The sequence below is a fragment of the Apodemus sylvaticus genome, chromosome 14 (genome assembly GCF_947179515.1).
Source record: "Apodemus sylvaticus chromosome 14, mApoSyl1.1, whole genome shotgun sequence".
NCBI classification, from domain to species: domain Eukaryota; kingdom Metazoa; phylum Chordata; class Mammalia; order Rodentia; family Muridae; genus Apodemus; species Apodemus sylvaticus.
This window is the reverse complement of record NC_067485.1, coordinates 79,986,215-80,058,303: the sequence shown is the minus strand read 5'-3', so window position 1 is coordinate 80,058,303 and position 72,089 is coordinate 79,986,215. Positions and strand designations below refer to the sequence as shown.

General features: G+C 36.6%; 2 long non-coding RNA genes across 4 annotated transcripts; both read left to right on the top strand.

Annotated features, from left to right (window-relative positions):
* Nucleotides 1-34,913: 34,913 nt before the first annotated feature.
* Nucleotides 34,914-54,097, top strand: LOC127664382 (uncharacterized). Of its 2 annotated transcripts, none has more exons than XR_007973189.1 (3): nucleotides 34,914-34,994; nucleotides 43,657-43,720; nucleotides 54,009-54,097. It is a non-coding gene; the product is annotated as an uncharacterized LOC127664382 (long non-coding RNA). The 2 variants fall into 2 exon arrangements; XR_007973188.1 differs by lacking the exons at nucleotides 43,657-43,720; nucleotides 54,009-54,097 and adding exons at nucleotides 36,748-36,811; nucleotides 37,930-38,017.
* Nucleotides 44,917-51,036, top strand: LOC127664383 (uncharacterized). 2 transcript variants are annotated; one of them, XR_007973191.1, is made up of 3 exons: nucleotides 44,917-44,948; nucleotides 49,772-49,835; nucleotides 50,958-51,036. It is a non-coding gene; the product is annotated as an uncharacterized LOC127664383 (long non-coding RNA). The 2 variants fall into 2 exon arrangements; XR_007973190.1 differs by lacking the exon at nucleotides 44,917-44,948 and adding an exon at nucleotides 47,983-48,014.
* Nucleotides 54,098-72,089: the final 17,992 nt, after the last annotated feature.

Below are 72,089 nucleotides of genomic sequence, written 5' to 3'. Positions count from 1 at the left end.
GAATATGTCATAGTTTGGGAGAAGAGTGTGTAGAATCACCAAAAAATCACTTACACCAGAAGTAGAATACCATCAGTTAACAACTTCATCTAACACAATGTAGCCAAGTGCACAGAATTATCTTGAAGAATTGAACACACCCATATCTGCTGTATTTTTTTCCTCAGAAGAGTTTCCAGGACATCTGGATCTAAGAGTTCCAGTAGTTCAGAAAGAGAAAATAAACACATGGTAAGGTGCTTGTTCATGGGTTAACTGTCCTGCTCAGAACTGTGTTTGTATGCTGTTTCCATTCCAATGTTTCGATGTTTTACCTATCATCATTTTATTTGGACTTATTGTGAAGAAAACTCGTGCATGGTTGTTTGGTTGGTTATATGTTCCCGGTTTTCATGCTTCTGAGCTAATTGTATTGGTTTCTGTATCTCATCTTTCCTTGTGCTCAACTTTCTGTTTCATTTCCTTCAGCATTTACTAAAAGTTGCCTTACTTTTTAGGGATTGTGCATCATTGCACCTATATGTGGATGTTTCTCTGGCTTATTCTGATTTACTGTGGGTTGTTTTCTAACACTTTTCTTTATCAAACAGCCTACCTTTGGGGCAGAAGTGCTGAAATAGCTAGCACCAAGGCAGAGGAGACTGGCAGATCTCTGAAGTTGAGGACACATTACTGTGCAGAGACGAATTCAGGAAAGCCAGGGCTGCACAAAGACATCTTGTTTCAACCAAATAGGCAAACAAACAAAGAGACAAACAACACAGCTCTTAACTACCCAAACAATGTAGCCCTTAATTTTATAATACCTTGTGTATTTGTATACATGTGGAGATGATCTTCTCTACATGTAGATTTACATATGATGAGAGGAATATCTTACCTTGATGTTATTAATCATCAAGTAGCTGTTCCTAAAGAGTTCTTATGGGATCAAATTTAATACAGAACATAGTAGTCATTTATTCTTGGAGACAGATTTGTAACATGTAACATATTGAAGTAGAGGCTATATTCAATTTATAGTCTGTGATCTCTTACATGAGATATAAAAGTGATTACCTTATGTAGTTTAGTTTTTCTCCCCATATTGCCCCTTATACCAATTAGCAAAAAAGATAAAATATAATTTTTAAAAAGAATAACATAGTTTGACATTCGAATTTTCAACAATGGTTACATTAGGCTTTCGGGTAACAATGTAGTAATAACTGTAAATTGTAGATACCACAGAGTCACAGTAAATCCATGCAGGGGAAAGAATTTGCATCATTCCTGAGCAAACTTCTGCAGAGAACAGGACTGCCAAGATATTACAGGACCCTGACTAACCTATTTGTCTCCTACTTGTTCCCAGGAGGTTAGTCTCCCACTACCAAAAGAAGCTCCAAAAAAAGAAGAGGAGACGCAAGATCAGTTACAGAGGAACGATGGAAATATAACTGTTGGAAAAGTTCAGAGGTACAATGGAAAGGAGTATGGCAAAGAATTGAGGGCCCATAAAGGAAATTAGCAATGCAATATGAAGTGATAAGATTTCTGATAAAGTCCTTTGTGCTGCCATTGAGAAATATCCACCTGAAGTTATTTGAAGTCTGTAACATTGCGCTGGGTTGGAGTTCAGCATCATGCATGCATTGCATGTTAAAGGACCACATGCCTAAGAATAGGAATGCATAAGTTTTACGTTATCTCAAAGCTTGCTGTGTAGATAAAACAGCACAGCTAGAAAATGATGGTTGCCAAGCCATTCATCTGTATAATTTTTGTCAAGTGTCTGAATATTTCAGAGCTTTTTTTTTTAAATTAAAGTGTGAGTGGAATGATTTTAATATATTGTTTTTGCAATGAAACATGAAAATCCAAATCTAAAAGTTGACACAGAAGTTGATGTGAAGATAATAAAATAGAAACTTAAAAGTTAGATAAAATCATTCATGTAGAAGATGCAGAGGCATATATGCACCTCAAACACACGTGATGGCTTGCGCGCAAACACACAAACACACACAAACACATACACACACACACAGCAACACAAACACAGGAAACTCACTCCTATCCACATGTATACATGCACACACATTACTCACCCCCCCCCCACACAAACACAGACACACACACGCACAAAAAAACATACATACACACAAACACAGACCCATGAAAATGACATTAGTCTAGAAAAGAAAACTTTTGGACATACAAATGCAGATAAAGAGGGTTTGCCCTTAACTTCATGGACTCATTTGTTCATCCAATTTTCTTACAGTAGTAGAAGAGAAGGATTATATATAGCATGTTATTTTATACCTCCAGTAGTGTGCTGACAAAATAACTATAAGTTCAATATGATCCATTTCTTGAAACATGATCGGTGATTAATAATAAAGTAATTAATAAAATTTATGAAATCATCATAGTTGTTAAACATAAAACATTGACCTCATCAGCATTTTTCATTTTTATACGTTAGTTCACCAAAAACACGTTGATTTCTTTTTTATATATGGAACCCATTTTTTCACTGGCCTTTCCATGCCTCCCATCCTGTCCAGAATTTCTGCCCTGTGTAGAAAATTTAGAGAAATAAGCCTCAAGTCTACCAGAACCCTGCCTCTTTCCATTCAATTAACATTATTTCTGAAATTAGGGAATGCTAAACAGGAACTATTTAGAACATTTATAGCAGTATCAACGCCCGCTATTAATTAATCATCGAAGCCTCTCATTTCTGCACACTCCAAATTTAGTTAGATAATACCAGGATCCATTTGAATTCTGTTCTTTTTATATGCACGTCTGAAATGAAAATGAAGTCGCCTAATTCTCAGTTGAACAGCTTAGTCTTGCACCAGGAAGAGGTGTTGGATTTCTCTACCTTGTGTCTCATTCCCTCACTTGTTTCAGTTCAGGTAGACAATGATGTGAGTCATTAACTGGGCATCAGTGTAGCAAAAGAGATGGAGATTTGGAGTTGTTTTATTCCCAAGCTAGGCCTGTACATTGCTGTCCCTTTCTGAGGTAGAACAGTGAGTGAGGCTTTGCTGAATATGTCATAGTTTGGGAGAAGAGTGTGTAGAATCACCAAAAAATCACTTACACCAGAAGTAGAATACCATCAATTAACAACTTCATCTAACACAATGTAGCCAAGTGCACAGAATTATCTTGAAGAATTGAACACACCCATATCTGCTGTATTTTTTTCCTCAGAAGAGTTTCCAGGACATCTGGATCTAAGAGTTCCAGTAGTTCAGAAAGCGAAGATAAACACATGGTAAGGTGCTTGTTCATGGGTTAACTGTCCTGCTCAGAATTGTGTTTGTGTGCTGTTTCCATTCCAATGTTTCGATGTTTTACCTGTCATCATTTTATTTGGACTTGTTGTGAAGAAAACTCGTGCATGATTCTTTGGTTGATTATATGTTCCCGGTTTTCATGCTTCTGAACTAATTGTATTGGTTTCTGTATCTCATCTTTCCTTGTGCTCAACTTTCTGTTTCATTTCCTTCAGCATTTACTAAAAGTTGCCTTACATTTTAGGGATTGTGTATCATTGCACCTTATGTGGATGTTTCTCTGGCTTATTCTGATTTACTGTGGGTTGTTTTTTAATACTTTTCTCTATCAAACAGCCTACCTTTGGGGCAGAAGTGCTGAAATAGCTAGCACCAAGGCAGAGGTGACTGGCAGATCTCTGAAGTTGAGGACACATTACTGTGCAGAGACAAATTCAGGAGAGCCAGGGCTGCACAAAGACATCTTGTCTCAAACAAATAGGCAAACAAACAAAGAGACAAACAACACAGCTCTTAACTACCCAAACAATGTAGCCCTCAATTTTATAATACCTTGTGTATTTGTATACATGTGGAGATGATCTTCTCTACGTGTAGATTTACATATGATGAGAGGAATATCTTACCTTGATGTTATTAATCATCAAGTAGCTTTTCCTAAAGAGTTCTTATGGGATCAAATTTAATACAGAACATAGTAGTCATTTATTCTTGGAGACAGATTTGTAACATGTAACATATTGAAGTAGAGGCTATATTCAATTTATAGTCTGTGAACTCTTACATGAGATATAAAAGTGATTACCTTATGTGGTTTAGTTTTTCTCCCCATTTTGCCCCTTATACCAATTAGCAAAAAAGATAAAATATAATTTTTAAAAAGAATAACATAGTTTGACATTCGAATTTTCAACAATGGTTACATTAGGCTTTCGGGTCACAATGTAGTAATAACTGTAAATTGCAGATACCACAGAGTCACAGTAAATCTATGCAGGGGAAAGAATTTGCATCATTCCTGAGCAAACTTCAGCAGAGAACAGGACTGCCAAGATATTACAGGACCCTGACTAACCTATTTGTCTCCTACTTGTTCCCAGGAGGTTAGTTTCCCACTACCAAAGGAAGCTCCAAAAAAGGAAGAGGAGACGCAAGATCAGTTACAGAGTAACGATGGAAATATAACTATTGGGAAAGTTCGGAGGTACAATGGAAATGAGTATGGCAAAGAATTGAGGGCCCATAAAGGAAATTAGCAATGCAATATGAAGTGATAAGATTTCTGATAAAGTCCTTTGTGCTGCCATTGAGAAATATCCACCTGAAGTTATTTGAAGTCTGTAACATTGCGCTGGGTTGGAGTTCAGCATCATGCATGCATTGCATGTTAAAGGACCACATGCCTAAGAATAGGAATGCATAGGTTTAACCTTATCTCAAAGCTTGCTGTGTAGATAAAACAGCACAGCTAGAAAATGATGGTTGCCAAGCCATTCATCTGTATAATTTTTGTAAAGTGTCTGAATATTTCAGCGCTGTTTTTTTAAATTAAAGTGTGAGTGGAATGATTTTAATATATTGTTTTTGGAATGAAACATGAAAATCCAAATCTAAAAGTTGACACAGATGTTGATGTGAAGATAATAAAATAGAAACTTAAAAGGTAGATAAAATCATTCATGTAAAAGATACATAGGCATATATGCACTTCACACACAAGTGAGGGCTTGCACGCACACACACAAACACACACAAACACATACACTCACACACATCAACACAAACACAGGAAACACACTCCTGCCCACATACATACATGCACACACATTACACAAACTTACCCGCACACACACACACTAACACACACACACACACACACTCACACAAAAACATACATACACACAAACACAAACCCATGAAAATGACATTAGTCTAGAAAAGAAAACTTTTGGACAAACAAATGCAGATAGAGGTTTTGCACTTAAATTCATGGACTCATTTTTTCATCCAATTTTCTTACAGTAGTGGAAGAGAAGGATTATATATAGCATGTTATTTTATACCTCCAAGAGCCTGCTGACAAAATAACTATATGTTCAATATGATCCCTTTCTTGAAATATGATCTGTGATTAATAATAAAATAATTAATAAAATTTATGAAATCATTACCTTTGTTAAACATAAAACATTGAACTCGTCAGCATTTTTCATTTTTATATGGTAGTTCACCAAAAGCACATTGATTTCTTTTTTATGTATGTAGCACTTTTTTTCTCTGGCCTTTACATGCCTCCCATCCTGTCCAGAATCTCTGCCCTGTGTAGAAAATTTAGAGAAATAGGCCTCAAGTCTACGTGAACCCTGCCTCTTTCCATTCAATTAACATTATTTCTGAAATTAGGGAATGCTAAAGAGTAACTATTTAGAACAATTATAGCAGTATCAATGCCCCATATTAATTAATCAATGAAGGCTCTCATTTCTCCACACTCTAAATTTAGTTAGAGAATACCAGGATCCATTTGAATTCTGTTCTTTTTATATGCACGTCTGAAATGAAAATGAAGTCGCCTAATTCTCAGTTGAACAGCTTAGTCTTGCACCAGGAAGAGGTGTTGGATTTCTCTACCTTGTGTCTCATTCCCTCACTTGTTTCAGTTCAGGTAGACAATTATGTGCGTCATTACCTGGGCATCAGTGTAGTAAAGGAGATGGAGATTTGGAGTGATTTTATTCCCAAGCTAAGCCTGTACATTGCTGTCCCTTTCTGAGGTAGAACGGTGAGTGAGGCTTTGCTGAATATGTCATAGTTTGGGAGAAGAGTGTTTAGAATCACCAAAAAATCACTTAAACCACAAGTAGAATACCATCAATTAACAACTTCATCTAACACAATGTAGCCAAGTGCACAGAATTATCTTGAAGAATTGAACACACCCATATCTGCTGTATTTTTTTCCTCAGAAGAGTTTCCAGGACATCTGGATCTAAGAGTTCCAGTAGTTCAGAGAGAGAAGATAAACACATGGTAAGGTGCTTGTTCATGGGTTAACTGTCCTGCTCAGAATTGTGTTTGTGTGCTGTTTCCATTCCAATGTTTCGATGTTTTACCTGTCATCATTTTATTTGGACTTGTTGTGAAGAAAACTCGTGCATGGTTCTTTGGTTGATTGTATGTTCCCGGTTTTCATGCTTCTGAGCTAATGGTATTGTTTTCTGTATCTCATCTTTCCTTGTGCTCAACTTTCTGTTTCATTTCCTTCAGCATTTACTAAAAGTTGCCTTACTTTTTAGGGATTGTGCATCATTGCACCTATATGTGGATGTTTCTCTGGATAATTCTGATTTACTGTGGATTGTTTTCTAATGCTTTTCTCTATCAAACAGCCTACCTTTGGGGCAGAAGTACTGAAATAGCCAGCACCAAGGCCGAGGAGACTGGCAGATCTTAGAAGTTGAGGACACATTACTATGCAGAGACAAATTCAGGAGAGCCAGGGCTGCACAAAGACTTCTTGTCTCAACCAAATAGCCAAACAAACAAAGAGACAAACAACACAGCTCTTAACTACCCAAACATTGTAGCCCTTAATTTTATAATACCTTGTGTATTTGTATACATGTGGAGATGATCTTCTCTACATGTAGATTTACATATGATGAGAAGAATAACTTACCTTGATGTTATTAATCATCAAGTAGCTTTTCCTAAAGAGTTCTTATGGGATCAAATTTAATACAGAACATAGTAGTCATTTATTCTTGGAGACAGATTTGTAACATGTAACATATTCAAGTAGAGGCTATATTCATTTTATAGTCTGTGAACTCTTACATGAGATATAAAAGTGATTACCTTATGTAGTTTAGTTTTTCTCCCCATTTTGCCCCTTATAACAATTAGCAAAAAAGATAAAATATAATTTTTAAAAAGAATAACATAGTTTGACATTCGAATTTTCAACAATTGGTACATTAGGCTTTCGGTTCAAAATGTAGTAATAACTGAAAATTGTAGATACCACAGAGTCCCAGTAAATCCATGCAGAGGAAAGAATTTGCATCATTCCTGAGCAAACTTCAGCAGAGAACAGGACTGCCAAGGCTTTACTGGACCCTGATTAACCTATTTTTCTCCCACTTGTTCCCAGGAGGTTAGTCTCCCACTACCCAAAGAAGCTCCTAAAAAAGAAGAGGAGACGCAAGATCAGTTACAGAGTAACGATGGAAATATAACTGTTGGAAAAGTTCGGAGGTAAAATGGAAAGGAGTATGGCAAAGAATTGAGGGCCCATAAAGGAAATTAGCAATGCAGTATGAAGTGATAAGATTTCTGATAAAGTCCTTTGTGCTGCCATTGAGAAATATCCACCTGAAGTTATTTGAAGTCTGTAACATTGCGCTGGGTTGGAGTTCAGCATCATGCATGCATTGCATGTTAAAGGACCACATGCCTAAGAATAGGAATGCATAGGTTTAACCTTTTCTCTAAGCTTGCTGTGTAGATAAAACAGCACAGCTAGAAAATGATCTTTGCCAAGCCATTCATCTGTATAATTTTTGTAAAGTGTCTGAATATTTCAGATCTGTTTTTTTTTTAAATTAAACTGTTAGGGGAATGGTTTTAATATATTGTTTTTGGAATGAAACATGAAAATCCAAATCTAAAAGTTGACACAGAAGTTGATGTGAAGATAATAAAATAGAAACTTAAAAGTTAGATAAAATCATTCATATAGAATATACATAGGCATATATGGACATCACACACACGTGAGGGCTTGTGCACACCCACACAGACACATACACACACCCACACTTACCAACACAAACACGGGAACCACACTCTTACCCACATGCATACATGCACACACATTACACACACTTATCCCATACTCACACACACAAACAGACACACTCACACACACACAAACACAGATACACAGATAAACACAAACACAAAACCATGAAAATGACATTAGTCTAGAATAGAAAACTTTTGGACATACAAATGCAGATGTGGAATTTTTGTCCTTACCTTCAAGGACTCATTTGTTCATCCAATATTCTTACAGTAGTGGAATAGAAAGATTATATATAGCAAGTTATTTTATACCTCCAAGAGCCTGCTGACAAAATAAGTATAAGTTCAATATGATCGATTTCTTGAAATATGATCTGTGATTAATAATAAAATAATTAATAAAATTTATGAAATCATCATAGTTGTTAAACATAAAACATTGAACTCATCATCATTTTTCATTTTTATACGTTAGTTCACCAAAAGCACGTTGATTTCTTTTTTATGTATGTAGCTCATTTTTTCTCTGGCCTTTGCATGCCTCCCATCCTGTCCAGAATTTCTGACCTGTGTAGAAAATTTAGAGAAATAGGCCTCAAGTCTACCTCAACCCTGCCTCTTTCCATTCAATTAACATTATTTCTGAAATTAGGGAATGCTAAAGAGTAACTATTTAGAACAATTATAGCAGTATCAACGCCCCCTATTAACTAATCATCGAAGCCTCTCATTTCTGCACACTCTAAATTTAGTTAGAGAATACCAGGATGCATTTGAATTCTGTTCTTTTTATATGCACGTCTGAACTGAAAATGAAATCGCCTAATTCTCAGTTGAACAGCTTAGTCTTGCACCAGGAAGAGGTGTTGGATTTCTCTACCTTGTGTCTCATTCCCTCACTTATTTCAGTTCAGGTAGACAATTATGTGAGTCATTACCTGAGCATCAGTGTAGCAAAAGAGATAGAGATTTGGAGTTGTTTTATTCCCAAGCTATCCCTGTACATTGCTGTCCCTTTTAGAAGTAGAACAGTGAGCCAGGCTTTGCTGAATATGTCATAGTTTGGGAGAAGAGTGTGTAGAATCACCAAAAAAAATCACTTAAACCACAAGTAGAATACCATCAATTAACAACTTCATCTAACACAATGTAGCCAAGTGTACAGAATTATCTTGAAGAATTGAACACACCCTTATCTGCTGTATTTTTTTCCTCAGAAGACTTTTCAGGACATCTGGATTTTGGAGTTCCAGTAGTTCAGAAAGCGAAGATAAACACCTGGTAATGTGCTTGTTCATGGGTTAACTGTCCTGCTCAGAATTGTGTTTCTGTGCTGTTTCCATTCCAATGTTTCGATGTTTTACCTGTTATCATTTTATTTGGACTTGTTGTGAAGAAAACTCGTGCATGGTTCTTTGGTTGATTATATGTTCCCGGTTTTCATGCTCTGAGCTAATTGTATTGATTTCTGTATCTCATCTTTCCTTGTGCTCAACTTTCTGTTTCATTTCCTTCAGCATTTACTAAAAGTTGCCTTACTTTTTAGGGATTGTGCATCATTGCACCTATATGTGGATGTTTCTCTGGATAATTCTGATTTACTGTGGGTTGTTTTCTAATGCTTTTCTCTATCAAACAGCCTACCTTTGGGGCAGAAGTACTGAAATAGCCAGCACCAAGGCCGAGGAGACTGGCAGATCTTAGAAGTTGAGGACACATTACTATGCAGAGACAAATTCAGGAGAGCCAGGGCTGCACAAAGACTTCTTGTCTCAACCAAATAGCCAAACAAACAAAGAGACAAACAACACAGCTCTTAACTACCCAAACATTGTAGCCCTTAATTTTATAATACCTTGTGTATTTGTATACATGTGGAGATGATCTTCTCTACATGTAGATTTACATATGATGAGAGGAATAACTTACCTTGATGTTATTAATCATCAAGTAGCTTTTCCTAAAGAGTTCTTATGGGATCAAATTTAATACAGAACATAGTAGTCATTTATTCTTGGAGACAGATTTGTAACATGTAACATATTCAAGTAGAGGCTATATTCATTTTATAGTCTGTGAACTCTTACATGAGCTATAAAAGTGATTACCTTATGTAGTTTAGTTTTTCTCCCCATTTTGCCCCTTATACCAATTAGCAAAAAAGATAAAATATAATTTTTAAAAAGAATAACATAGTTTGACATTCGAATTTTCAACAATTGGTACATTAGGCTTTCGGTTCAAAATGTAGTAATAACTGAAAATTGTAAATACCACAGAGTCCCAGTAAATCCATGCAGAGGAAAGAATTTGCATCATTCCTGAGCAAACTTCAGCAGAGAACAGGACTGCCAAGGTTTTACTGGACCCTGATTAACCTATTTTTCTCCCACTTGTTCCCAGGAGGTTAGTCTCCCACTACCCAAAGAAGCTCCTAAAAAAGAAGAGGAGACGCAAGATCAGTTACAGAGTAACGATGGAAATATAACTGTTGGAAAAGTTCGGAGGTACAATGGAAAGGAGTATGGCAAAGAATTGAGGGCCCATAAAGGAAATTAGCAATGCAATATGAAGTGATAAGATTTCTGATAAAGTCCTTTGTGCTGCCATTGAGAAATATCCACCTGAATTTATTTGAAGTCTGTAACATTGCGCTGGGTTGGAGTTCAGCATCATGCATGCATTGCATGTTAAAGGACCACATGCCTAAGAATAGGAATGCATAGGCTTAACCTTTTCTCTAAGCTTGCTGTGTAGATAAAACAGCACAGCTAGAAAATGATCTTTGCCAAGCCATTCATCTGTATAATTTTTGTAAAGTGTCTGAATATTTCAGATCTGTTTTTTTTTTAAATTAAACTGTTAGGGGAATGGTTTTAATATATTGTTTTTGGAATGAAACATGAAAATCCAAATCTAAAAGTTGACACAGAAGTTGATGTGAAGATAATAAAATAGAAACTTAAAAGTTAGATAAAATCATTCATATAGAATATACATAGGCATATATGCACATCACACACACTTGAGGGCTTGTGCACACACACACAAACACATACACACACCCACACTTACCAACACAAACACGGGAACCACACTCTTACCCACATGCATACATGCACACACATTACACATACTTATCCCAAACTCACACACACAAACAGACACACTCACACACACACAAACACAGATACACAGATAAACACAAACACAAAACCATGAAAATGACATTAGTCTAGAATAGAAAACTTTTGGACATACAAATGCAGATGTGGAATTTTTGTCCTTACCTTCAAGGACTCATTTGTTCATCCAATATTCTTACAGTAGTGGAATAGAAAGATTATATATAGCAAGTTATTTTATACCTCCAAGAGCCTGCTGACAAAATAAGTATAAGTTCAATATGATCGATTTCTTGAAATATGATCTGTGATTAATAATAAAATAATTAATAAAATTTATGAAATCATCATAGTTGTTAAACATAAAACATTGAACTCATCATCATTTTTCATTTTTATACGTTAGTTCACCAAAAGCACGTTGATTTCTTTTTTATGTATGTAGCTCATTTTTTCTCTGGCCTTTGCATGCCTCCCATCCTGTCCAGAATTTCTGACCTGTGTAGAAAATTTAGAGAAATAGGCCTCAAGTCTACCTCAACCCTGCCTCTTTCCATTCAATTAACATTATTTCTGAAATTAGGGAATGCTAAAGAGTAACTATTTAGAACAATTATAGCAGTATCAACGCCCCCTATTAACTAATCATCGAAGCCTCTCATTTCTGCACACTCTAAATTTAGTTAGAGAATACCAGGATGCATTTGAATTCTGTTCTTTTTATATGCACGTCTGAACTGAAAATGAAATCGCCTAATTCTCAGTTGAACAGCTTAGTCTTGCACCAGGAAGAGGTGTTGGATTTCTCTACCTTGTGTCTCATTCCCTCACTTATTTCAGTTCAGGTAGACAATTATGTGAGTCATTACCTGAGCATCAGTGTAGCAAAAGAGATAGAGATTTGGAGTTGTTTTATTCCCAAGCTATCCCTGTACATTGCTGTCCCTTTTAGAAGTAGAACAGTGAGCCAGGCTTTGCTGAATATGTCATAGTTTGGGAGAAGAGTGTGTAGAATCACCAAAAAAAATCACTTAAACCACAAGTAGAATACCATCAATTAACAACTTCATCTAACACAATGTAGCCAAGTGTACAGAATTATCTTGAAGAATTGAACACACCCTTATCTGCTGTATTTTTTTCCTCAGAAGACTTTTCAGGACATCTGGATTTTGGAGTTCCAGTAGTTCAGAAAGCGAAGATAAACACCTGGTAATGTGCTTGTTCATGGGTTAACTGTCCTGCTCAGAATTGTGTTTCTGTGCTGTTTCCATTCCAATGTTTCGATGTTTTACCTGTTATCATTTTATTTGGACTTGTTGTGAAGAAAACTCGTGCATGGTTCTTTGGTTGATTATATGTTCCCGGTTTTCATGCTCTGAGCTAATTGTATTGATTTCTGTATCTCATCTTTCCTTGTGCTCAACTTTCTGTTTCATTTCCTTCAGCATTTACTAAAAGTTGCCTTACTTTTTAGGGATTGTGCATCATTGCACCTATATGTGGATGTTTCTCTGGATAATTCTGATTTACTGTGGGTTGTTTTCTAATGCTTTTCTCTATCAAACAGCCTACCTTTGGGGCAGAAGTACTGAAATAGCCAGCACCAAGGCCGAGGAGACTGGCAGATCTTAGAAGTTGAGGACACATTACTATGCAGAGACAAATTCAGGAGAGCCAGGGCTGCACAAAGACTTCTTGTCTCAACCAAATAGCCAAACAAACAAAGAGACAAACAACACAGCTCTTAACTACCCAAACATTGTAGCCCTTAATTTTATAATACCTTGTGTATTTGTATACATGTGGAGATGATCTTCTCTACATGTAGATTTACATATGATGAGAGGAATAACTTACCTTGATGTTATTAATCATCAAGTAGCTTTTCCTAAAGAGTTCTTATGGGATCAAATTTAATACAGAACATAGTAGTCATTTATTCTTGGAGACAGATTTGTAACATGTAACATATTCAAGTAGAGGCTATATTCATTTTATAGTCTGTGAACTCTTACATGAGCTATAAAAGTGATTACCTTATGTAGTTTAGTTTTTCTCCCCATTTTGCCCCTTATACCAATTAGCAAAAAAGATAAAATATAATTTTTAAAAAGAATAACATAGTTTGACATTCGAATTTTCAACAATTGGTACATTAGGCTTTCGGTTCAAAATGTAGTAATAACTGAAAATTGTAAATACCACAGAGTCCCAGTAAATCCATGCAGAGGAAAGAATTTGCATCATTCCTGAGCAAACTTCAGCAGAGAACAGGACTGCCAAGGTTTTACTGGACCCTGATTAACCTATTTTTCTCCCACTTGTTCCCAGGAGGTTAGTCTCCCACTACCCAAAGAAGCTCCTAAAAAAGAAGAGGAGACGCAAGATCAGTTACAGAGTAACGATGGAAATATAACTGTTGGAAAAGTTCGGAGGTACAATGGAAAGGAGTATGGCAAAGAATTGAGGGCCCATAAAGGAAATTAGCAATGCAATATGAAGTGATAAGATTTCTGATAAAGTCCTTTGTGCTGCCATTGAGAAATATCCACCTGAATTTATTTGAAGTCTGTAACATTGCGCTGGGTTGGAGTTCAGCATCATGCATGCATTGCATGTTAAAGGACCACATGCCTAAGAATAGGAATGCATAGGCTTAACCTTTTCTCTAAGCTTGCTGTGTAGATAAAACAGCACAGCTAGAAAATGATCTTTGCCAAGCCATTCATCTGTATAATTTTTGTAAAGTGTCTGAATATTTCAGATCTGTTTTTTTTTTAAATTAAACTGTTAGGGGAATGGTTTTAATATATTGTTTTTGGAATGAAACATGAAAATCCAAATCTAAAAGTTGACACAGAAGTTGATGTGAAGATAATAAAATAGAAACTTAAAAGTTAGATAAAATCATTCATATAGAATATACATAGGCATATATGCACATCACACACACTTGAGGGCTTGTGCACACACACACAAACACATACACACACCCACACTTACCAACACAAACACGGGAACCACACTCTTACCCACATGCATACATGCACACACATTACACATACTTATCCCAAACTCACACACACAAACAGACACACTCACACACACACAAACACAGATACACAGATAAACACAAACACAAAACCATGAAAATGACATTAGTCTAGAATAGAAAACTTTTGGACATACAAATGCAGATGTGGAAGTTTTGCCCTTACCTTCAAGGACTCATTTATTCATCCAATATTCTTACAGTAGTGGAATAGAAAGATTATATATAGCAAGTTATTTTATACCTCCAAGAGCCTGCTGACAAAATAAGTATAAGTTCAATATGATCCATTTCTTGAATTATGATCTGTGATTAATAATAAAATAATTAATAAAATTTATGAAATCATCATAGTTGTTAAACATAAAACATTGAACTCATCATCATTTTTCATTTTTATACGTTAGTTCACCAAAAGCACGTTGATTTCTTTTTTATGTATGTAGCTCATTTTTTCTCTGGCCTTTGCATGCCTCCCATCCTGTCCAGAATTTCTGACCTGTGTAGAAAATTTAGAGAAATAGGCCTCAAGTTTACTTCAACCCTGCCTCTTTCCATTCAATTAACATTATTTCTGAAATTAGGGAATGCTAAAGAGTAACTATTTAGAACAATTATAGCAGTATCAACGCCCCCTATTAACTAATCATCGAAGCCTCTCATTTCTGCACACTCTAAATTTAGTTAGAGAATACCAGGATGCATTTGAATTCTGTTCTTTTTATATGCATGTCTGAACTGAAAATGAAATCGCCTAATTCTCAGTTGAACAGCTTAGTCTTGCACCAGGAAGAGGTGTTGGATTTCTCTACCTTGTGTCTCATTCCCTCACTTATTTCAGTTCAGGTAGACAATTATGTGAGTCATTACCTGAGCATCAGTGTAGCAAAAGAGATAGAGATTTGGAGTTGTTTTATTCCCAAGCTATCCCTGTACATTGCTGTCCCTTTTAGAAGTCGAACAGTGAGTCAGGCTTTGCTGAATATGTCATAGTTTGGGAGAAGATTGTGTAGAATCACCAAAAAAATCACTTAAACCACAAGTAGAATACCATCAATTAACAACTTCATCTAACACAATGTAGCCAAGTGCACAGAATTATCTTGAAGAATTGAACACACCCTTATCTGCTGTATTTTTTTCCTCAGAAGACTTTTCAGGACATCTGGATCTTGGAGTTCCAGTAGTTCAGAAAGCGAAGATAAACACCTGGTAATGTGCTTGTTCATGGGTTAACTGTCCTGCTCAGAATTGTGTTTGTGTGCTGTTTCCATTCCAATGTTTCGATGTTTTACCTGTTATCATTTTATTTGGACTTGTTGTGAAGAAAACTCGTGCATGGTTCTTTGGTTGATTATATGTTCCCGGTTTTCATGCTCTGAGCTAATTGTATTGATTTCTGTATCTCATCTTTCCTTCTGCTCAACTTTCTGTTTCATTTCCTTCAGCATTTACTAAAAGTTGCCTTACTTTTTAGGGATTATGCATCATTGCACCTATATCTGGATGTTTCTTTGGATTATTCTGATTTACTGTGGGTTGTTTTCTAATACTTTTCTCTATCAAACAGCCTACCTTTGGGGCTGAAGTGCTGAAATAGCCAGCACCAAGGCAGAGGAGACTGGCAGATCTCTGAAGTTGAGGACACATTACTGTGCAGAGACAATTTCAGGAGAGCCAGGGCTGCACAAAGACATCTTGTCTCAACCAAATAGGCAAACAAACAGAGAAGCAACACAGTTCTTATCTACCCAAACAATGTATCCCTTAATTTTATAATACCTTGTGTATTTGTATACATGTGGAGATGATCTTCTCTACATGTAGATTTACATATGATGAGAGGAATATCTTACCTTGATGTTATTAATCATCAAGCAGCTTTTCCTAAAGAGTTCTTATGGGATCAAATTTAATACAGAACATAGTAGTCATTTATTCTTGGAGACAGATTTGTAACATGTAACATATTGAAGAAGAGGCTATATTCAATTTATAGTCTGTGAACTCTTACATGAGATATAAAAGTGATTACCTTATGTAGTTTAGTTTTTCTCCCCATTTTGCCCCTTATACCAATTAGCAAAAAAGATAAAATATAATTTTTAAAAAGAATAATATAGTTTGACATTCGAATTTTCAACAATGGTTACATTAGGCTTTCGGGTCACAATGTAGTAATAACTGTAAGTGGTAGATACCTCAGAGTCACAGTAAATCCATGCAGAGGAAAGAATTTGCATCATTCCTGAGCAAACTTCAGCAGAGAACAGGACTGCTAAGATTTTACTGGACCCTGACTAACCTATTTGTCTCCCACTTGTTCCCAGGAGGTTAGTCTCCCACTACCAAAAGCAGCTCCAAAAAAAGAAGAGGAGACGCAAGATCAGTTACAGAGTAACGATGGAAATATAACTGTTGGAAAAGTTCGGAGGTACAATGGAAAGGAGTATGGCAAAGAATTGAGGGCCCATAAAGAAAATTAGCAATGCAATATGAAGTGATAAGATTTCTGATAAAGTCCTTTGTGCTGCCATTGAGAAATATCCACCTGAAGTTATTTGAAGTCTGTAACATTGTGCTGGGTTGGAGTTCAGCATCATGCATGCATTGCGTGTTAAAGGACAAAATGCCTAAGAATAGGAATGCATAGGTTTAACCTTTTCTTAAAGCTTGCTGTGTAGATAAAACAGCACAGCTAGAAAATGATGGTTGCCAAGCCATTCATCTGTATAATTTTTGTAAAGTGTCTCAATCTTTCAGAGCTATTTTTTTTAAAGTAATCTTTGCGGCAAATGATTTTAATATGTTGTTTTTGGAAGGAAACATGAAAATTCAAATCTAAAAGTTGACACAGAAGTTGATGAGAAGATAATAAAATAGAAACTTAAAAGTTAGATAAAATCATTCATCTAGAAAATGCATAGGCATATATGCACCTCACACACATGTGATGGCTTCCGCGCACACACACAAACACACACAAACACATACACACACACATCAACACAAACACCGGAAACACACTCCTACCCACATGCATACATGCACACACATTACAAACACTTACCCCGCACACACACACACTGACACAGACACACACACACACAAAACATACATACACACAAACACATACCCATGAAAATGACAATAGTCTAGAAAAGAAAACTTTTGGACATACAAATGCAGATAAAGAGGTTTTGCACTTAACTTCATGGACTCATTTGTTCATCCAATTTTCTTACAGTAGTGGAAGAGAAGGATTATATATAGCATGTTATTTTGTATCTCCAGGAGCCTGCTGACAAAATAACTATATCTTCAATTTGATCCATTTCTTGAAATATGATCTGTGATTAATAATAAAATAATTAATAAAATTTATGAAATCATCATGGTTTTTAAACATAAAACATTGAACTCATCATCATTTTTCATTTTTGTACCTTAGTTCACCAAAAGCACGTTGATTTCTTTTTTATGTATGTAGCACATTTTTTCTCTGGCCTTTGCATGCCTCCCATCCTTTCCAGAATTTCTGCCCTGTGAAGAAAATTTAGAGAAATAGGCCTCAAGTCTACGTGAACCCTGCCTCTTTCCATTCAATTAACATTATTTCTGAAATTAGGGAATGCTAAAGAGTAACTATTTAGAACAATTATAGCAGTATCAACGCCCCCTATTAACTAATCATCGAAGCCTCTCATTTCTGCACACTCTAAATTTAGTTAGAGAATACCAGGATGCATTTGAATTCTGTTCTTTTTATATGCACGTCTGAACTGAAAATGAAGTCTCCTAATTCTCAGTTGAACAGCTTAGTCTTGCACCAGAAAGAGGTGTTGGATTTCTCTACCTTGTGTCTCATTCCCTCACTTATTTCATTTCAGGTAGACAATGATGTGAGTCATTACCTGCGCATCAATGTAGCAAAAGAGATAGAGATTTGGAGTTGTTTTATTCCCAAGCTAGCCCTGTACATTTCTGTCCCTTTCTGAAGTAGAACAGTGAGTCAGGCTTTGCTGAATATGTCATAGTTTGGGAGAAGAGTGTGTAGAATCACCAAAAAATCACTTAAACCACAAGTAGAATACCATCAATTAACAACTTCATCTAACACAATGTAGCCAAGTGCACAGAATTATCTTGAAGAATTGAACACACCCATATCTGCTGTATTTTTTTCCTCAGAAGACTTTTCAGAACATCTGGATCTTGGAGTTCCAGTAGTTCAGAGAGAGAAGAAAAACACATGGTAAGGTGCTTGTTCATGGGTTAACTGTCCTGCTCAGACTTGTGTTTGTGTGCTGTTTCCATTCCAGTGTTTCGATGTTTTACCTGTCATCATTTTATTTGGACTTGTTGTGAAGAAAACTCGTGCATGGTTCTTTGGTTGATTATATGTTCCCGGTTTTCATGCTCTGAGCTAATTGTATTGATTTCTGTATCTCATCTTTCCTTCTGCTCAACTTTCTGTTTCATTTCCTTCAGCATTTACTAAAAGTTGCCTTACTTTTTAGGGATTGTGCATCATTGCACCTATATGTGGATGTTTCTCTGGCTTATTCTGATTTACTGTGGGTTGTTTTCTAATACTTTTCTCTATCAAACAGCCTACCTTTGGGGCAGAAGTGCTGAAATATCCAGCACCAAGGCAGAGGAGACTGGCAGATCTCAGAAGTTGAGGACACCTTACTGTGCAGAGACAAATTCAGGAGAGCCAGGGCTGCACAAAGACATCTTGTCTCAAACAAATAGGCAAACAAAAAAAGAGACAAAAAAAGAGACAAACAACACAGCTCTTAACTACACAAACAATGTAGCCCTTAATTTTATAATACCTTGTGTATTTGTATACATGTGGAGATGATCTTCTCTACATGTAGATTTACATATGATGAGAGGAATATCTTACCTTGATGTTATCAATCATCAAGTAGCTTTTCCTAAAGAGTTCTTATGGGATCAAATTTAATACAGAACATAGTAGTCATTTATTCTTGGAGACAGATTTGTAACATGTAACATATTCAAGTAGAGGCTATATTCAATTTATAGTCTGTGAACTCTTACATGAGATATAAAAGTGATTACCTTATGTAGTTTAGTTTTTCTCCCCATTTTGCCCCTTATACCAATTAGCAAAAAAGATAAAATATAATTTTTAAAAAGAATAACATAGTTTGACATTCGAATTTTCAACAATGGTTACATTAGGCTTTCGGGTCACAATGTAGTAATAACTGTAAATTGTAGATACCACAGAGTCACAGTAAATCCATGCAGAGGAAAGAATTTGCATCGTTCCTGAGCAAACTTCAGCAGAGAACAGGACTGCCAAGATTTTACTGGACCCTGACTAACCTATTTGTCTCCCACTTGTTCCCAGGAGGTTAGTCTCCCACTACCAAAAGAAGCTCCAAAAAAAGAAGAGGAGACGCAAGATCAGTTACAGAGGAATGATGGAAATATAACTGTTGGAAAAGTTCAGAGGTACAATGGAAAGGAGTATGGCAAAGAATTGAGGGACTATAAAGGAAATTAGCAATGCAATATGAAGCGATAAGATTTCTGATAAAGTCCTTTGTGCTGCCATTGAGAAATATCCACCTGAAGTTATTTGAAGTCTGTAACATTGTGCTGGATTGAAGTTCAGCATCATGCATGCATTGCATGTTAAAGGACCACATGCCTAAGAATAGGAATGCATAGGTTTAACCTTATCTCAAAGCTTGCTGTGTAGATAAAACAGCACAGCTAGAAAATGATGGTTGCCAAGCCATTCATCTGTATAATTTTTGTAAAGTGTCTGAATATTTCAGCGCTGTTTCTTTAAATTAAAGTGTGAGTGGAATGATTTTCATATATTGTTTTTGGAATGAAACATGAAAATCCAAATCTAAAAGTTGACACAGAAGTTGATGTGAAGATAATAAAATAGAAACTTAAAAGTTAGATAAAATCATTCATATAGAATATACATAGGCATATATGCACATCACACACACGTGAGGGCTTGCGTGCACACACACAAACACATACACACCCCCACACATACCAACACAAACACGGGAAACCCACTCCTACCCACATACATGCACAAACATTACACACACTTATCCCATACTCACACACAAACAGACACACACACACACACACACAAACACACATACACAGATACACACAAACACAAAACCATGAAAATGACATTAGTCTAGAATAGAAAACTTTTGGACATACAAATGCAGAAGTGGAGGTTTTGCCCTTAACTTCATGGACTCATTTGTTCATCCCATTTTCTTACAGTAGTGGAAGAGAATGATTATATATAGCATGTTTTTTTATACCTCCAAGAGCCTGCTGACAAAATAACTATAAGTTCAATATGATCCATTTCTTGAAATATGATCTGTGATTAATATTAAAATAATTAATAAAATTTATGAAATCATCACAGTTGTTAAACATAAGACATTGAACTCGTCAGAATTTTTCATTTTTATATGGTAGCTCACCAAAAGCACGTTGATTTCTTTTTTATGTATGTAGCACATTTTTTCTCTGGCCTTTACATGCCTCCCATCCTGTCCAGAATTTCTGCCCTGTGTAGAAAATTTAGAGAAATAGGCCTCAAGTCTACCTGAACCCTGCCTCTTTCCATTCAATTAACATTATTTCTGAAATTAGGGAATGCTAAAGAGTAACTATTTAGAACAATTATAGCAGTATCAACGCCCCCTATTAATTAATCAATGAAGGCTCTCATTTCTGCACACTCTAAATTTAGTTAGAGAATACCAGGATGCATTTGAATTCTGTTCTTTTTATATGCATGTCTGAACTGAAAATGAAGTCGCCCAATTCTCAGTTGAACAGCTTAGTCTTGCACCAGGAAGAGGTGTTGGATTTCTCTACCTTGTGTCTCATTCCCTCACTTATTTCAGTTCAGGTAGACAGTTATGTGAGTCATTACCTGAGCATCAGTGTAGCAAAAGAGAGAGAGATTTGGTGTTGTTTTATTCCCAAGCTAGTCCTGTACATTGCTGTCCCTTTCAGAAGTAGAACAGTGAGTCAGGCTTTGCTGAATATGTCATAGTTTGGGAGAAGAGTGTGTAGAATCACCAAAAAAAAAATCACTTAAACCACACGTAGTATACCATCAATTAACAACTTCATCTAACACAATGTAGCCAAGTGCATAGAATTGTCTTGAAGAATTGAACACACCCATATCTGCTGTATTTTTTTCCTCAGAAGACTTTCCAGGACATCTGGATCTAAGAGTTCCAGTAGTTCAGAGAGAGAAGATAAACACAAGGTAAGGTGCTTGTTCATGGGTTAACTGTCCTGCTCAGAATTGTGTTTGTGTGCTGTTTCCATTCCAATGTTTCGATGTTTTACCTGTCATCATTTTATTTGGACTTGTTGTGAAGAAAACTCGTGCATGGTTCTTTGGTTGATTATATGTTCCCGGTTTTCATGCTCTGAGCTAATTGTATTGATTTCTGTATCTCATCTTTCCTTCTGCTCAACTTTCTGTTTCATTTCCTTCAGCATTTATTAAAAGTTGCCTTACTTTATAGGGATTGTGCATCATTGCACCTATATGTGGATGTTTCTCTGGCTTATTCTGATTTACTGTGGGTTGTTTTCTAATACTTTTCTCTATCAAACAGCCTACCTTTGGGGCAGAAGTGCTGAAATAGCCAGCACCAAGGCAGAGGAGACTGGCAGATCTCAGAAGTTGAGGACACATTACTGTGCAGAGACAAATTCAGGAGAGTCAGGGCTGCACAAAGACATCTTGTCTCAAACAAATAGGCAAACAAGCAAAGAGACAAACAACACAGCTCTTAACTACCCAAACAATGTCCCCTGAATTTTATAATACGTTGTGTTTTTGTATACATGTGGAGATGATCTTCTCTACATGTAGATTTACATATGATGAGAGGAATATCTTACCTTGATGTTATTAATCATCAAGTAGCTTTTCCTAAAGAGTCCTTATGGGATCAAATTTAATACAGAACATAGTAGTCATTTATTCTTGGAGACAGATTTGTAACATGTAACATATTCAAGTAGAGGCTATATTCAATTTATAGTCTGTGAACTCTTACATGAGATATAAAAGTTATTACCTCATGTAGTTTAGTTTTTCTCCCCATTTTGCCCCTTATACCAATTAGCAAAAAAGATAAAAATATAATTTTTAAAAAGAATAACATAGGTTGACATTCGAATTTTCAACAATGGTTACATTAGGCTTTCGGGTCACAATGTAGTAATAACTGTAAGTGGTAGATACCACAGAGTCACAGTAAATCCATGCAGAGGAAAGAATTTGCATCATTCCTGAGCAAACTTCAGCAGAGAACAGGACTGCCAAGGTTTTACTGGACCCTGACTAGCCTATTTGTCTCCCACTTGTTCCCAGGAGGTTAGTCTCCCACTACCAAAAGAAGCTCCAAAAAAAGAAGAGGAGACGCAAGATCAGTTACAGAGGAATGATGGAAATATAACTGTTGGAAAAGTTCAGAGGTACAATGGAAAGGAGTATGGCAAAGAATTGAGGGCCTATAAAGGAAATTAGCAATGCAATATGAAGCGATAAGATTTCTGATAAAGTCCTTTGTGCTGCCATTGAGAAATATCCATCTGAAGTTATTTGAAGTCTGTAACATTGTGCTGGATTGAAGTTCAGCATCATGCATGCATTGCATGTTAAAGGACCACATGCCTAAGAATAGGAATGCATAGGTTTAACCTTATCTCAAAGCTTGCTGTGTAGATAAAACAGCACAGCTAGAAAATGATGGTTGCCAAGCCATTCATCTGTATAATTTTTGTAAAGTGTCTGAATATTTCAGCGCTGTTTCTTTAAATTAAAGTGTGAGTGGAATGATTTTCATATATTGTTTTTGGAATGAAACATGAAAATCCAAATCTAAAAGTTGACACAGAAGTTGATGTGAAGATAATAAAATAGAAACTTAAAAGTTAGATAAAATCATTCATATAGAATATACATAGGCATATATGCACATCACACACACGTGAGGGCTTGCGTGCACACACACAAACACATACACACCCCCACACATACCAACACAAACACGGGAAACCCACTCCTACCCACATACATGCACAAACATTACACACACTTATCCCATACTCACACACAAACAGACACACACACACACACACAAACACACATACACAGATACACACAAACACAAAACCATGAAAATGACATTAGTCTAGAATAGAAAACTTTTGGACATACAAATGCAGAAGTGGAGGTTTTGCCCTTAACTTCATGGACTCATTTGTTCATCCCATTTTCTTACAGTAGTAGAAGAGAAGGATTATATATAGCATGTTTTTTTATACCTCAAAGAGCCTGCTGACAAAATAACTATAAGTTCAATATGATCCATTTCTTGAAATATGATCTGTGATTAATATTAAAATAATTAATAAAATTTATGAAATCATCACAGTTGTTAAACATAAGACATTGAACTCGTCAGAATTTTTCATTTTTATATGGTAGCTCACCAAAAGCACGTTGATTTCTTTTTTATTTATGTAGCACATTTTTAGTCTGGCCTTTACATGCCTCCCATCCTGTCCAGAATTTCTGCCTTGTGTAGAAAATTTAGAGAAATAGGCCTCAAGTCTACCTGAACCCTGCCTCTTTCCATTCAATTAACATTATTTCTGAAATTAGGGAATGCTAAAGAGTAACTATTTAGAACAATTATAGCAGTATCAACGCCCCCTATTAATTAATCAATGAAGGCTCTCATTTCTGCACACTCTAAATTTAGTTAGAGAATACCAGGATCCATTTGAATTCTGCTCTTTTTATATGCATGTCTGAACTGAAAATGAAGTCGCCCAATTCTCAGTTGAACAGCTTAGTCTTGCACCAGGAAGAGGTGTTGGATTTCTCTACCTTGTGTCTCATTCCCTCACTTATTTCAGTTCAGGTAGACAGTTATGTGAGTCATTACCTGAGCATCAGTTTAGCAAAAGAGATAGAGATTTGGTGTTGTTTTATTCCCAAGCTAGTCCTGTACATTGCTGTCCCTTTCAGAAGTAGAACAGGGAGTCAGGCTTTGCTGAATATGTCATAGTTTGGGAGAAGAGTGTGTAGAATCACCAAAAAAATCACTCAAACCACAAGCAGTATACCATCAATTAACAACTTCATCTAACACAATGTAGCCAAGTGCACAGAATTATCTTGAAGAATTGAACACACCCATATCTGCTGTATTTTTTTCCTCAGAAGACTTTTCAGGACATCTGGATCTAAGAGTTCCAGTAGTTCAGAGAGAGAAGAAAAACACATGGTAAGGTGCTTGTTCATGGGTTAACTGTCCTGCTCAGAATTGTGTTTGTGTGCTGTTTCCATTCCAATGTTTCGATGTTTTACCTGTCATCATTTTATTTGGACTTGTTGTGAAGAAAACTCGTGCATGGTTCTTTGGTTGATTATATGTTCCCGGTTTTCATGCTCTGAGCTAATTGTATTGATTTCTGTATCTCATCTTTCCTTCTGCTCAACTTTCTGTTTCATTTCCTTCAGCATTTACTAAAAGTTGCCTTACTTTTTAGGGATTGTGCATCATTGCACCTATATGTGGATGTTTCTCTGGATTATTCTGATTTACTGTGGGTTGTTTTCTAATATTTTTCTCTATCAAACAGCCTACCTTTGGGGCAGAAGTGCTGAAATAGCCAGCACCAAGGCAGAGGAGACTGGCAGATCTCTGAAGTTGAGGACACATTACTGTGCAGAGACAAATTCAGGAGAGCCAGGGCTGCACAAAGACATCTTGTCTCAACCAAATAGGCAAACAAAAAAAGAGACAAACAACACAGCTCTTAACTACCCAAACAATGTAGCCCTTCACTTTATAATACCTTGTGTATTTGTATACATGTGGAGATGATCTCTACATGTAGATTTACATATGATGAGAGGAATATCTTACCTTGATGTTATTAATCATCAAGTAGCTTTTCCTAAAGAGTTCTTATGGGATCAAATTTAAGACAGAACATAGTAGTCATTTATTCTTGGAGACAGATTTGTAACATGTAACATATTGAAGTAGAGGCTATATTCAATTTATAGTCTGTGAACTCTTACATGAGATATAAAAGTGATTACCTTATGTAGTTTAGTTTTTCTCCCCATTTTGCCCCTTATACCAATTAGCAAAAAAGATAAAATATAATTTTTAAAAAGAATAACATAGTTTGACATTCGAATTTTCAACAATGGTTACATTAGGCTTTCGGGTCACAATGTAGTAATAACTGTAAATTGTAGATACCACAGAGTCACAGTAAATCCATGCAGAGGAAAGAATTTGCATCATTCCTGAGCAAACTTCAGCAGAGAACAGGACTGCCAAGATTTTACTGGACCCTGACTAACCTATTTGTCTCCCACTTGCTCCCAGGAGGTTAGTCTCCCACTACCAAAAGAAGCTCCAAAAAAAGAAGAGGAGACGCAAGATCAGTTACAGAGGAATGATGGAAATATAACTGTTGGAAAAGTTCAGAGGTACAATGGAAAGGAGTATGGCAAAGAATTGAGGGCCTATAAAGGAAATTAGCAATGCAATATGAAGCGATAAGATTTCTGATAAAGTCCTTTGTGCTGCCATTGAGAAATATCCACCTGAAGTTATTTGAAGTCTGTAACATTGTGCTGGATTGAAGTTCAGCATCATGCATGCATTGCATGTTAAAGGACCACATGCCTAAGAATAGGAATGCATAGGTTTAACCTTATCTCAAAGCTTGCTGTGTAGATAAAACAGCACAGCTAGAAAATGATGGTTGCCAAGCCATTCATCTGTATAATTTTTGTAAAGTGTCTGAATATTTCAGCGCTGTTTCTTTAAAGTGTGAGTGGAATGATTTTCATATATTGTTTTTGGAATGAAACATGAAAATCCAAATCTAAAAGTTGACACAGAAGTTGATGTGAAGATAATAAAATAGAAACTTAAAAGTTAGATAAAACCATTCATATAGAATATACATAGGCATATATGCACATCACACACACGTGAGGGGTTGCGCGCACACACACAAACACATACACACCCCCACACATACCAACACAAACACGGGAAACCCACTCCTACCCACATACATGCACAAACATTACACACACTTATCCCATACTCACACACAAACAGACACACACACACACACACAAACACACATACACAGATACACACAAACACAAAACCATGAAAATGACATTAGTCTAGAATAGAAAACTTTTGGACATACAAATGCAGAAGTGGAGGTTTTGCCCTTAACTTCATGGACTCATTTGTTCATCCCATTTTCTTACAGTAGTGGAAGAGAAAGATTATATATAGCATGTTTTTTTTTACCTCCAAGAGCCTGCTGACAAAATAACTATAAGTTCAATATGATCCATTTCTTGAAATATGATCTGTGATTAATAATAAAATAATTAATAAAATTTATGAAATCATCACAGTTGTTAAACATAAAACATTGAACTCGTCAGAATTTTTCATATTTATATGGTAGCTCACCAAAAGCACGTTGATTTCTTTTTTATGTATGTAGCACATTTTTTCTCTGGCCTTTACATGCCTCCCATCCTGTCCAGAATTTCTGCCCTGTGTAGAAAATTTAGAGAAATAGGCCTCATGTCTACCTGAACCCTGCCTCTTTCCATTCAATTAACATTATTTCTGAAATTAGGGAATGGTAAAGAGTAACTATTTAGAACAATTATAGCAGTATCAACGCCCCCTATTAATTAATAAATGAAGGCTCTCATTTCTGAACACTCTAAATTTAGTTAGAGAATACCAGGATGCATTTGAATTCTGTTCTTTTTATATGCATGTCTGAACTGAAAATGAAGTCGCCCAATTCTCAGTTGAACAGCTTAGTCTTGCACCAGGAAGAGGTGTTGGATTTCTCTACCTTGTGTCTCATTCCCTCACTTATTTCAGTTCAGGTAGACAGTTATGTGAGTCATTACCTGAGCATCAGTGTAGCAAAAGAGATAGATATTTGGTGTTGTTTTATTCCCAAGCTAGTCCTGTACATTGCTGTCCCTTTCAGAAGTAGAACAGTGAGTCAGGCTTTGCTGAATATGTCATAGTTTGGGAGAAGAGTGTGTAGAACCACCAAAACAATCACTTAAACCACACGTAGTATACCATCAATTAACAACTCCATCTAACACAATGTAGCCAAGTGCACAGAATTATCTTGAAGAATTGAACACACCCATATCTGCTGTATTTTTTTCCTCAGAAGACTTTCCAGGACATCTGGATCTAAGAGTTCCAGTAGTTCAGAGAGAGAAGATAAACACAAGGTAAGGTGCTTGTTCATGGGTTAACTGTCCTGCTCAGAATTGTGTTTGTGTGCTGTTTCCATTCCAATGTTTCGATGTTTTACCTGTCATCATTTTATTTGGACTTGTTGTGAAGAAAACTCGTGCATGGTTCTTTGGTTGATTATATGTTCCCGGTTTTCATGCTCTGAGCTAATTGTATTGATTTCTGTATCTCATCTTTCCTTCTGCTCAACTTTCTGTTTCATTTCCTTCAGCATTTACTAAAAGTTGCCTTACTTTTTAGGGATTGTGCATCATTGCACCTATATGTGGATGTTTCTCTGGCTTATTCTGATTTACTGTGGGTTGTTTTCTAATACTTTTCTCTATCAAACAGCCTACCTTTGGGGCAGAAGTGCTGAAATAGCCAGCACCAAGGCAGAGGAGACTGGCAGATCTCAGAAGTTGAGGACACATTACTGTGCAGAGACAAATTCAGGAGAGTCAGGGCTGCACAAAGACATCTTGTCTCAAACAAATAGGCAAACAAACAAAGAGACAAACAACACAGCTCTTAACTACCCAAACAATGTACGCCTTAATTTTATAATAGGTTGTGTTTTTGTATACAGGTGGAGATGATCTTCTCTACATGTAGATTTACATATGATGAGAGGAATATCTTACCTTGATGTTATTAATCATCAAGTAGCTTTTCCTAAAGAGTTCTTATGGGATCAAATTTAATACAGAACATAGTAGTCATTTATTCTTGGAGACAGATTTGTAACATGTAACATATTCAAGTAGAGGCTATATTCAATTTATAGTCTGTGAACTCTTACATGAGATATAAAAGTGATTACCTCATGTAGTTTAGTTTTTCTCCCCATTTTGCCTTTTATACCAATTAGCAAAAAAGATAAAAATATAATTTTTAAAAAGAATAACATAGGTTGACATTCGAATTTTCAACAATGGTTACATTAGGCTTTCGGGTCACAATGTAGTAATAACTGTAAATTGTAGATACCACAGAGTCACAGTAAATCCATGCAGAGGAAAGAATTTGCATCATTCCTGAGCAAACTTCAGCAGAGAACAGGACTGCCAAGATTTTACTGGACCCTGACTAGCCTATTTGTCTCCCACTTGTTCCCAGGAGGTTAGTCTCCCACTACCAAAAGAAGCTCCAAAAAAAGAAGAGGAGACGCAAGATCAGTTACAGAGTAATGATGGAAATATAACTGTTGGAAAAGTTCAGAGGTACAATGGAAAGGAGTATGGCAAAGAATTGAGGGCCTATAAAGGAAATTAGCAATGCAATATGAAGCGATAAGATTTCTGATAAAGTCCTTTGTGCTGCCATTGAGAAATATCCACCTGAAGTTATTTGAAGTCTGTAACATTGTGCTGGATTGAAGTTCAGCATCATGCATGCATTGCATGTTAAAGGACCACATGCCTAAGAATAGGAATGCATAGGTTTAACCTTATCTCAAAGCTTGCTGTGTAGATAAAACAGCACAGCTAGAAAATGATGGTTGCCAAGCCATTCATCTGTATAATTTTTGTAAAGTGTCTGAATATTTCAGCGCTGTTTCTTTAAATTAAAGTGTGAGTGGAATGATTTTCATATATTGTTTTTGGAATGAAACATGAAAATCCAAATCTAAAAGTTGACACAGAAGTTGATGTGAAGATAATAAAATAGAAACTTAAAAGTTAGATAAAATCATTCATATAGAATATACATAGGCATATATGCACATCACACACGTGAGGGCTTGCGTGCACACACACAAACACATACACACACCCACACATACCAACACAAACACGGGAAACCCACTCCTACCCACATACATGCACAAACATTACACACACTTATCCCATACTCACACACAAACAGACACACACACACACAAACACACATACACAGATACACACAAACACAAAACCATGAAAATGACATTAGTCTAGAATAGAAAACTTTTGGACATACAAATGCAGAAGTGGAGGTTTTGCCCTTAACTTCATGGACTCATTTGTTCATCCCATTTTCTTACAGTAGTGGAAGAGAAAGATTATATATAGCACGTTTTTTTATACCTCCAAGAGCCTGCTGACAAAATAACTATAAGTTCAATATGATCCATTTCTTGAAATATGATCTGTGATTAATAATAAAATAATTAATAAAATTTATGAAATCATCACAGTTGTTAAACATAAGACATTGAACTCGTCAGAATTTTTCATTTTTATATGGTAGCTCACCAAAAGCACGTTGATTTCTTTTTTATGTATGTAGCACATTTTTTCTCTGGCCTTTGCATGCCTCCCATCCTGTCCAGAATTTCTGCCCTGTGTAGAAAATTTAGAGAAATAGGCCTCAAGTCTACCTGAACCCTGCCTCTTTCCATTCAATTAACATTATTTCTGAAATTAGGGAATGCTAAAGAGTAACTATTTAGAACAATTATAGCAGTATCAACGCCCCCTATTAATTAATCAATGAAGGCTCTCATTTCTGCACACTCTAAATTTAGTTAGAGAATACCAGGATGCATTTGAATTCTGTTCTTTTTATATGCATGTCTGAACTGAAAATGAAGTCGCCCAATTCTCAGTTGAACAGCTTAGTCTTGCACCAGGAAGAGGTGTTGGATTTCTCTACCTTGTGTCTCATTCCCTCACTTATTTCAGTTCAGGTAGACAGTTATGTGAGTCATTACCTGAGCATCAGTGTAGCCAAAGAGATAGAGATTTGGTGTTGTTTTATTCCCAAGCTAGTCCTGTACATTGCTGTCCCTTTCAGAAGTAGAACAGTGAGTCAGGCTTTGCTGAATATGTCATAGTTTGGGAGAAGAGTGTGTAGAATCACCAAAAAAATCACTTAAACCACACGTAGTATACCATCAATTAACAACTTCATCTAACACAATGTAGCCAAGTGCACAGAATTATCTTGAAGAATTGAACACACCCATATCTGCTGTATTTTTTTCCTCAGAAGACTTTCCAGGACATCTGGATCTAAGAGTTCCAGTAGTTCAGAGAGAGAAGATAAACACAAGGTAAGGTGCTTGTTCATGGGTTAACTGTCCTGCTCAGAATTGTGTTTGTGTGCTGTTTCTATTCCAATGTTTCGATGTTTTACCTGTCATCATTTTATTTGGACTTGTTGTGAAGAAAACTCATGCATGGTTCTTTGGTTGATTATATGTTCCCGGTTTTCATGCTCTGAGCTAATTGTATTGATTTCTGTATCTCATCTTTCCTTCTGCTCAACTTTCTGTTTCATTTCCTTCAGCATTTACTAAAAGTTGCCTTACTTTTTAGGGATTGTGCATCATTGCACCTATATGTGGATGTTTCTCTGGCTTATTCTGATTTACTGTGGGTTGTTTTCTAATACTTTTCTCTATCAAACAGCCTACCTTTGGGGCAGAAGTGCTGAAATAGCCAGCACCAAGGCAGAGGAGACTGGCAGATCTCAGAAGTTGAGGACACATTACTGTGCAGAGACAAATTCAGGAGAGTCAGGGCTGCACAAAGACATCTTGTCTCAAACAAATAGGCAAACAAGCAAAGAGACAAACAACACAGCTCTTAACTACCCAAACAATGTACCCCTTCATTTTATAATACGTTGTGTTTTTGTATACATGTGGAGATGATCTTCTCTACATGTAGATTTACATATGATGAGAGGAAAATCTTACCTTGATGTTATTAATCATCAAGTAGCTTTTCCTAAAGAGTTCTTATGGGATCAAATTTAATACAGAACATAGTAGTCATTTATTCTTGGAGACAGATTTGTAACATGTAACATATTCAAGTAGAGGCTATATTCAATTTATAGTCTGTGAACTCTTACATGAGATATAAAAGTGATTACCTCATGTAGTTTAGTTTTTCTCCCCATTTTGCCTTTTATACCAATTAGCAAAAAAGATAAAAATATAATTTTTAAAAAGAATAACATAGGTTGACATTCGAATTTTCAACAATGGTTACATTAGGCTTTCGGGTCACAATGTAGTAATAACTGTAAATTGTAGATACCACAGAGTCACAGTAAATCCATGCAGAGGAAAGAATTTGCATCATTCCTGAGCAAACTTCAGCAGAGAACAGGACTGCCAAGATTTTACTGGACCCTGACTAGCCTATTTGTCTCCCACTTGTTCCCAGGAGGTTAGTCTCCCACTACCAAAAGAAGCTCCAAAAAAAGAAGAGGAGACGCAAGATCAGTTACAGAGTAATGATGGAAATATAACTGTTGGAAAAGTTCAGAGGTACAATGGAAAGGAGTATGGCAAAGAATTGAGGGCCTATAAAGGAAATTAGCAATGCAATATGAAGCGATAAGATTTCTGATAAAGTCCTTTGTGCTGCCATTGAGAAATATCCACCTGAAGTTATTTGAAGTCTGTAACATTGTGCTGGATTGAAGTTCAGCATCATGCATGCATTGCATGTTAAAGGACCACATGCCTAAGAATAGGAATGCATAGGTTTAACCTTATCTCAAAGCTTGCTGTGTAGATAAAACAGCACAGCTAGAAAATGATGGTTGCCAAGCCATTCATCTGTATAATTTTTGTAAAGTGTCTGAATATTTCAGCGCTGTTTCTTTAAATTAAAGTGTGAGTGGAATGATTTTCATATATTGTTTTTGGAATGAAACATGAAAATCCAAATCTAAAAGTTGACACAGAAGTTGATGTGAAGATAATAAAATAGAAACTTAAAAGTTAGATAAAATCATTCATATAGAATATACATAGGCATATATGCACATCACACACACGTGAGGGCTTGCGTGCACACACACAAACACATACACACACCCACACATACCAACACAAACACGGGAAACCCACTCCTACCCACATACATGCACAAACATTACACACACTTATCCCATACTCACACACAAACAGACACACACACACACAAACACACATACACAGATACACACAAACACAAAACCATGAAAATGACATTAGTCTAGAATAGAAAACTTTTGGACATACAAATGCAGAAGTGGAGGTTTTGCCCTTAACTTCATGGACTCATTTGTTCATCCCATTTTCTTACAGTAGTGGAAGAGAAAGATTATATATAGCACGGTTTTTTATACCTCCAAGAGCCTGCTGACAAAATAACTATAAGTTCAATATGATCCATTTCTTGAAATATGATCTGTGATTAATAATAAAATAATTAATAAAATTTATGAAATCATCACAGTTGTTAAACATAAGACATTGAACTCGTCAGAATTTTTCATTTTTATATGGTAGCTCACCAAAAGCACGTTGATTTCTTTTTTATGTATGTAGCACATTTTTTCTCTGGCCTTTGCATGCCTCCCATCCTGTCCAGAATTTCTGCCTTGTGTAGAAAATTTAGAGAAATAGGCCTCAAGTCTACCTGAACCCTGCCTCTTTCCATTCAATTAACATTATTTCTGAAATTAGGGAATGCTAAAGAGTAACTATTTAGAACAATTATAGCAGTATCAACGCCCCCTATTAATTAATCAATGAAGGCTCTCATTTCTGCACACTCTAAATTTAGTTAGAGAATACCAGGATGCATTTGAATTCTGTTCTTTTTATATGCATGTCTGAACTGAAAATGAAGTCGCCCAATTCTCAGTTGAACAGCTTAGTCTTGCACCAGGAAGAGGTGTTGGATTTCTCTACCTTGTGTCTCATTCCCTCACTTATTTCAGTTCAGGTAGACAGTTATGTGAGTCATTACCTGAGCATCAGTGTAGCCAAAGAGATAGAGATTTGGTGTTGTTTTATTCCCAAGCTAGTCCTGTACATTGCTGTCCCTTTCAGAAGTAGAACAGTGAGTCAGGCTTTGCTGAATATGTCATAGTTTGGGAGAAGAGTGTGTAGAATCACCAAAAAAATCACTTAAACCACACGTAGTATACCATCAATTAACAACTTCATCTAACACAATGTAGCCAAGTGCACAGAATTATCTTGAAGAATTGAACACACCCATATCTGCTGTATTTTTTTCCTCAGAAGACTTTCCAGGACATCTGGATCTAAGAGTTCCAGTAGTTCAGAGAGAGAAGATAAACACAAGGTAAGGTGCTTGTTCATGGGTTAACTGTCCTGCTCAGAATTGTGTTTGTGTGCTGTTTCCATTCCAATGTTTCGATGTTTTACCTGTCATCATTTTATTTGGACTTGTTGTGAAGAAAACTCGTGCATGGTTCTTTGGTTGATTATATGTTCCCGGTTTTCATGCTCTGAGCTAATTGTATTGATTTCTGTATCTCATCTTTCCTTCTGCTCAACTTTCTGTTTCATTTCCTTCAGCATTTACTAAAAGTTGCCTTACTTTTTAGGGATTGTGCATCATTGCACCTATATGTGGATGTTTCTCTGGCTTATTCTGATTTACTGTGGGTTGTTTTCTAATACTTTTCTCTATCAAACAGCCTACCTTTGGGGCAGAAGTGCTGAAATAGCCAGCACCAAGGCAGAGGAGACTGGCAGATCTCAGAAGTTGAGGACACCTTACTGTGCAGAGACAAATTCAGGAGAGTCAGGGCTGCACAAAGACATCTTGTCTCAAACAAATAGGCAAACAAGCAAAGAGACAAACAACACAGCTCTTAACTACCCAAACAATGTACCCCTTCATTTTATAATACGTTGTGTTTTTGTATACATGTGGAGATGATCTTCTCTACATGTAGATTTACATATGATGAGAGGAAAATCTTACCTTGATGTTATTAATCATCAAGTAGCTTTTCCTAAAGAGTTCTTATGGGATCAAATTTAATACAGAACATAGTAGTCATTTATTCTTGGAGACAGATTTGTAACATGTAACATATTCAAGTAGAGGCTATATTCAATTTATAGTCTGTGAACTCTTACATGAGATATAAAAGTGATTACCTCATGTAGTTTAGTTTTTCTCCCCATTTTGCCTTTTATACCAATTAGCAAAAAAGATAAAAATATAATTTTTAAAAAGAATAACATAGGTTGACATTCGAATTTTCAACAATGGTTACATTAGGCTTTCGGGTCACAATGTAGTAATAACTGTAAATTGTAGATACCACAGAGTCACAGTAAATCCATGCAGAGGAAAGAATTTGCATCATTCCTGAGCAAACTTCAGCAGAGAACAGGACTGCCAAGATTTTACTGGACCCTGACTAAGCTATTTGTCTCCCATTGTTCCCAGGAGGTTAGTCTCCCACTACCAAAAGAAGCTCCAAAAAAAGAAGAGGAGATGCAAGATCAGTTACAGAGGAACGATGGAAATATAACTGTTGGAAAAGTTCAGAGGTACAATGGAAAGGAGTATGGCAAAGAATTGAGGGCCCATAAAGGAAATTAGCAATGCAATATGAAGTGATAAGATTTCTGATAAAGTCCTTTGTGCTGCCATTGAGAAATATCCACCTCAAGTTATTTGGAGTCTGTAACATTGTGCTGGGTTGGAGTTCAGCATCATGCATGCATTGGATGTTAAAGGACCACATGCCTAAGAATAGGAATGCATAGGCTTTACCTTATCTCAAAGCTTGCTGTGTAGATAAAACAGCACAGCTAGAAAATGATCTTTGCCAAGCCATTCATCTGTATAATTTTTGTAAAGTGTCTGAATATTTCAGAGCTGTTTTTTTTTAAATTAAACTGTTAGGGGAATGATTTTAATATGTTGTTTTTGGAATGAAACATGAAAATCCAAATCTAAAAGTTGACACAGAAGTTGATGTGAAGAGAATAAAATAGAAGCTTAAAAGTTAGATAAAATCATTCATGTAGAAGATGCATAGGCATACATGCACCTCACACACACGTGAGGGCTCGCGTGCACACTCACAAACACACACAAACACATACACACACATCAACACAAATGCAGGAAAAAACTCCTACCCACATGCATACATGCGCACACATTACACACACTTACCCCCCCCACACACAAACACAGACACACACACACACACAAAACATACATACACACAAACACAAACATATGAAAATGACATTAGTCTAGAAAAGAAAACTTTTGGACATACAAATGCAGATAAAGAGGTTTTGCACTTAACTTCATGGACTCATTTGTTCATCCAATTTTCTTATAGTAGTGGAAGAGAAGGATTATATATAGCATGTTATTTTATACCTCCAGGAGCCTGCTGACAAAATAAGTATAAGTTCAATATGATCCATTTCTTGAAACATGATCTGTGATTAATAATGAAATAATTAATAAAATTTATGAAATCATCATAGTTGTTAAACATAAAACATTGACTTCGTCATAATTTTTCATTTTTATACGTTAGTTCACCAAAAGCACGTTGATTTCTTTTTTATGTATGTAGCACATTTTTTTCTCTGGCCTTTGCATGCCTCCCATCCTGTCCAGAATTTCTGACCTGTGTAGAAAATTTAGAGAAATAGGCTTCAAGTCTTCCTGAACCCTGCCTCTTTCCATTCAATTAACATTATTTCTGAAATTAGGGAATGCTAAAGAGGAAATATTTAGAACATTTATAGCAGTATCAACGCCCCCTATTAATTAATCATCGAAGCCTCTCATTTCTGCACACTCTAAATTTAGTTAGAGAATACCAGGATCCATTTGAATTCTGTTCTTTTTATATGCACGTCTGAAATGAAAATGAAGTCGCCTTATTCTCAGTTGAACAGCTTAGTCTTGCACCAGGAAGAGGTGTTGGATTTCTCTACCTTGTGTCTCATTCCCTCACTTGTTTCAGTTCAGGTAGACAATGATGTGAGTCATTACCTGGGCATCAGTGTAGCAAAAGAGATGAGATTTGGAGTTATTTTATTCCCAAGCTAGGCCTGTACATTGCTGTCCCTTTCTGAGTTAGAACAGTGAGTGAGGCTTTGCTGAATATGTCATAGTTTGGGAGAAGAGTGTGTAGAATCACCAAAAAATCACTTAAACCACAAGTAGAATACCATCAATTAACAACTTCATCTAACACAATGTAGCCAAGTGCACAGGATTATCTTGAAGAATTGAACACACCAATATCTGCTGTATTTTTTTCCTCAGAAGACTTTCCAGGACATCTGGATCTAAGAGTTCCAGTAGTTCAGAAAGAGAAGATAAACACATGGTAAGGTGCTTGTTCATGGGTTAACTGTCCTGCTCAGAATTGTGTTTGTGTGCTCTTTCCATTCCAATGTTTCCATCTTTTACCTGTCATTTTATTTGGACTTGTTGTGAAGAAAACTCGGGCATGATTCTTTGGTTGATTATATGTTCCCGGTTTTCATGCTTCTGAGCTAATTGTATTGGTTTCTGTATCTCATCTTTCCTTGTGGTCAACTTTCCATTTCATTTCCTTCAGCATTTACTAAAAGTTGCCTTACTTTTTAGGGATTGTGCATCATTGCACCTATGTGTGGATGTTTCTCTGGATTATTCTGATTTACTGTGGATTGTTTTCTAATACTTTTCTCTATCAAACTGCCTACCTTTGGGGCAGAAGTGCTGAAATAGCCAGCACCAAGGCAGAGGAGACTGGCAGATCTCAGATGTTGAGGACACATTACTGTGCAGAGACAAATTCAGGAGAGCCAGGGCTGCACAAAGACATCTTGTCTCAACCAAATAGCAAACAAACAAAGAGACAAACAACACAGCTCTTAACTACCCAAACAATGTAGCCCTTAATTTTAAAATACCTTGTGTATTTGTATACATGTGGAGATGATCTTCTCTACATGTAGATTTACATATGATGAGAGGAATATCTTATCTTGATGTTATTAATCATCAAGTAGCTTTTCCTAAAGAGTTCTTATGGGATCAAATTTAATACAGAACATAGTAGTCATTTATTCTTGGAGACAGATTTGTAACATGTAACATATTCAAGAAGAGGCTATATTCAATTTATAGTCTGTGAACTCTTACATGAGATATAAAAGTGATTACCTTATGTAGTTTAGTTTTTCTCCCCATTTTGCCCCTTATACCAATTAGCAAAAAAGATAAAATATAATTTTAAAAAGAATAACATAGTTTGACATTCGAATTTTCAACAATGGTTACATTAGGCTTTCGGATCACAATGTAGTAATAACTGTAAATTGTAGATACCACAGAGTCACAGTAAATCCATGCAGGGGAAGGAATTTGCATCATTCCTGAGCAAACTTCAGCAGAGAACAGGACTGCCAAGATATTACTGGACCCTGACTAACCTATTTGTCTCCCAATTGTTCCCAGAAGGTTAGTCTCCCACTACCAAAGGAAGCTCCAAAAAAGGAAGAGGAGAAGCAAGATCAGTTACAGAGTAACGATGGAAATATAACTGTTGGAAAAGTTCGTAGGTACAATGGAAAGGAGTATGGCAAGAATGGAGGGCCCATAAAGGAAATTAGCAATGCAATATGAAGTGATAAGATTTCTGATAAAGTCCTTTGTGCTGGCATTGAGAAATATCCACCTGAAGTTATTTGAAGTCTGTAACATTGTGCTGGGGTGGAGTTCAGCATCATGGATGCACTGCATGTTAAAGAACCACATGCCTAAGAATAGGAATGCATAGGTTTAACCTTATCTCAAAGCTTGCTGTGTAGATAAAACAGCACAGCTAGAAAATGATGGTTGCCAAGCCATTTATCTGTATAATTTTTTAAAGTGTCTGAATATTTCAGAGCTGTTTTTTTATTCGATATAATTTATTTACATTTCAAATGATTTCCCCTTTTCTAGCCCTCCCAGACCCCGATAGTCCCGTAAGCCCCTTCTCTTCCCCTGTCCTCCCTCCCACCCCTTCCCACTTCCCCGTTCTGGTTTTGCCGAATACTGTTTCACTGAGTCTTTCCAGAACCAGGGGCCACTCCTCCTTTCTTCTTGTATCTCATTTGATGTGTGGATTATGTTTTGGGTATTCCAGTTTTCTAGGTTAATAACCACTTATTAGTGAGTGCATACCATGATTCACCTTTTGAGTCTGGGTTACCTCACTGAATATGATGTTCTCTAGCTCCATCCATTTGCCTAAGAATTTCATGAATTCATTGTTTCTAATGGCTGAATAGTACTCCATTGTGTAGATATACCACATTTTTTGCATCCACTCTTCTGTTGAGGGATACCTGGGTTCTTTCCAGCATCTGGCAATTATAAATAGGGCTGCTATGAACATAGTAGAGCATGTATCCTTATTACATGGTGGGGAATCCTCTGGATATATGCCCAGGAGTGGTATAGCAGGATCTTCTGGAAGTGAGGTGCCCAGTTTTCGGAGGAACCGCCAGACTGATTTCCAGAGTGGTTGTACCAATTTGCAGCCCCACCAGCAGTGGAGGAGTGTTCCTCTTTCTCCACACCCTCTCCACCACCTGCTGTCTCATGAATTTTTTTTCTTTTTTTTTTATTCGATATAATTTATTTACATTTCAAATGATTTCCCCTTTTCTAGCCCCCCCACTCCCCGAAAGTCCCGCAAACCCCCTTCTCTTCCCCTGTCCTCCCACCCACCCCTTCCCACTTCCCCGTTCTGGTTTTGCTGAATACTGTTTCACTGAGTCTTTCCAGAACCAGGGGCCACTCCTCCTTTCTTCTTGTACCTCATTTGATGTGTGGATTATGTTTTGGGTATTCCAGTTTTCTAGGTTAATATCCACTTATTAGTGAGTGCATACCATGATTCACCTTTTGAGTCTGGGTTACCTCACTTAGTATGATATTCTCTAGCTCCATCCATTTGCCTAAGAATTTCATGAATTCATTGTTTCTAATGACTGAATAGTACTCCATTGTGTAGATATACCACATTTTTTGCATCCACTCTTCTGTTGAGGGATACCTGGGTTCTTTCCAGCATCTGGCAATTACAAATAGGGCTGCTATGAACATAGTAGAACATGTATCCTTATTACATGGTGGGGAGTCTTCTGGGTATATGCCCAGGAGTGGTATAGCAGGATCTTCTGGAAGTAAGGTGCCCAGTTTTCGGAGGAACCGCCAGACTGATTTCCAGAGTGGTTGTACCAATTTGCAACCCCACCAGCAGTGGAGGAGTGTTCCTCTTTCTCCACACCCTCTCCAACACCTGCTGTCTCCTGAATTTTTAATCTTAGCCATTCTGACTGGTGTAAGATGAAATCTTAGGGTTGTTTTGATTTGCATTTCCCTAATGACTAATGAAGTTGAGCATTTTTTAAGATGTTTCTCCTCCATCCGAAGTTCTTCAGGTGAGAATTCTTTGTTTAACTCTGTACCCCATTTTTTAATAGGGTTGTTTGGTTTTCTGGAGTCTAACTTCTTGAGTTCTTTATATATATTGGATATTAGCCCTCTATCTGATGTAGGATTGGTGAAGATCTTTTCCCAATTTGTTGATTGCCGATTTGTCCTCTTGATGGTGTCCTTTGCCTTACAGAAACTTTGTAATTTTATGAGGTCCCATTTGTCAATTCTTGCTCTTAGAGCATACACTATTGGTGTTCTGTTCAGAAACTTTCTCCCTGTACCGATGTCCTCAAGGGTCTTCCCCAGTTTCTTTTCTATTAGCTTCAGAGTGTCTGGCTTTATGTGGAGGTCCTTGATCCATTTGGATTTGAGCTTAGTACAAGGAGACAAGGATGGATCAATTCGCATTCTTCTGCATGCTGACCTCCAGTTGAACCAGCACCATTTGTTGAAAAGGCTATCATTTTTCCATTGGATGTTTTCAGCCTCTTTGTCGAGGATCAAGTGGCCATAGGTGTGTGGGTTCATTTCTGGATCTTCAATCCTGTTCCATTGATCCTCCTGCCTGTCACTGTACCAATACCATGCAGTTTTTAACACTATTGCTCTGTAGTATTGCTTGAGGTCAGGGATACTGATTCCCCCAGATTTCCTTTTGTTGCTGAGAATAGTTTTAGCTATCCTGGGTTTTTTGTTGTTCCAGATGAATTTGATAATTGCTCTTTCTAACTCTGTGAAGAATTGAGTTGGGATTTTGATGGGTATTGCATTGAATCTGTATAGTGCTTTAGGCAAAATGGCCATTTTAACTATATTGATTCTACCGATCCATGAGCATGGGAGGTTTTCCCATTTTTTGAGGTCTTCTTCCATTTCCTTCTTCAGAGTCTTGAAGTTCTTGTCATACAGATCTTTCACATGTTTGGTAAGAGTCACCCCAAGATACTTTATACTGTTTGTGGCTATTGTGAAGGGGGTCATTTCCCTAATTTCTTTCTCAGCCTGCTTATCCTTTGAGTATAGGAAGGCCACTGATTTGCTGGAGTTGATTTTATAACCTGCCACTTTGCTGAAGTTGTTTATCAGCTGTAGGAGCTCTCTAGTGGAGTTCTCTGGGTCACTTAGGTAGACGATCATGTTGTCTGCAAATAATGATAGTTTTACTTCTTCCTTTCCAATTTGTATCCCTTTGACCTCCTTATGTTGTTGAATTGCCCGAGCTAGTACCTCAAGTACAATATTGAAAAGATAAGGAGAAAGGGGGCAGCCTTGTCTGGTCCCTGATTTCAGTGGGATTGCTTCAAGTTTCTCTCCATTTAGTTTGATGCTGGGTACCGGTTTGCTGTATATTGCTTTTACTATGTTTAGGTATGGGCCTTGAATTCCTGTTCTCTCCAAGACTTTAAGCATGAAGGGATGCTGAATTTTGTCAAATGCTTTTTCAGCATCCAATGAAATGACCATGTGGTTTTGTTCTTTGAGTTTGTTTATGTAGTGGATTGTATTGATGGATTTCCGTATATTGAAGCAACCCTGCATTCCCGGCATAAAGCCTACTTGATCATGGTGGATGATCGTTTTGATGTGTTCTTGGATTCGGTTGGCAAGAATTTTATTGAGTATTTTTGCATCTATGTTCATAAGGAAAATTGGTCTGAAGTTCTCTTTCTTTGTTGGATCTTTTTGTGGCTCTGGTATCAGCGTAATTGTGGCTTCGTAGAAGGAATTGGGTAGTGTTCCTTCTGTTTCTATTTTGTGGAATAGTTTGAAGAGTATTGGTGTTAACTCTTCTTTGAAGGTCTGGTAGAATTCTGCACTGAAGCCATCTGGTCCTGTGCTTTTTTTGGTTGGAAGACTTTCTATGACTCCTTCTATTTCTTTAGGCATTATGGGACTGTTTAGATGGTCTAGTTGGTCCTGATTTAATTTTGGTATTTGGTATCTGTCAAGGAAATTGTCCATTTCCTCCAGATTCTCCAGTTGTGTTGAGTACAGGCTCTTGTAGTAGGATCTGATGATTTTTTGGATTTCCTCAGTTTCCGTTGTTATATCTCCCTTTTCATTTCTAAGTTTGTTAATTTGGATACTTTCTCTGTGTCCTTTGGTCAGTCTGGCTAAGGGTTTATCTATCTTGTTGATTTTCTCAAAGAACCAGCTCCTGGTTTTGTTGATTTTTTGTATGGTTCTCTTTGTTTCTACTTGATTGATTTCGGCCCTGAGTTTGATGATTTCCTGCCTTCTACTCCTCCTGGGCGAAATAGCTTCTTTTTGTTCTAGGGCTTTCAGGTGTGTCATTAAGCTGGTTATGTATAGAGCTGTTTTTTTTTAAATTAAACTGTGAGGGGAATGATTTTAATATATTGTTTTTGGAATGAAACATGAAAATCCAAATCTAAAAGTTGACACAGAAGTTGATGTGAAGATAATAAAATAGAAACTTAAAAGGTAGATAAAATCATTCATGTAAAAGATACATAGGCATATATGCACTTCACACACAAGTGAGGGTTTGCGCGCACACACACAAACACACACAAACACACACAAACACATACACTCACACACATCAACACAAACACAGGAAACACACTCCTACCCACATACATACATGCACACACATTACACAAACTTACCCCGCACACACACACACTAACACACATACACACTCACACAAAAACATACATACACACAAACACAAACCCATGAAAATGACATTAGTCTAGAAAAGAAAACTTTTGGACATACAAATGAAGATAGAGGTTTTGCACTTAACTTCATGGACTCATTTTTTCATCCAATTTTCTTACAGTAGTGGAAGAGAAGGATTATATATAGCATGTTATTTTATACCTCCAAGAGCCTGCTGACAAAATAACTATATGTTCAATATGATCCATTTCTTGAAATATGATCTGTGATTAATAATAAAATAATTAATAAAATTTATGAAATCATTACAGTTGTTAAACATAAAACATTGAACTCGTCAGCATTTTTCATTTTTATATGGTAGTTCACCAAAAGCACATTGATTTCTTTTTTATGTATCTAGCACTTTTTTTCTCTGGCCTTTACATGCCTCCCATCCTATCCAGAATCTCTGCCCTGTGTAGAAAATTTAGAGAAATAGGCCTCAAGTCTACCTGAACCCTGCCTCTTTCCATTCAATTAACATTATTTCTGAAATTAGGGAATGCTAAAGAGTAACTATTTAGAACAATTATAGCAGTATCAATGCCCCCTATTAATTAATCAATGAAGGCTCTCATTTCTGCACACTCTAAATTTAGTTAGTGAATACCAGGATCCATTTGAATTCTGTTCTTTTTATATGCACGTCTGAAATGAAAATGAAGTCGCCTAATTCTCAGTTGAACAGCTTAGTCTTGCACCAGGAAGAGGTGTTGGATTTCTCTACCTTGTGTCTCATTCCCTCACTTATTTCAGTTCAGGTAGACAATTATGTGAGTCATTACCTGGGCATCAGTGTAGCAAAGGAGATGGAGATTTGGAGTGGTTTTATTCCCAAGTTAGGCCGGTACATTGCTGTCCCTTTCTGAGGTAGAATGGTGAGTGAGGCTTTGCTGAATATGTCATAGTTTGGGAGAAGAATGTTTAGAATCACCAAAAAATCACTTACACCAGAAGTAGAATACCATCAATTAACAACTTTATCTAACACAATGTAGCCAAGTGCACAGGATTATCTTGAAGAATTGAACACACCCATATCTGCTGTATTTTTTTCCTCAGAAGACTTTCCAGGACATCTGGATCTAAGAGTTCCAGTAGTTCAGAAAGAGAAGATAAACACATGGTAAGGTGCTTGTTCATGGGTTAACTGTCCTGCTCAGAATTGTGTTTGTGTGCTGTTTCCATTCCAATGTTTCGATGTTTTACCTGTCATCATTTTATTTGGATTTGTTGTGAAGAAAACTCGTGCATGGTTCTTTGGTTGATTGTATGTTCCCGGTTTTCATGCTTCTGAGCTAATTTTATTGGTTTCTGTATCTCATCTTTCCTTGTGCTCAACTTTCTGTTTCATTTCCTTTAGCATTTACTAAAAGTTGCCTTATTTTTTAGGGATTGTGCATCATTGCACCTATATGTGGATGTTTCTCTGGATAATTCTGATTTACTGTGGGTTGTTTTCTAATGCTTTTCTCTATCAAACAGCCTACCTTTGGGGGCAGAAATGCTGAAATAGCCAGCACCAAGGCCGAGGAGACTGGCAGATCTCTGAAGTTGAGGACACATTACTATGCAGAGACAAATTCAGGAGAGCCAGGGCTGCACAAAGACATCTTGTCTCAACCAAATAGGCAAACAAACAAAGAGACAAACAACACAGCTCTTAACTACCCAAAAAATGTAGCCCTTAATTTTATAATACCTTGTGTATTTGTATACATGTGGAGATGATCTTCTCTACATGTAGATTTACATATGATGAGAGGAATAACTTACCTTGATGTTATTAATCATCAAGTAGCTTTTCCTAAAGAGTTCTTATGGGATCAAATTTAATACAGAACATAGTAGTCATTTATTCTTGGAGACAGATTTGTAACATGTAACATATTCAAGTAGAGGCTATATTCATTTTATAGTCTGTGAACTCTTACATGAGCTATAAAAGTGATTACCTTATGTAGTTTAGTTTTTCTCCCCATTTTGCCCCTTATACCAATTAGCAAAAAAGATAAAATATAATTTTTAAAAAGAATAACATAGTTTGACATTCGAATTTTCAACAATGGTTACATTAGGCTTTCGGGTCACAATGTAGTAATAACTGTAAATTGTAGATTCCACAGAGTCCCAGTAAATCCATGCAGAGGAAAGAATTTGCATCATTCCTGAGCAAACTTCAGCAGAGAACAGGACTGCCAAGATTTTACTGGACCCTGACTAACCTATTTGTCTCCCACTTGTTCCCAGGAGGTTAGTCTCCCACTACCCAAAGCAGCTCCAAAAAAAGAAGAGGAGACACAAGATCAGTTACAGAGTAACGATGGAAATATAACTGTTGGAAAAGTTCGGAGGTACAATGGAAAGGAGTATGGCAAAGAATTGAGGGCCCATAAAGGAAATTAGCAATGCAATATGAAGTGATAAGATTTCTGATAAAGTCCTTTGTGCTACCATTGAGAAATATCCACCTGAAGTTATTTGAAGTCTGTAACATTGCGCTGGGTTGGAGTGCAGCATCATGCATGCATTGCATGTTAAAGGACCACATGCCTAAGAATAGGAATGCATAGGTTTAACCTTTTCTCAAAGCTTGCTGTGTAGATAAAACAGCACAGCTAGAAAATGATCTTTGCCAAGCCATTCATCTGTATAATTTTTGTAAAGTGTCTGAATATTTCAGAGCTGTTTTTTTTTTAAATTAAACTGTTAGGGAATGGTTTTAATATATTGTTTTTGGAATGAAACATGAAAATCCAAATCTAAAAGTTGACACAGAAGTTGATGTGAAGATAATAAAATAGAAACTTAAAAGTTAGATAAAATCATTCATATAGAATATACATAGGCATATATGCACATCACACACATGTGAGGGCTTGTGCACCCACACACAAACACATACACACACCCACACTTACCAACAAAACCACGGGAACCACACTCTTACCCACAAGCATACATGCACACACATTACACACACGTATCCCATACTCACACACACAAACAGACACACACACACACACACACACACACACACAAACACAGATACACAGATAAACACAAACACAAAACGATAAAAATGACATTAGTCTAGAATAGAAAACTTCTGGACATACAAATGCAGATGTGGAAGTTTTGCCCTTAACTTCAAGGACTCATTTGTTCATCCAATATTCTTACAGTAGTGGAAGACAAAGATTATATATAGCAAGTTATTTTATACCTCCAAGAGCCTGCTGACAAAATAAGTATAAGTTCAATATGATCCATTTCTTGAAATATGTTCTTTGATTAATAATAAAATAATTAATAAAATTTATGAAATCATCTTGGTTGTTAAACATAAAACATTGAACTCATCATCATTTTTCATTTTTATACGTTAGTTCACCAAAAGCACGTTGATTTCTTTTTTATGTATGTAGCACATTTGTTCTCTGGCCTTTGCATGCCTCCCATCCTGTCCAGAATTTCTGCCCTGTGTTAAAAATTAAGAGAAATAGGCCTCAAGTCTACCTGAACCCTGCCTCTTTCCATTCAATTAACGTTATTTCTGAAATTAGGGAATGCTAAAGAGTAACTATTTAGAACAATTATAGCAGTATCAACGCCCCCTATTAATTAATCATCGAAGCCTCTCATTTCTGCACACTCTAAATTTAGTTAGAGAATACCAGGATGCATTTGAATTCTGTTCTTTTTATATGCACGTCTAAACTGAAAATGAAGTCTCCTAATTCTCAGTTGAACAGCTTAGTCTTGCACCAGGAAGAGGTGTTGGATTTCTCTACCTTGTGTCTCATTCCCTCACTTATTTCAGTTCAGGTAGACAATTATGTGAGTCATTACCTGAGCATCAGTGTAGCAAAAGGGATAGAGATTTGGAGTTGTTTTATTCCCAAGCTAGCCCTGTACATTGCTGTCCCTTTCTGAGGTAGAACAGTGAGTCAGGCTTTGCTGAATATGTCATAGTTTGGGAGAAGAGTGTGTAGAATCACCAAAAAAATCACTTAAACCACAAGTAGAATACCATCAATTAACAACTTCATCTAACACAATGTAGCCAAGTGCACAGAATTATCTTGAAGAATTGAACACATCTATATCTGCTGTATTTTTTTCCTCAGAACACTTTCCAAGACATCTGGATCTAAGAGTTCCAGTAGTTCAGAGAGAAAAGATAAACACATGGTAAGGTGCTTGTTCATGGGTTAACTGTCCTGCTCAGAATTGTGTTTGTGTGCTGTTTCCATTCGAATGTTTCGATGTTTTACCTGTCATCATTTTATTTGGACTTGTTGTGAAGAAAACTCGTGCATGGTTCTTTGGTTGATTATATGTTTCCGGTTTTCACGCTCTGAGCTAACTGTATTGATTTCTGTATCTCATCTTTCCTTGTGGTCAACTTTCTGTTTCATTTCCTTCAGCATTTACTAAAAGTTGCCTTACTTTTTAGAGATTATGCATCATTGCACCTATATGTGGATGTTTCTCTGGATTATTCTGATTTACTATGGGTTGTTTTCTAATACTTTTCTCTATCAAACAGCCTACCTTTGGGGCAGAAGTGCTGAAATAGCCAGCACCAAGGCAGAGGAGACTGGCAGATCTCTGAAGTTGAGGACACATTACTGTGCAAAGACAATTTCAGGAGAGCCAGGGCTGCACAAAGACATCTTGTCTCAACCAAATAGGCAAACAAACAAGGAGACAAACAACACAGTTCTTAACTACCCAAACAATGTATCCCTTAATTTTATAATACCTTGTGTATTTGTATACATGTGGAGATGATCTTCTCTACATGTAGATTTACATATGATGAGAGGAATAACTTACCTTGATGTTATTAATCATCAAGTAGCTTTTCCTAAAGAGTTCTTATGGGATCAAATTTAATACAGAACATAGTAGTCATTTATTCTTGGAGACAGATTTGTAACGTGTAACATATTGAAGTAGAGGCTATATTCAATTTATAGTCTGTGAACTCTTACATGAGCTATAAAAGTGATTACCTTATGTAGTTTAGTTTTTCTCCCCATTTTGCCCCTTATACCAATTAGCAAAAAAGATAAAATATAATTTTTAAAAAGAATAACATAGTTTGACATTCGAATTTTCAACAATGGTTACATTAGGCTTTCGGGTCACAATGTAGTAATAACTGTAAATTGTAGATACCACAGAGTCACAGTAAATCCATGCAGAGGAAAGAATTTGCATCATTCCTGAGCAAACTTCAGCAGAGAACAGGACTGCCAAGATTTTACTGGACCCTGACTAACCTATTTGTCTCCTACTTGTTCCCAGGAGGTTAGTCTCCCACTACCAAAAGAAGCTCCAAAAAAAGAGGAGGAGACGCAAGATCAGTTACAGAGGAACGATGGAAATATAACTGTTGGAAAAGTTCGGAGGTACAATGGAAAGGAGTATGGCAAAGAATTGAGGGCCCATAAAGGAAATTAGCAATGCAATATGAAGTGATAAGATTTCTGATAAAGTCCTTTGTGCTGCCATTGAGAAATATCCACCTGAAGTTATTTGAAGTCTGTAACATTGTGCTGGTTGGAGTTCAGCATTATGCATGCATTGCATGTTAAAGGACCACATGCCTAAGAATAGGAATGCATAGGTTTAACCTTTTCTCAAAGCTTGCTGTGTAGATAAAACAGCACAGCTAGAAAATGATGGTTGCCAAGCCATTCATCTGTATAATTTTGTAAAGTGTCTCAATATTTCAGAGCTATTTTTTTTAAAGTAATCTGTGGGGCAAATGATTTTAATATGTTGTTTTTGGAAGGAAACATGAAAATCCAAATCTAAAAGTTGACACAGAAGTTGATGTGAAGATAATAAAATAGAAACTTAAAAGTTAGATAAAATCATTCATGTAGAATATGCATAGGCATATATGCACCTCACACACACGTGATGGCTTGCGCGCACACACACAAACACACACAAACACATACACACACACACATCAACACAAACACAGGAAACACACTCCTACCCACATGCATACATGCACACACATTACACACACTTACCCCGCACACACACACACTAACACAGACACACACACACACAAAACATACATACACACAAACACAAACCCATGAAAATGACATTAGTCTAGAAAAGAAAACTTTTGGACATACAAATGCAGATAAAGAGGTTTTGCACTTAACTTCATGGACTCATTTGTTCATCCAATTTTCTTATAGTAGTGGAAGAGAAGGATTATATATAGCATGTTATTTTATATCTCCAGGAGCCTGCTGACAAAATAACTATAAGTTCAATTTGATCCATTTCTTGAAATATGATCTGTGATTAATAATAAAATAATTAATAAAATTTATGAAATCATCATGGTTGTTAAACATAAAACATTGAACTCGTCATCATTTTTCATTTTTATACATTAGTTCACCAAAAGCACGTTGATTTCTTTTTTATGTATGTAGCACATTTTTTCTCTGGCCTTTGCATGCCTCCCATCCTGTCCAGAATTTCTGACATGTGTAGAAAATTTAGAGAAATAGGCCTCAAGTCTACCTGAACCCTGCCTCTTTCCATTCAATTAACATTATTTCTGAAATTAGGGAATGCTAAAGAGTAACTATTTAGAACATTTATAGCAGTATCAACGCCCCCTATTAATTAATCATCGAAGCCTCTCATTTCTGTACACTCTAAATTTAGTTAGAGAATACCAGGATGCATTTGAATTCTGTTCTTTTTATATGCACGTCTGAACTGAAAATGAAGTCGCCTAATTCTCAGTTGAACAGCTTAGTCTTGCACCAGGAAGAGGTGTTGGATTTCTCTACCTTGTGTCTCATTCCCTCTCTTATTTCAGTTCAGGTAGAGAATTATGTGAGTCATTACCTGAGCATCAGTGTAGCAAAAGAGATAGAGATTTGGAGTTGTTTTATTCCCAAGATAGCCCTGTACATTGCTGTCCCTTTCAGAAGTAGAACAGTGAGTCAGGCTTTGCTGAATATGTCATAGTTTGGGAGAAGAGTGTGTAGAATCACCAAAAAATCACTTAAACCACAAGTAGAATACCATCAATTAACAACTTCATCTAACACAATGTAGCCAAGTGCACAGATTTATCTTGAAGAATTGAACACACCCATATCTGCTGTATTTTTTTCCTCAGAAGACTTTTCAGAACATCTGGATCTTGGAGTTCCAGTAGTTCAGAGAGAGAAGAAAAACACATGGTAAGGTGCTTGTTCATGGGTTAACTGCCCTGCTCACACTTTTGTTTGTGTGCTGTTTCCATTCCAATGTTTCGATGTTTTACCTGTCATCATTTTATTTTGACTTGTTGTGAAGAAAACTCATGCATGGTTCTTTGGTTGATTATATGTTCCCGGTTTTCATGCTCTGAGCTAATTGTATTGATTTCTGTATCTCATCTTTCCTTGTGGTCAACTTTCTGTTTCATTTCCTTCAGCATTTACTAAAAGTTGCCTTACTTTTTAGGGATTGTGCATCATTGCACCTATATGTGGATGTTTCTCTGGCTTATTCTGATTTACTGTGGGTTGTTTTCTAATACTTTTCTCTATCAAACAGCCTACCTTTGGGGCAGAAGTGCTGAAATAGCCAGCACCAAGGCAGAGGAGACTGGCAGATCTCTGAAGTTGAGGACACATTACTGTGCAGAGACAAATTCAGGAGAGCCAGGGCGGCACAAAGACATCTTGTCTCAACCAAATAGGCAAACAAACAAAGAGACAAACAACACAGCTCTTAACTACCCAAACAATGTAGCCCTTAACTTTATAATACCTTGTGTATTTGTATACATGTGGAGATGATCTTCTCTACATGTAGATTTACATATGATGAGAGGAATATCTTATCTTGATGTTATTAATCATCAAGTAGCTTTTCCTAAAGAGTTCTTATGGGATCAAATTTAATACAGAACATAGTAGTCATTTATTCTTGGAGACAGATTTGTAACATGTAACATATTCAAGAAGAGGCTATATTCAATTTATAGTCTGTGAACTCTTACATGAGATATAAAAGTGATTACCTTATGTAGTTTAGTTTTTCTCCCCATTTTGCCCCTTATACCAATTAGCAAAAAAGATAAAATATAATTTTTAAAAAGAATAACATTGTTTGACATTCGAATTTTCAACAATGGTTACATTAGGCTTTCGGGTCACAATATAGTAATAACTGTAAATTGTAGATACCACAGAGTCACAGTAAATCCATGCAGAGGAAAGAATTTGCATCATTCCTGAGCAAACTTCAGCAGAGAACAGGACTGCCAAGATTTTACTGGACCCTGACTAACCTATTTGTCTCCCACTTGTTCCCAGGAGGTTAGTCTCCCACTACCAAAAGAAGCTCCAAAAAAAGAGGAGGAGACGCAAGATCAGTTACAGAGGAACGATGGAAATATAACTGTTGGAAAAGTTCGGAGGTACAATGGAAAGGAGTATGGCAAAGAATTGAGGGCCCATAAAGGAAATTAGCAATGCAATATGAAGTGATAAGATTTTTGATAAAGTCCTTTGTGCTGCCATTGAGAAATATCCACCTGAAGGTATTTGAAGTCTGTTACATTGTGCTGGGTTGGAGTTCAGCATCATGCATGCATTGCATTTTAAAGGACCACATGCCTAAGAGTAGGAATGCATAGGTTTAACCTTTTCTCAAAGCTTGCTGTGTAGATAAAACAGCACAGCTAGAAAATGATGGTTGCCAAGCCATTCATCTGTACAATTTTTGTAAAGTGTCTCAATATTTCAGAGCTGTTTTTTTAAAAATAATCTGTGCGGGGAATGATTTTAATATGTTGTTTTTGGAAGGAAACATGAAAATCCAAATCTAAAAGTTGACACCGAAGTTGATGTGAAGATAATAAAATAGAGACTTAAAAGTTAGATAAAATCATTCATGTAGAAGATGCATAGGCATATATGCACATCACACACACGTGAGGGCTTGCGTGCACACACACAAACACACACAAATACATACACACACACACATCAACACAAATACAGGAAACACACTCCTACCCACATGCATACATTCACACACATTACACACACATACTCCCCCCACACTCTAACACACGTACACACACACACAAAAAAAACAAAACATACATACACCAAACACAAACACCTGAAAATGACATTAGTCTACAAAAGAAAACTTTTGGACATACAAATGCAGATAAGAGGTTTTGCACTTAACTTCATGGACTCATTTGTTCATCCAATTTTCTTACAGTAGTGGAAGAGAAGGATTATATATAGCATGTTATTTTATACCTCCAGGAACCTGCTAACACAATAACTATAAGTTCAACATGATCCATTTTTGAAATATGATCTGTGATTAATAATAAAATAATTAATAAAATTTACGAAATCATCATGGTTGTTAAACATAAAACATTGAACTCATCATCATTTTTCATTTTTATACGTTAATTCACCAAAAGCAGGTTGATTTCCTTTTTTATGTATGTAGCACATTTTTTCTCTGGCCTTTGCATGCCTCCGATCCTGTCCAGCATTTCTGCCCTGTGTAGAAAATTTAGCGAAATAGGCCTCAAGTCTACGTGAACCCTGCCTCTTTCCATTCAATTAACATTATTTCTGAAATTAGGGAATGCTAAAGAGTAACTATTTAGAACAATTATAGCAGTATCAACGCCCCCTATTAATTAATCATCGAAGCCTCTCATTTCTGCACACTCTAAATTTAGTTAGAGAATACCAGGATGCATTTGAATTCTGTTCTTTTTATATGCATGTCTGAACTAAAAATGAAGTCGCCTAATTCTCAGTTGAACAGCTTAGTCTTGCACCAGGAAGAGGTGTTGGATTTCTCTACCTTGTGTCTCATTCCCTCACTTGTTTCAGTTCAGGTAGACAATTATGTGAGTCATTACCTGAGCATCAGTGTAGCAAAAGAGATAGAGATTTGGAGTTGTTTTATTCCCAAGCTAGCCCTGTACATTGCTGTCCCTTTCTGAAGTAGAACAGTGAGTCAGGCTTTGCTGAATATGTCATAGTTTGGGAGAAGAGTGTGTAGAATCACCAAAAAATCACTTAAACCACAAGTAGAATACCATCAATTAACAACTTCATCTAACACAATGTAGCCAAGTGCACAGAATTATCTTGAAGAATTGAACACACCCATATCTGCTGTATTTTTTTCCTCAGAAGACTTTTCAGGACATCTGGATCTTGGAGTTCCAGTAGTTCAGAGAGAGAAGATAAACACATGGTAAGGTGCTTGTTCATGGGTTAACTGTCCTGCTCAGAATTGTGTTTGTGTGCTGTTTCCATCCAATGTTTTGATATTTTACCTGTCATCATTTTATTTTGACTTGTTGTGAAGAAAACTCATGCATGGTTCTTTGGTTGATTATATGTTCCCGGTTTTCATGCTCTGAGCTAATTATATTGATTTCTGTATCTCATCTTTCCTTGTGCTCAACTTTCTGTTTCATTTCCTTCAGCATTTACTAAAAGTTGCCTTACTTTTTAGGGATTTTGCATCATTGCACCTATATGTGGATGTTTCTCTGGATTATTCTGATTTACTGTGGGTTGTTTTCTAATACTTTTCTCTATCAAACAGCCTACCTTTGGGGCAGAAGTGCTGAAATAGCCAGCACCAAGGCAGAGGAGACTGGCAGCTCTCTGAAGTTGAGGACACCTTACTGTGCAGAGACAAATTCAGGAGAGCCAGGGCTGCACAAAGACATCTTGTCTCAACCAAATAGGCAAACAAAAAAAGAGACAAACAACACAGCTCTTAACTACCCAAACAATGTAGCCCTTAATTTTATAATACCTTGTGAATTTGTATACATGTGGAGATGATCTTCTCTACATGTAGATTTGCATATGATGAGAGGAATATCTTACCTTGATGTTATTAATCATCAAGTAGCTTTTCCTAAAGAGTTCTTATGGGATCAAATTTAATACAGAACATAGTAGTCATTTATTCTTGGAGACAGATTTGTAACATGTAACATATTCAAGTAGAGGCTATATTCAATTTATAGTCTGTGAACTCTTACATGAGATATAAAAGTGATTACCTTATGTAGTTTAGTTTTTCTCCCCATTTTGCCCCTTATAGCAATTAGCAAAAAAGATAAAATATAATTTTTAAAAAGAATAATATAGTTTGACATTCGAATTTTCAACAATGGTTACAGTAGTCTTTCGGGTCACAATATAGTAATAACTGTAAATTGTAGATACCACAGAGTCACAGTAAATCCATGCAGTGGAAAGAATTTGCATCATTCCTGAGCAAACTTCAGCAGACAACAGGACTGCCAAGATTTTACTGGACCCTGACTAACCTATTTGTCTCCCACTTGTTCCCAGGAGGTTAGTCTCCCACTACCCAAAGAAGCTCCAAAAAAAGAAGAGGAGACGCAAGATCAGTTACAGAGTAATGATGGAAATATAACTGTTGGAAAAGTTCGGAGGTACAATGGAAAGGAGTATGGCAAAGAATTGAGGGCCCATAAAGGAAATTAGCAATGCAATATGAAGTGATAAGATTTCTGATAAAGTCCTTTGTGCTGCCATTGAGAAATATCCACCTGAAGTTATTTGAAGTCTGTAACATTGTGCTGGGTTGGAGTTCAGCATCATGCATGCATTGCATGTTAAAGGACCACATGCCTAAGAATAGGAATGCATAGGTTTAACCTTTTCTCAAAGCTTGCTGTGTAGATAAAACAGCACAGCTAGAAAATGATGGTTGCCAAGCCATTCATCTGTACAATTTTTGTAAAGTGTCTCAATATTTCAGAGCTGTTTTTTTTTAAAGTAATCTGTGCGGGGAATGATTTTAATATGGTGTTTTTGGAAGGAAACATGAAAATCCAAATCTAAAAGTTGACACAGAAGTTGATGTGAAGATAATAAAATAGAAACTTAAAAGTTAGATAAAATCATTCATGTAGAAGATGCATAGGCATATATACACATCACACACACGTGAGGGCTTGCGCGCACACACACAAACACACACAAACACATACACACACACATCAACACAAACACAGGAAACACACTCCTACCCACATGCATACATTCACACACATTACACACACATACCCCCCACACACACACTAACACACACAGACACACACACACAAAAACATACATACACACAAACACGAACCAATGAAAATGACATTAGTCTAGAAAAGAAAACTTTGGACATAGAAATGCAGATGTAGAGGTTTTGCACTTAACTTCTTGGACTCATTTGTTCATCCAATTTTCTTACAGTAGTGGAAGAGAAAGATTATATTTAGCATGTTATTTTATACCTCCAGTAGCCTGCTGACAAAATAACTATAAGTTCAATATGATCCATTTCTTGAAATATGATCTGTGATTAATAAAATAATTAATGAAATTTATGAAATCATCAAAGTTGTTGTTAAACATAAAACATTGACCTCGTCATCATTTTTCATTTTTATATGGTAGTTCACCAAAAGCACGTTGATTTCTTTTTTATGTATGTAGCACATTTTTTCTCTGGCCTTTGCATGCCTCCCATCCTGTCCAGAATTTCTGCCCTGTGTAGAAAATTTAGAGAAATAGGCCTCAAGTCTACCTGAACCCTGCCTCTTTCCATTCAATTAACATTATTTCTGAAATTAGGGAATGCTAAAGAGGAACTATTCAGAACAATTATAGCAGTATCAACGCCCCCATTAATTAATCATTGAAGCCTCTCATTTCTGCACATTCTAAATTTAGTTAGAGAATACCAGGATCCATTTGAATTCTGTTCTTTTTATATGCATGTCTGAACTGAAAATGAAGTCGCCTAATTCTCAGTTGAACAGCTTAGTCTTGTACCAGAAAGAGGTGTTGGATTTCTCTACCTTGTGTCTCATTCCCTCACTTGTTTCAGTTCAGGTAGACAATGATGTGAGTCATTACCTGGGCATCAGTGTAGCAAAGAGATGGAGATTTAGGAGTTGTTTTATTCCCAAGCTAGGCCTGTACATTGCTGTCCCTTTCTGAGGTAGAACAGTGAGTGAGGTTTTGCTGAATATGTCATAGTTTGGGAGAAGAGTGTTTAGAATCACCAAAAAAATCACTTACACCAGAAGTAGAATACCATCAATTAACAACTTCATCTAACACAATGTAGCTAAGTGCACAGAATTATCTTGAAGAATTGAACACACCCATATCTGCTGTATTCTTTTCCTCAGAAGAGTTTCCAGGACATCTGGATCTAAGAGTTCCAGTAGTTCAGAAAGAGAAGATAAACACATGGTAAGGTACTTGTTCATGGGTTAACTGTCCTGCTCAGAATTGTGTTTGTGTGCTGTTTCCATTCCAATGTTTCGATGTTTTACCTGTCATCAATTTATTTGGACTTGTTGTGAAGAAAACTCGTGAATGATTCTTTGATTGATTATATGTTCCCGGTTTTCATGCTTCTGAGCTAATTGTATTGGTTTCTGTATCTCATCTTTCCTTGTGCTCAACATTCTGTTTCATTTCCTTCAGCATTTACTAAAAGGTGCCTTACTTTTTAGGGATTGTGCATCATTGCACCTATATATGGATGTTTCTCTGGATTATTCTGATTTACTGTGGGTTGTTTTCTAATACTTTTCTCTGTCAAACAGCCTACCTTTGGGGCAGAAGTGCTGAAATAGCCAGCACCAAGGCAGAGGAGACTGGCAGATCTCTGAATTTGAGGACACCATACTGTGCAGAGACAAATTCGGCAGAGCCAGGGCTGCACAAAGACATCTTGTCTCAACCAAATAGGCAAACAAACAAAGAGACAAACAACACAGCTCTTAACTACCCAAACAATGTAGCCCTTAATTTTATAGTACCTTATGTATTTGTATACATGTGGAGATGATCTTCTCTACATGCAGATTTACATATGATGAGAGGAATATCTTACCTTGATGTTATTAATCATCAAGTAGCTTTTCCTAAAGAGTTCTTATGGGATCAAATTTAATACAGAACATAGTAGTCATTTATTCTTGGAGACAGATTTGTAACATGTAACACATTCAAGTAGAGGCTATATTCAATTTATAGTCTGTGAACTCTTACATGAGTTACAAAAGTTATTACCTTATGTAGTTTAGTTTTTCTCCCCATTTTGCCCCTTATACCAATTAGCAAAAAAGATAAAATATAATTTTTAAAAAGAATAACATAGTTTGACATTCGAATTTTCAACAATGGTTACATTAGGCTTTCGGGTCACAATGTAGTAATAACTCTAAATTGTAGATACCACAGAGTCACAGAAAATCCATGCAGGGGAAAGAATTTACATCATTCCTGAGCAAACTTCAGCAGAGAACAGGACTGCCAAGATTTTACTGGACTCTAACTAACCTATTTGTCTCCCAATTGTTCCCAGGAGGTTAGTCTCCCACTACCAAAAGAAGCTCCAAAAAAAGAAGAGGAGACGCAAGATCAGTTACAGAGTAACGATGGAAAGATAACTGTTGGAAAAGTTCGGAGGTACAATGGAAAGGAGTATGGCAAAGAATTGAGGGCCCATAAAGGAAATTAGCAATGCAATATGAAGTGATAAGATTTCTGATAAAGTCCTTTGTGCTGCCATTGAGAAATATCGACCTGAAGTTGTTTGAAGTCTCACATTGTGCTGGGTTGGAGTTCAGCATCATGCATGCATTGCATGTTAAAGGATCACATGCCTAAGAATAGGAATGCATAGGTTTAACCTTATCTCAAAGCTTGCTGTGTAGATAAAACGCACAGCTAGAAAATGATGGTTGCCAAGCCATTCATCTGTATAATTTTTGTAAAGTGTCTGAATATTTCAGAGCTCTTTTTTTTTAAATTAAACTGTGAGTGGAATGATTTTAATATATTGTTTTTGGATTGAAACATGAAAATCCAAATCTAAAAGTTGACACAGAAGTTGATGTGAAGATAATAAAATAGAAACTTAAAAGTTAGATAAAATCATTCATGTAGAAGATGCATAGGCATATACGTACTTCACACACACGTGAGGGCTTGTGCACACACACAGAATCACACACAAACACATACACACACACACACACATCAACGCAAACACAGCAAACACTCCTACCCACATGCATACATGCACACATATTACACACACTTACCCCATACACACAGACACAAACACAGACACACACACACACAAAACATACATACACACAAAAACAAACGCATGAAAATTACATTAGTCTAGAAAAGAAAACTTTTGGACATACAAATGCAGATAAAGAGGTTTTGCACTTAACTTCATGGACTCATTTGTTCATCCAATTTTCTTACAGTAGTGGAAGAGAAGGATTATATATAGCATGTTATTTTATACCTCCAATAGCCTGCTGACAAAATAACTATAAGTTCAATAGGATCCATTCCTTGAAATATGATCTGTGATTAATAATAAAATAATTAATAAAATTTATGAAATCATCACAGTTGTTAAACATTAAAACATTGAACTCGTCAGCGTTTTTCATTTTTATATGGTAGTTCACCAAAAGCACATTGATTTCTTTTTTATGTATGTAGCACATTTTTTCTCTGGCCTTTACATGCCTCCCATCCTGTCCAGAATCTCTGCCCTGTGTAAAAAATTTAGAGAAATAGGCCTCAAGTCTACCTGAACCCTGCCTCTTTCCATTCAATTAACATTATATCTGAATTTAGGGAATGCTAAAGAGGAACTATTTAGAACAATTATAGCAGTATCAATGCCCCGTATTAATTAATCATTGAATGTTCTCATTTCTGCACACTCTAAATTTAGTTAGAGAATACCAGGATCCATTTGAATTCTGTTCTTTTTATATGCACGTCTGAACTGAAAATGAAGTCCCCTAATTCTCAGTTGAACAGCTTAGTCTTGCACCAGAAAGAGGTGTTGGATTTCTCTACCTAGTGTCTCATTCCCTCACTTATTTTAGTTCAGGTAAGTTTAGTTAGGACAATTATGTGAGTCATTACCTGGGCATCAGTGTAGCAAAGGAGATGGAGATTTGGAGTGGTTTTATTCCCAAGCTAGGCCTGTACATTGCTGTCCCTTTCTGAGGTAGAACAGTGAGTGAGGCTTTTCTGAATATGTCATAGTTTGGGAGAAGAGTATGTAGAATCACCAAAAAATCACTTACACCAGAAGTAGAATACCATCAATTAACAACTTCATCTAACACAATGTAGCCAAGTGCACAGAATTATCTTGAAGAATTGAACAAATCCATATCTGCTGTATTCTTTTCCTCAGAAGAGTTTCCAGGACATCTGGATCTAAGAGTTCCAGTAGTTCAGAAAGAGAAGATAAACACATGGTAAGGTGCTTGTTCATGGGTTAACTGTCCTGCTCAGAATTGTGTTTGTGTGCTGTTTCAATTCGAATGTTTCGATGTTTTACCTGTCATCATTTTATTTGGACTTGTTGTGAAGAAAACTCGTGCATGGTTCTTTGGTTGATTGTATGTTCCCGGTTTTCATGCTTCTGAGCTAATGGTATTGTTTTCTGTATCTCATCTTTCCTTGTGCTCAACTTTCTGTTTCATTTCCTTCAGCATTTACTAAAAGTTGCCTTACATTTTAGGGATTGTGCATCATTGCACCTATATGTGGATGTTTCTCTGGATTATTCTGATTTACTGTGGGTTGTTTTATAATGCTTTTCTCTATCAAACAGCCTACCTTTGGGGCAGAAGTGCTGAAATAGCCAGCACCAAGGCAGAGGAGACTGGCAGATCTCTGAAGTTGAGGACACCTTACTGTGCAGAGACAAATTCAGGAGAGCCAGGGCTGCACAAAGACATCTTGTCTCAACCAAATAGGCAAACAAACAAAGAGACAAACAACACAGCTCTTAACTACCCAATGTAGCCCTTAATTTTATACCTTGTGAATTTGTATACATGTGGAGATGATCTTCTCTACATGTAGATTTGCATATGATGAGAGGAATATCTTACCTTGATGTTATTAATCATCAAGTAGCTTTTCCTAAAGAGTTCTTATGGGATCAAATTTAATACAGAACATAGTAGTCATTTATTCTTGGAGACAGATTTGTAACATGTAACATATTCAAGTAGAGGCTATATTCTATTTATAGTCTGTGAACTCTTACATGAGATATAAAAGTGATTACCTTATGTAGTTTAGTTTTTCTCTCCATTTTGCCCCTTATACCAATTAGCAAAAAAGGTAAAATATAATTTTTAAAACGAATAACATAGTTTGACATTCGAATTTTCAACAATGGTTACATTAGGCTTTCGGGTCACAATGTAGTAATAACTGTAAATTGTAGATACCACAGAGTCACAGTAAATCCATGCAGGGGAAAGAATTTGCATCATTCCTGAGCAAACTTCAGCAGAGAACAGGACTGTCAAGATTTTACTGGACCCTGACTAACCTATTTGTCTCCCAATTGTTCCCAGGAGGTTAGTCTCCCACTACCAAAAGAAGCTCCAAAAAAAGAAGAGGAGACACAAGATCAGTTACAGAGGAACGATGGAAATATAACTGTTGGAAAAGTTCGGAGGTACAATGGAAAGGAGTATGGCAAAGACTTGAGGGCCTATAAAGGAAATTAGCAATGCAATATGAAGTGATAAGATTTCTGATAAAGTCCTTTGTGCTGCCATTGAGAAATATCCACCTGAAGTTATTTGAAGTCTGTAACATTGTGCTGGGGTGGAGTTCAGCATCATGCATGCATTGCATGTTAAAGGACCACATGCTTATGAATAGGAATGCATAGGTTTAACCTTACATCAAAGCTTGCTGTGTAGATAAAACAGCACAGCTAGAAAATGATGGTTGCCAAGCTATTCATCTGTATAATTTTTGTAAAGTGTCTGAATATTTCAGAGCTGTTTTTTTTTAAATTAAACTTTGAGGGGAATGATTTTAATATGTTGTTTTTGGAATGAAACATGAAAATCCAAATCTAAAAGTTGACACAGAAGTTGATGTGAAGATAATAAAATAGAAACTTAATTGTTAGATAAAATCATTCATGTAGAAGACGCATAGGCATATATGCACCTCACACACACGTGAGGGCTTGCGCGCACACACACAAACACACACAAACACACACACACACATCAACACATAAACAGGAAACACACTCCTACCCACATGCATACATGCATACACATTACACACACTTACCCCATACACACAGACACAAACACAGACACACACACAAAACATACATACACACAAACACAAACACATGAAAATGACATTAGTCTAGAAAAGAAAACTTTTGGACATACAAATGCAGATAAAGAGGTTTTGCACTTAACTTTATGGACTCATTTGTTCATCCAATTTTCTTACAGTAGTGGAAGAGAAGGATTATATATAGCATGTTATTTTATACCTCCAATAGCCTGCTGGAAAAATAACTATAAGTTCAATAGGATCCATTTCTTGAAATATGATCTGTGATTAATAATAATATAATTAATAAAATTTATGAAATCATCATGGTTGTTAAACATAAAACATTGAACTCATCATCATTTTTCATTTTTATACGTTAGTTCACCAAAAGCACGTTGATTTCTTTTTTATGTATGTAGCACATTTGTTCTCTGGCCTTTGCATGCCTCCCATCCTGTCCAGAATTTCTGCCCTGTGTAGAAAATTTAGAGAAATAGGCCTCAAGTCTACCTGAACCCTGCCTCTTTCCATTCAATTAACATTATTTCTGAAATTAGGGAATGCTACAGAATAACTATTTAGAACAATTATAGCAGTATCAACGCCCCCTATTAATTAATCATCGAAGCCTCTCATTTCTGCACACTCTAAATTTAGTTAGAGAATACCAGGATGCATTTGAATTCTGTTCTTTTTATATGCGCGTCTGAACTGAAAATGAAGTCGCCTAATTCTCAGTTGAACAGCTTAGTCTTGCACCAGGAAGAGGTGTTGGATTTCTCTACTTGTATCTGATTCCCTCACTTGTTTCAGTTCAGGTAGACAATGATGTGAGTCATTACCTGGGCATCGGTGTAGCAAAGGAGATGGAGATTTGGAGTTGTTTTATTCCCAAGCTAGGCCTGTACATTGCTGTCCCTTTCTGAGGTAGAACGGTGAGTGAGGCTTTGCTGAATATGTCATAGTTTGGGAGAAGAGTGTGTAAAATCACCAAAAAAACCACTTACACCAGAAGTAGAATACCATCAATTAACAACTTCATCTAACACAATGTAGCCAAGTGCACAGGATTATCTTGAAGAATTGAACACAACCATATCTGCTGTATTTTTTTCCTCAGAAGAGTTTCCAGGACATCTGGATCTAAGAGTTCCAGTAGTTCAGAAAGAGAAGATAAACACATGGTAAGGTGCTTGTTCATGGGTTAACTGTCCTGCTCAGAATTGTGTTTGTGTGCTGTTTCCATTCCAATGTTTCGATGTTTTACCTGTCATCATTTTATTTGGACTTGTTGTGAAGAAAACTCGAGCATGATTCTTTGGTTGATTATATGTTCCCAGTTTTCATGCTTCTGAGCTAATTGTATTGGTTTCTGTATCTCATCTTTCCTTGTGCTCAACTTTCTGTTTCATTTCCTTCAGCATTTACTAAAAGTTGCCTTACTTTTTAGGGATTGTGCATCATTTCACCTATATGTGGATGTTTCTCTGGATTATTCTGATTTACTGTGGGTTGTTTTCTAATACTTTTCTCTATCAAGCAGCCTACCTTTGGGGTAGAAGTGCTGAAATAGCCAGCACCAAGGCAGAGGAGACTGGCAGATCTCTGAAGTTGAGGACACCTTACTGTGCAGAGACAAATTTAGGAAAGCCAGGGCTGCACAAAGACATGTTGTCTCAACCAAATAGGCAAACAAACAAAGAGACAAACAACACAGCTCTTAACTACCCAAACAATGTAGCCATTAATTTTATAATACCTTGTGTATTTGTATACATGTGGAGATGATCTTCTCTACGTGTAGATTTACATATGATGAGAGGAATATCTTACCTTGATGTTATTAATCATCAAGTAGCTTTTCCTAAAGAGTTCTTATGGGATCAAATTTAATACAGAACATAGTAGTCATTTATTCTTGGAGACAGATTTGTAACATGTAACATATTCAAGTAGAAGCTATATTCAATTTATAGTCTGCGAACTCTTACATGAGATATAAAAGTGATTACCGTATGTAGTTTAGTTTTTCTCCCCATTTTGCCCCTTATAGCAATTACCAAAAAAGATAAAATATAATTTTTAAAAAGAATAATATAGGTTGATATTCGAATTTTCTTTTTTTTTAAATTTTTTTCAAGATTTGAGCATATTTTATTTTTTTTATTCGATATAATTTATTTACATTTCAAATGATTTCCCCTTTTCTAGCCCCCCACTCCCCGAAAGTCCCGTAAGCCCCCTTCTCTTCCCCCGTCCTCCCACCCACCCCTTCCCACTTCCCCGTTCTGGTTTTGTTGAATACTGCTTCACTGAGTCTTTCCAGAACCAGGGGCCACTCCTCCTTTCTTCTTGTATCTCATTTGATGTGTGGATTATGTTTTGGGTATTCCAGTTTTCCAGGTTAATATCCACTTATTAGTGAGTGCACACCATGATTCACCCCCTGAGTCTGGTTTACCTCACTTAGTTTGATGTTCTCTAGCTCCATCCATTTGCCTAAGAATTTCGTGAATTCATTGTTTCTAATGGCTGAATAGTACTCCATTGTGTAGATATACCACATTTTTTTGCATCCGCTCTTCTGTTGAGGGATACCTGGGTTCTTTCCAGCATCTGGCAATTATAAATAGGGCTGCTATGAACATAGTAGAGCATGTATCCTTATTACATGGTGGGGAATCCTCTGGGTATATGCCCAGGAGTGGTATAGCAGGATCTTCTGGAAGTGAGGTGCCCAGTTTTCGGAGTAACCGCCAGACTGATTTCCAGAGTAGTTGTACCAATTTGCAACCCCAAGAACAGTGGAGGAGTGTTCCTCTTTCTACACACCCTCTCCAATACCTTCTATCTCCTGAATTTTTAATCTTGGCCATTCTGACTGGTGTAAGATGAAATCTCAGGGTTGTTTTGATTTGCATTTCCATAATGACTAATGAAGTTGAGCATTTTTTAAGATGCTTCTCTGCCATCCGAAGTTCTTCAGGTGAGAATTCTTTGTTTAACTCTGTACCCCATTTTTTAATAGGGTTGTTTGGTTTTCTGGAGTCTAACTTCTTGAGTTCTTTATATATATTGGATATTAGCCCTCTATCTGATGTAGGATTGGTGAAGATCTTTTCCCAATTTGTTGGTTGCCGATTTGTCCTCTTGATGGTGTCCTTTGCCTTACAGAAACTTTGTAATTTTATGAGGTCCCATTTGTCAATTCTTGCTCTTAGAGCATACGCTATTGGTGTTCTGTTCAGAAACTTTCTCCCTGTACCGATGTCCTCAAGGGTCTTCCCCAGTTTCTTTTCTATTAGCTTCAGAGTGTCTGGCTTTATGTGGAGGTCCTTGATCCATTTGGATTTGAGCTTAGTACAAGGAGACAAGGATGGATCAATTCGCATTCTTCTGCATGCTGACCTCCAGTTGAACCAGCACCATTTGTTGAAAAGGCTATCTTTTTTCCATTGGATGTTTTCAGCCTCTTTGTCGTGGATCAAGTGGCCATAGGTGTGTGGGTTCATTTCTGGATCTTCAATCCTGTTCCATTGATCCTCCTGCCTGTCACTGTACCAATACCATACAGTTTTTAACACTATTGCTCTGTAGTATTGCTTGAGGTCAGGGATACTGATTCCCCCAGAATTTCTTTTGTTGCTGAGAATAGTTTTAGCTATCCTGGGTTTTTTGTTATTCCAGATGAATCTGAGAATTGCTCTTTCTAACTCTGTGAAGAATTGAGTTGGGATTTTGATGGGTATTGCATTGAATCTGTAGATTACTTTTGGCAAAATGGCCATTTTAACTATATTGATTCTACTGATCCATGAGCATGGGAGGTTTTCCCATTTTTTGAGGTTTTCTTCCATTTCCTCCTTCAGAGTCTTGAAGTTCTTGTCATACAGATCTTTCACGTGTTTGGTAAGAGTCACCCCAAGATACTTTATACTATTTGTGGCTATTGTGAAGGGGGTCATTTCCCTAATTTCTTTCTCAGCCTGCTTATCCTTTGAGTATAGGAAGGCCACTGATTTGCTTGAGTTGATTTTATAACCTTCCACTTTCTGAAGTTGTTTATCAGCTGTAGGAGTTCTCTAGTGGAGTTTTTTGGGTCACTTAAGTAGACTATCATGTCATCTGCAAATGAACTTTATTTTTGACTTAACTATTTTTCCTCTTTCATTTTGGGCCTCTGAAACATAAATTATTCATCCAAATTCAACAAGGAACAAGAATAAAAAGACCATCTTCCCAATTCCTTAAGGTGGGATGGGAGGGCTGGTCATTTTATAAATTACAGATTTGTTGTAATTTTAAGAGATAATTTATAAATAATTATAGGTCTAGACAGGTAGGAAGCTAAAAAGAGAACATAGACTCAGGGATTTCTATCTTTCCTTTCCTCTTCTCTATCCTTTCTTTGTTATTGGTTATTTTATTAATTTACATTTTAAATGTTATCACTCTTGCCAGTTTAACCTCTACAAGGTCCCTATCTGCTCCTCCCTTTCCCTGCCTCAATCAAGGTGCTCCCCAACCTACCCACCAACTCCTGACTCAGCAGCCTAGCGTTCCCCTATCCTGAGTCATCAAGCCTCCACTGGACTCCCCTCCCAGTGATGCCAGATAAGGCAATCCTCTGCTCCATATCCAGCTGGAGCCATGGGTACCCCTTGTGTACTCTTTGCTTGGTGGTTTAGTCCCTGGGACCTCTGGGGTTCTGGTTGGTTGATATTGTTCTTCCTATGAGGTTGCAAACCTTTTAGGGATTGTGCATCATTGCACCTATATTGTGATATTTCTCTGGATTATTCTCATTTGCTGTGTGGTTTTTTCCAACATTTTTGTCTGTCAAACAGCCTACCTTTAGGGCAGAAATGCTGATAATATCCCTTTCATCTCAACACCAAGGCAGAAAAGACTGGCAGATCTCTGAAGTTGAGAACATCCTGCTCTGCAGAGACAGATTCAGGATAGCCAGGGCTGCACAAAGATATTTTGTCTCATCCAAATAGGCAAACAAACAAAGAGACAAACACAGCTCTCAATTCCCCAAATGATGTAGCCCTTAATTTTTTAATACCTTGGTTATTTGTATACATGTGGTGATGATCTTCTCCACATGTAGATTTACATATGATGAGAGGAATATCTTACCTTGATGTTATTAATCATGAAGTAGCTTTTCCTAAAGAATTTTATTGGATAAAATTTACTACAGAACACAGTAGTCATTTATTCTTGGAGACAGATTTGTAACATGTAACATATTCAACTAGAGGCTATATTTATAGTTAGGGAACATTTATTTGAGATATAAAAGTGATTAACTTGTGTGGTTCAGTATTTCACCCCATTTTTCCCATTATATCAATTAGAATAACATATAAAATATAATTTTAAAAAATAATAACATAGTTTGATATTAGAATTGTCAAGTATTGTTACTTTAGGCTTTAGGGTCACCAGGTTGTAAGAACTGTAAATAGTAGTTACCACAGTGTCACAGTAAATCCATGCAGGGGAAGAAATTTGCCTCATTCCTGAGCAAACTTCAGCAGAGAACAGGACTGCCAAGATTTTAATGGACTATAGCTAACATATTTGTCTCCCATTTAGTCTCAGGGTGTTAGTCTCCCGCTATCAAAAGAGGCACCAAAAAAAGAAGAGGAGAGGCAAGATCAGTTACAGAGGAACGATGGAAATATAACTGTTGGAAAAGTTCAGAGGTAAAATGGAAAGGAGTATGGCAAAGAATTGAGGGCCCATAAAGGAAATTAGCAATGCAATATGAAGTGATAAGAATTCTGATAAGAGTCCTCTGTGCTACCATTGAGTTATATCCACCTGAAGTTATTTGAATTAAGTAACATTGGGCTGGGTTGGAATTCAGCATCATGCATGCATTGCATGTTAAAGGACTACATGCATAAGAACAGGAATGCATGGGTTTAACCTTATCTCAGAGCTTACTGTTTAGATAAAACAGCACAGTGAGAAAATGATGGTGGCCAAGCTATTCATCTGTATAATTTTCGTAAAGTGTCTGAATATTTCAGAAGAGCTGTTTCTTTTAAATTAACCTGTGAGTAGAATGGTTTTAATATATCGTTTTTAGAGTGAAACAAGAAAATTCAAAACTAAACGTTGAAACAGAAGTTGATGTGAAGATAAAATAAAAACTTAAAAGTTAGCTAAAATCATTCATCTAGAAGATACATAGGCATATATGCATGTCACACAAACGTGCGTGCGTGCATGCTCACCCATAGGCACACACACTCACACACACACACAGACACACACACATCAACACAAACACAAGAAACACACCCAGACCCACATTCATACATGCACACACATTACACAAGCTTATCACAAAGACACACACACACACACACACACACACAGAGAGAGAGAGAGAGAGAGAGAGAGAGACACACACACACACACACACATACACACACAAACCCACACCAAGAAAATGACTTTAGTCTAGAAAAGAAAACTTTTGTACATACAAATGCAGATGTAGATATTTTGCAATTAACTTCATGGACTCATTTGTTCATCCAGTTTTCTTACATTAGTGGAAGAGAAGGATTATATATAGCATGTTACTTTATGCCTCCAAGAGCCTGTTGACAAAATAACTCTAAGTTCAATCTGATCCATTTCTTGAAATATGATTTGTGAGTAATAATAAAATAATTAATAAAATTTATGAAATCGTCACAATTGTTAAACATAAAACATTGAACTTGTCAATTTTATTTATTTTCATATGGTAGTTTACCTAATGTACATTGATTTTTTTTAAATTTTTATTATGTATGTAGTACATTTTTTATCTGGCCTTTGCATGCCTCCCAACCTGTCCAGACTTTCTGCCCTGTGTAGAAAGTTTAGAGAAATAGGCCTCCAGTCTAACTGAACCCTGCTTCTTTCCATTCAATTAACATTATTTCTGAAATTAGGAAATGTAAAGAATAATTATTTAGAACAATTATAGCAATATCAAAACCACCTATTAATTAATCAATGAAGCCTGTCAATTCTGCACACTCTAAATTTAGGTAGTGAATACAAGGATCCATTTGAATTCTGTTCTTTTAAATGCACGTCTGAACTGAAAATGAAGATGCCTAATTCTCAGTTGAACAGCTTTTTCTTGCACCAGGGAGAGGTGTTGCATTTCTCTTCCTTGTGTCTCATTCCCACACCTGTTTTAATTCAGGTAGACAATTATGTGAGTCATTACCTGGGCTCAGTGCAGCCAATGAGACAGAGATTTGGAGTTGTTTTATTCCTAAGCTAGGCCAGTACCTTTCTGTCCCTTTCTGAAGTAGAACTGTGAGTGATGCTTTGCTGAATATGTCATAGTGCAGATCACCCCAGTCAGGTATGGGGGTCCCTGGGATGAGGGTCCTAGAAGCCTAGGTGGGTAAGGATTTGGTGGTGATAAACTGAAACCAACACAGAGGTAGTTTGAATCTGAGTGTATTTTGAAGATCTTAAACAAGGGTTTTTATACATTAAAGATCAAGTATTACAACTCTTAGAAGATGCATTCAGTGAAGCAATCATGAATACAATCATTATCATTTGGCACAGTAAAGCACAAATCTAAGCATTACAACTCTGAAAAGATGGATTCTGTGAATCACAAACGGAATAGGTAACATCATTATTGATAGAAATCATGCAAGTGTTACAACTCTGAAAGGATATATTCAGTGGTGCAGTCATCTAAGGCTAGTTGTTTATTTCCAAGAGTGGGTTAATAAATCTTTATGGTCAATTACTGTTTAACATCTAATGCCTGATTTTTTTTTTTTTTACAAATCTTCAACACATAAATGTTAACTATTTTAATTCATTTAAGGCTTTTTTTTCCCATGTACCAAAGCCCACCTCATATGACACATGTGTAGCCATATGATATTTTATTGTTGGAAATATTTTATCCATTATAATACTATTAAGTAATTTTGTAAATGATTTATAAAGTAAAGTGTTGGTTCCTCAGAGATAAGGTCATGTTAGTGACCCCATCTTTAAGGATGGTTTTCTACTCATTATTCTTGCTTAAGATCTTGGCGTAGGCTACCAAGAACATGTAAATAAGAAAAGGATTTGAAATGTAAATAAATTATATCGAATAAAAAAATTAAAAAAAAGAAAAGGAATGAAAGAAAACAATACAGATAAATTGCCATGAGAACTACAGCTCAGCTTCTTGTTCCTGTCAAGTGTTCCACAACTGGTTCCAGGAGGCCTCCATCTTTTGATGGTTTCACCTCAATCTGTGGAACTTGTCACACAGATTCTACTGGGGTTGGTGTGGCATTTTTCTTTTTTGCCTTAATTTTAAAAATAATGGATATAAAACGATTGTTTTTCTGATGGTGGTAGTGATAATACATTCCTGAATCCTGTAGCTCTTCTTGTTTGCAGTTAAATTCTCTCAGATTAAGTCAATGCAATTGAAATAGCCAATAATTTTGATAGGAGAAATAAATTAGAGTGTTTTTGTTGTGTTTAATATATACATATATTTTCTGAACAGACTTTATGCTTTTGTAGGTTTATAGAGAACACTTCGAATGTAAAGGACAAGGTATGAGAAAATAAATTGAAAATATAATATGTATAAAATTTAAAATGATAAAATGTATAAAATGAAAGCACTATATTATTTAAACTGATTTATGAAAGTAAACTTAAAATTTCCATGTTTCTAGATGTATGAAAATATTTTTGAAAAAAATTAAAGGAAAAATAGCTAATATAAAGTTATTTTTCATGAAATATATTCCTATACCTTTAGTTGTTAAGATTTCACAGTGTAACCCTGGCTGGCCTAAAACTCCCAATGTAGAACAGGTTAGCCCAGAACTCACAGATATTCACCAGCTTGTCTCTCCTGAGTTCTGTTTGTAACATTAAAAGAGAATATTTACTACATTATAAAATTTAGTGTTTGATATAAATGTTGGGATGGTGTCTGAAATTGCTTTTACTCCTTTATAGGTCAATGAAGAAGTAGATAACATGGCTGACTCTAATGAAGTAATCCCACCATATCTGAGAAAGGCAACGAACTGTGAGATGTACAGTTGTGACACTATTTCAGATCTGATTAAACAGCTCAAGAGGGACAGCATAGGTAGGAGTACTTCATGCAGCTTCTGTGTGTGCTACTGTGATGTATCCTCACACTGCTTAGAGCTGCCTGACAGACAAGGGCACATTAGTGTATTGTTCATGTCACAGATGTGCTTGACATCGAGAGAACTAGTCTCAGCAGGAGCTGTCACCAAGCCTTCTGAGCTTTACTGTGCATGTGCATGTCTGCTGGTCTTCTCATCCATGTTGGTTCTTTCCTGTTCTCTTACCAGACCACGGTGTCACTGGCTCTGAGTATTAGGGTTACACTGGGTCTCTTTCCCTGTGCCAGTCTACTCACTTCTGGAAAGCCATTACGACTTTGGAGCCATCATTAAATTTTTCTTATGGAAATTTCATACAAGAGTACTGTAGTGGTATCATTTAATGCTCACCGCTGCCCCTCAAGGCACCCATGCCCCTGGTGTGCTCCACATGCCCTCAAATTCCGACATTCCCTTCTTCTTCACCATCAACAACCACCCCCCAACACACACTTTACACAGAGTCCATTTAGCTTGTGTGTTCATTTGTATAAACCTGACAACTTTAGGTTGAATAACTTAGAAGAGGCCTTGCCTCTAGAGAAAACCACTTTCTCTCAGCAGCCACTGATAATCTTTAGTCATTCATTTAGGGAGGTTTCAACAGATGCTATCATTTTGCAGGTCTTCTTTTGGCAACTATTCTATTAAGGTTTCATGGTGCTGCTTTCTTCTGTTGTCTAAGACCCTACTTAGCAGTGGACATCTTGGCTACATGGCTCTTACAACCATCATGCTCCTCCTTTCTGCAACTTTCCATGAACCCCTGGTGTAGGTGTTGCATTGTAGATATATCAGTTGGGAATGTGCACCTGAAACTCACTTATTCTCTGTATTTTCACCAGTTGAGGATGTAACTGCTGCACAGTTACCTTGTGTTGTAAATAAGCTTCATTAAGGAGGGGTGATAGCCATGCTGATCAGTGGGTAAAAGGACAAGTATTTGGAAAATAATCAGTGTATATATGTTACAACCATACACACACATGTGTGCGCACACAAACACACCACACACACACACACACACACACATATATATACTCACGCACACACATATATATATTACACATGTATTTAAAGTAAACATAAAATACTTCATTTTGTCTGTTTCAAACTCAGCATTATCTATTTCTCCTTTTTTCCTCTGTGTATTACTTTGCTCCTGACACCATAAAGTAACCCCGTGTATTTCTCAAATCCTTTTTCATAGCAACCATTTTATTATCCCCTTCTCCAGAACTTTTTTTCAATTTTATTTATTTTTTGAAGGTATGTATTATAATGACAATATCCTCTCAGTGAATTTTCGTTTAGGTTTTGTCTTTTATTGTCCACTGTAATACTAAGTTGGGGCCCTAAAGAATATGTGTCCCCTGTGACCACGCTGCATGTTATTTTTGGTTAGTGAATCAAGACAACAATAGCCAATATTTTGGCAGATGAGACATAGGTGGGGTCTAGGTTTCCTGAGCTTGGGGTTACAGGAAGAGGAGATGAAGAAGGTGCAGGAGGGAGAAGGAGAAGCTGTCAAAGGTTAGCTAAGCCATAAAAATGTGGCCCTGTGGACCAGCCAATTGGAGTTAAGAGCGGCCAAGATGAAACATAGTGTGTAGTAAGTAATAACCTGGAATTATTGATAGGAATATACATTCTAACAGCATGGAGGGTAGGCGGCTACTCAGCTTTTATGTTGTTTATGGCTTATTATAAATATAAAGGCTGTGTGTGATTTTTATTTAGGAACTTAATAACCAAAGATGGGGTAGAAATTCCAGGCCAGGATTAAAGTTATTTCCACAAATATGGCACCAATGTGGGGCAAAACCTCACTTTTCAAAAATTAATTTAAGATCTCCAAATGGAAAACACATACTGTCCCATTCATATTCAGAGGCAGGAAAAATGGTTTCTTAGCAGAGATGAACATTTTTTCCTCAAGCCCCACAGGTTCAATACTAGGACAAAATACATACTGAAGAGAATTGCAGAGCTGTGTGGTTTTCCCCAATCTGTCCAGGTTCAATATTAGGACAAAATTTGC